A 72089-nucleotide genomic window follows, 5' to 3' on the forward strand; every position below is an offset into this window, starting at 1 on the left:
CACCGTTCTATATTTTCTTATGCTGAAGGAATATGTGCATCGAGATATATTTATTATCACAAATATCATACTTGTATCTCCACTCTTCAATGTGTTTCATTAGATGATAAATTAAACTTTTCGTCTCTAAAAAATATTTTCCACAATCACCGCATAATAATTTATTTTTCCAAACCCTTTCACCATGTACGTATTTAACATGACTAAGCAAATATATCCGTTTTGTGCATCGCTTTCCACAGATGTCACAAATAAAACTGCATCGCTCAGAGTGAATGCTTTTCTGTGTAGTCAAAGAATTGTAATCATTAAATGATTTTGAGCATATGGCACACTTATACAGGTGATTCTTAACGTGCTTAAGTATTTTGTGTTTATTTAGCAGCTGTTTTGAAGTGTAGATTACACCACATACACAGCATTTCCATAATATCTTCTTATTTTCATCGTCGGAATAAGAAACTGCAGTAAAGTTTTTATGTTTTATATTAAATTGACTTTTTGCAGATTGTCGACACAACAAAACTTTTTCCATCTGCATCGCTTGTGACGAATTTGTGATTATTGTTGTTCACCGACCTTACAGCAGAATCATATTTATTCCGACAGTGATCAGAATTAATTTGCTCCTCAAAAAAAGGCTTTTGTTTTTGTTCACTGCAATTGTAGATCTTGATGCAGATGTTTTTCTTCCAAATATTTGTAGAAAACGTAAATCAACTCTTATATATATATATATATATATATATATATATATATATATATATATATATATATATATATATATATATCCTTATTTGGAACAAGGAAGAATTGCCACAAAAGTGGAAAGAATCAATCATTGTTCTAATCCACAAGAAAGGCGACAAAACTGACTGTGATAATTATCGAGGCATTTCTTTTCTGTTAACATCCTATAAAAATCCTTTCAAATATTCTATTAGCAAGATTGACCCCATACACAGATCAAATTATTGGAGATTTTCAGTGCGGATTTAGACGAAATGGATCAACTATCGACCAAATATTTACCATTCGCCAAATACTCGAAAAAATGTGGGAATACAATACCCCGGCACATCAATTATTTATTGATTTTAGAAAGGCGTACGACTCGGTTAGGAGAGAAACATTATACAACGTTCTTACAGCACTTGGAGTACCGAGAAAACTAATTAGATTAATTAAGATATGTTTAAATGAATCCCAAATAAAGTCCGGAAAGGAAAATTTTTGTCCACGAGCTTTCACGTCGAAAATGTCCTGAAACAAGGAGATGCGTTGTCGCCATTATTATTTAACTTTGTGCTGGAATACGCCATAAGGAAAATCAAAGATAGCAACCAGGGCCTAGAGTTGAACGGTATTAACCTGGTTATGGCATATGCTGATGATGTAAATTTAGTAGGGGATGATAGGAGAACAATAGAAAGAAATGCGGAGATCTTATTAAACGCTTGCAGGGACATGGGTTTAGAAGTAAATACAAAGAAAACTAAATACATGGAAGTGCGTCAGGACCGTAATACGGCAAATTATGGATGCGTTAAAATATTAAGTAATACTTTTGATAAAGTGGATACTTTCAAATATTTAGGATCAATATTAACAGACTAAAATCATATTCACGAAGAAATTAAATGTCGACTAAAATCAGGGAATCCGTTTTACTATTCGGTTCAAAATCTTTTGTCGCCGCGAATTCTGTCGAAGAATTTAAAGCTTAAAATATATAAAACGGTAATCATGCCTGTTGTTCTGTATGGTTGCGAAACATGGTCGCTTACTCTGAGGGAAGAACATAGACTGAAATTATTTGAGAACAAGATCCTGAGGAGAATATTCGGACCCAAGAAGAACGGGAATGGGGAATGGGGGAAACTTCATAACAAGGAACTACATAGTTTATAAGGTTTACCCAACATTGTTAGGATCGTCAAGTCTAGGAGGCTTAGGTGGGCAGGTCATGTAGCTAGAATGGAAGAAAGTAGAAACGCTTTCAAAATCTTTATTGGAAGACCAATCAGTAAACGACCATTAGGAAGACCTAGGCGCAGATGGGAAGACAATATTAAGATGGATCTCGCAGAGATAGGAATACAAGGTAGAAGCTGGATGCATTTAGCTAAGGATAGAAGTCAGTGGAGAGCTTTTGTGAACGCGGCATTGAACCTCCGGGTTCCATAGGCCCGAGAGTTATATATATATACCAAAACCCAAGCGCAATTGCCATCTCCGTTATGAATCAAGATTCCAAAAAGCAGGAAGTTGTTGTTGGAAATAAGGGGTTTTCAATGTAAAATTGTAAGTTGTTTCCAGCGGCGTAACGTAAGGGAACGCCGGTATGCCCGGCATCCCCTGTTAATAACAAAAAAAAAAATACGTAGTATTTCATTGTATATAAATTGTTTACTTGTAATTATCACAATTATTTCCACTGCAATCTTCTGGATGTGCTCTCTCGCTTTACTTTGACAAGCGGAACCTACGCATGCGCGTCACTCAGATACACATTTTCTGTCTTTCCTCTTGTCGTATGGTACGTTCCTCGGGCATCCAGGCCTACTGCAAGCAACGGGGTTTTCATCTGCTTTCTGTCGAATGCGCATGCGCAACTACTTGCTTTCCACTTCTCTACACCCCCTTGCAACTCAACATTTTGCTTTAGATATACGCTGGCGTATTCAAGTGTTTCCAACTCTATATGTCTTGAACTAAGTTATAGTTTCTGTACAGAACGTACGAGCGCTAACATCAAGGAGATAGAACAAAACAGAAATGTTTACTTCAATGCCTTTTTGAAGCATGCCGGTTATGTAAATAATAGTATAAAATAGTTATGGTTTATCGTAAATAAATGCATCATAATTTAATCGTAATTAAAGGCAAATTATTAATCTTCATCATAAATACATAGTATGTCCAGTGGCGTGGCCAGGAACTCTTTGAGGGAGCTCACACATACAAGCATCACGGTCATCCATCTGGTAGACCAAGAGAGCCAGCATTCCCCGCCCCTTGCAAAGTTTGCTTGGGCCCTTCAGTCATTGGCACATATCCCGGGGAGATGAGGGGGACATGTCCTCTCAATCCGATTTGAAATTGTGATGATTTGTATCCGAATGCCACAAAGGAAAATGAGATGAAATTGAGGTCCCTTGACTTGTTTCATTTTTAAAAAAGAATCGTATTCTTTAATATTTCGTTGTCATTAATTATTGTTAGTCTATCTTCAGCTATTTGTTTAATTCCTGTAACGATTCCTATAATGCTACTGAGATCATCATCATTTTGCTCAAATAAGAGTATTGTTGCACCATACATAGTTGATTTTTTTTCATAGTTTTGGGGAAGTCATTATTTATATTATTACAAAACAAGTGTCCTAAAATTTTAATGTATACCATTGTGGATGCGTAAATAGAAACATATCAATTATAAATATGCATGTATTCAGATTTCAGAATGTGTTCACGGTACTGATTTGTAATACTGATACGTATCACAATTTCATCTACATTGCGTGGTATATAATATACAAGTTCACCTCAGAAATCAGATTCGTATCTACCGTAATATGAGTCTCATCACCCCTCCCCCAGAATAAGTCTCAAATATGCTCTCCTCTCTCGAATCTGCCCCCTCCCAATGTTGAAGATAACTCTGCTCTTCTGATCCTCCACATCATTGTTTTTCAACTTCATGAATATTTTGAAAATCGCTTTTTTTTTTAAATGGAAACGGTCTTACCCGTTCCCCGAATGTTGAAAACAGATTTGCGCCCCTGCCTTCAGTATGTGGATATCTGACAACGAAATACATACACAGAAACAGGCCCCCAGAGTTGGTTTAAGTGCTTTCTATTGGCATCTTCAAATGATATACGTATACACTCAGGCCATATTCACGAATGGGGGACTGAGTTCCGGACCCAAGATGACAAATTTGTAGGGGCGACTTTTTCAAGAACGAGATTGAAGTATGGTATAGGGAGAAAGAAGCTGCCCATGGAAACTATGCTGGAAACAATGTTTATACAACAGTGGGGCCGAGTTTTCTCGTCACAGCGATAGTGGCAAGAAGAACCTGACACAATTGCTTATTGGCTTCTAACGTAATCCACGCACTTGCTTCGGTATGTCCCACTAGGCCACCAATTAGGGGGCCTTCCTTCTAAATTTTTATAACCCTATGTTTCCCATCGGTAGAGCTATGTATTGCTAATTTTAGTAGTATTGTATCGTACAAGTGACTAACTTTGGCATCCCCATTTCGGAATACCACGCTACGCTACTGGTTGTTTCCACCGCACCAGCCGTATGAACTCCACTCTCGCCCGTGTTAAGTGGAAGAAAGCTGCAGTGCCAGTTCAGTAGGCTCTTCCCGTGAGCCTTTACGATACCTACAATAGAACAATGTTGGGAAACAAATTTGAGTGGTTTAGGTTTCCTAACATAATAATACTCACACTATTTATGTCATTTTTACGTGAACTTGCTCTCTGTTCCAACAGCTGGCACAAGTGGAAACGTTGCTTTTATTTAATGTATGGTCCATTAAGATTATGGAGCCGAAACGGCTGCTATCATTGGAAAAATTCCAGTTTTAAATTGTAAAGCATCTATTTAAACAAATTTCAATTTTTTAGTACTCTTACCCACAACGAACCTGGTCTATGAATCCCAACATCTGGTATACCAAGTACATAAATAGAGTAAGTGCAGTGTTTTTCAACTCAAGATATATATAAACTACTATTAATCTTATTTGTTAAAAAGTGTGAAGGTTTATTATCATGTGTTTAAAGATACTGGCTCTTTGGAATTACTGGCAAAATTAATTTTCTTTCATAATTTTAAAGATACCTACTTCATTTAGGTATAATTTATTTTCAAAAGCTCAGCCGACAAAATGTCAAGAACCTTTCGCATCTGAATAAAATATAATTTCAAGTAAAATAGGATTGAGTATATTAAACAATTTACTGACTAGATCTGGCATCTTTGTTCATCACTCCACAAACAAAATCTTGCATTTGACAAGTTTCATGGAATAGTATAGAATGCCTAACAGATTTAAATTTTATTTGAATCTTTGAGTTTAAGAGGGACACCGATATGTATGGGTTACTAATGCAAGTATTGCCTTCTAGTTTTCCTGCCTGTTAAAAGATAAAATTGGCTACAAACCTTCCCTTACAAACAACGAATTGTAAGAGCATACACTGTAGGAATTACAGGAACATAAAATTTTAATTCTTATTTCTGAAAGATCATGTTTCCCTCTTCCCCCCACCCAAAAAAATGCATAGTTAAGATTACCGGGTTATCAAAAAGAAAAAACGCACTAAGATTTTTCTGAACATTCTCATATTATTCCTTTTGCATGCAAATTAGGAGTTTTCTGCATTGGAATAACGATTTCTTTAAATGAAAGAAAAATAAACGACTGATCGTCCATTACGACTTTGAATTAATGACCAATTTTTAACAAGAGTGCAAACTCGACTTCGGACAGAAGGTTTCAGATGTAAAGAAAATGTTATAACGTATCCATTATATGCAGCATTTGGCACCAATCTCACAGAAAAGAGAAAAGACTGCTCTATAATTTGTTTGGCATGGAAGGAAATCAATCTCTTTAATAAGCAGAACAATATTCCTGACATATCTAAGACATTTGGTTTAAAATAATATATATATATATATATATATATATATATATATATATATATATATATATATATATATATATATATATATATATATATATAACAGGCATCGCAATTTAAATTGACAAGAAGTAACTACGAAAACAAACAAACAAACAAAAACATTAGCACCTTTCGACTCAATTGGTGTCTGTCAGTATTGACGTTTTTCCTTAACTGAAGATAAGCCGAGATCAAACTCACCATTACCTCATGAGAAAAACAATTAGCATTTAAACTAACTGTGGTTCAGTCTATAGGAAGAGTGCAGTGCAAAATGAGGACTTGTCCTAAAGTGCGAATTTAATGTTTAAATTGTAAAGTACACGAAAAACATTGATATAGAAAGTCCGTTAAAGTAATTCTGCAAATATTTCTCAATATTTGGAGATATCAATATAAGAAATACAGCCCGAGATCTGTCTCGAAAGAAAATCAACGTTATTTGTTCACGTGATAGATTTCCTTCGAGTCGATTTCTGTGTTTGCCGAGGATAGATAGTGTGCGAAATTCGTAATTATATCGTTGTATGATAACAATAGACAACGGACATTTATATAGTTATAGAAGAACTACTTTTAAAATCCACTGCAATATCGATTAGTGCATAGCTTAAATGAAAGGAAATACGATGAGTATTGAAGCAAGTGTATTGGATTTCTTACCGATCTACATCTGGAACATCTCATAATAAGACGGAGTGAGTTTAACTGAAAGACTCAGAAGTAAGTCTTTCCCACTTGTCTACTGTTAGTGCGTGGTCCTGGATTCCATTTCCAATGGGGGAGGACATATATTGAATTTCATCGTCATTGTTCTTCAGTAATCGTTCCTTCCTTTATTCTAAAGGAACGACGTTAAGGTAACTTTATTTCGATTTTTACGAAAAGGGAAGTGAACTTGCTACCTATGCGTAGAATTTTTAAAAAACAACCTCAGGTACATACTATTATTTATCGCTGTTATTTGTTTCGAACCATGTAGACAAACGATACCTGCATATAATACCATATTACAAGGATACTGTCCTAACTGGTATGGATTTCGTCTCTTCCATTTCAACTGCAGCATTTAACTACAATATGTTTTGTTTAGTGCAACGTTGCCAGACTCACAGCTCGAAATTATTCCGAAACCTGATCGAAATTATGCTAGATCCTCATAATACTAATTCAGGAGTTTTTAAAGGAAGAAAAACCAAAGTTGAAATAAGATAACGTAATTTAAAATACATAGAGCGCAGGAATGCGACTAGTGCAGTCCTTGCCAGACTCACCGCTTGGAATTATTCTGAATAATCTTTTATTTTAAGAGCAGGAAAAATTGGCTACAAAGAAGAATAAAGAAAGAAAAATATGTCGTATAAATGAATGCAAAGTGTTTGTTTACATATTTTGAAAGAAAATGACATCGCAATCAAAGGAAAACTCTGGGTGGAACTACAATATATATATATATATATATATATATATATATATATATATATATAATAAAAAAGCATTTCTGGAGTGGACTGGGTCAAACACATGGCGAAAAGCCTTTAATTCACCAGCATTTGCGTGCTATATATGTTTCATCTTAACGTCAAGAAGCTACTGTCTCCAATAAAACTTATTTTCAGAAATACAAATTTTTTTTTTTTATTCCCAGGTCCCTCCTCTAAAGGCATCGGTAAAGGGATGATCGCCGTTTCAAACTTGCTTCGAACAGTAAGACTGTCTGTATGGTTTAGCGACTGTATGAATCAATGGGAGGAGATACATTTCTGCCGTTCTTTTTCTTCCCATGACCAACCTCTTTCTCATCTCCAGGTTCTGAGGCTTTTTGATAAACTTCCTGAAATTATGCTAGATTTGGGCAGGATGCTAAAAGCAAGAGCTAGATGCTGAAGAGATGCAAATTATGCTAGATCTGGCATCGCTGGTTTAGTGTGCAAAGGAAGTTAATGAATGGTAATTCTGGATGAAATTTTGTTTTTGAAATGTTTAAAAATTTCGATAGATTTTATATAATGAAAATGAAATTTGATTTTGTGAATAATAAAACTCTGATGGCATTTTAAATTTTGGCCTGTACGTTGCTGAAATTTTGAAACGACAGCATTACCATTTTTAAGGGAACTAATATAGATATGAAATACTTATTACTTTCATAATATGGTCATGTACGATGGTACCTGGCATTTCCTCCGAAAATGCAAGAATCATATTAAAGTCTATTTCATTTTAACCCCCACACCTTTTTGTGATTACATGTAAACTTTTAGGTGGAATACAGCAACATCCCTTCCGAAGACCGTCATAGGGCTGACGATTACTGGGAACATTTTTGAAGAAGTAAATTTTGTTTTGTTAATTATGTATTTCCAGTTAACTAGATAAACTGGCAGGAGCAATAATAGTTTTCTGAATCTCTTTATTATAATCTTTATAACTACCACCTGCTAAACTTATTAGATTAGCACTATGTATAGCTACGTAATTATTATATTTCATTACACAGTAACAAGGAGCTTTGGAAAAGTTGAAGTGAAAATATTGTTATATGCAATGAGAAAACTGAGAATGCTTTATTAACTGCAGAAATAAATTTACTCTGTATTAGAAAAGCAGAGATGATGTTTGTTCCTCAAAAAATCATTTTGTCTGAATAAACTTCTTACGTCAGGAGACGAAGGTTCTACACGCTTTGAATAATATAATGAAATCTGGATTTAAAATCAAGAAATCTGACGTATTACGGACAGTTAATAAAAGATGATGGAGATGATACATTGAAAAACATTTTCTCTTTGAGGAAGAATCCGTGAAACTATAGTTAGTTGCATCTATTATTCACGTATTGCGTATTAAACTATGGATTGCTCAGAAAAGAACATATCCTTTTATATTATATTTCAAATCTTTGCTGTTATTCTCAGGAATCTTGAAATATATGAAATTACTCGGTAACAGTTCCTATTAATGTCATCGTAAATTAATTAAAATTGGTGCTGTAGACTGGTGCAATGGTACAGAAAGAAGTGAAAAGGAAATCGAAACTAATATTTGTACTCTGAAGTTGATAGTGAAATTGTGTTGAATAAGATTATCGGATAGGAGTAAGATGGAATCTGATTTATGCGTGAATTGAAGAGTGGCACAAAGTGGTTATTAATATTGCACTGACCGATGCTAAGTAAAGAGGCGTTAGTATGTAAAAATGAAAAAAAAAAAAGAATTGTTACGATTAAGCTAAGACGATTGATTAATTAATAGTCAAGATTTCAGGGTTTTGTACGAAATGGATTAGGAGGGGCAAGATGGCGTAGAATGTTCTACACAATGGAGCGTCATGCTCTTCAATTATTTCAATTTCATTTTTAACAACAATTTCAATTTTGGACATAATTTAGTGCATTAGGCCTACAATTTTTATAGTGATTTACATAATTTTTTGTATGTTCTACGCTTCTGCCTTCCTTTTTCATTCACAAACTAGTGTGGAAACAGAACTATTTGAAACAGGCCAATTCGTCCATTTTGGAACGGGCCATCTTCTACAATTATAATAACAACAAAAATATTTAAAACAATTCTAGTGAAGCAGTCAACTTGGCCTTAGTGCTGTGACTTTTAATTATAAAATCTCCCGCGAGGGAGATGAATAGAATAGAATAGAATAGAAATGGAGTAAATGAGATTGAGTTGGTGAGGTAGACTACGTTAGTGAGTTTTGTGCTGATATGTAGTTAGGAAAGAAGAGTCAAGTCCAGGCATAGATTGATAATAAGTAATTCAATAAGATATGTTTTGTTTAATGTTTACTTGGACTCTAAGTTACATAGTTACACACGTTCTTGTGGGAAAGACAAATAAAATAATTTGATTAGCATATAATTTTTGATTAACAGTTGGCGCAGTCGATTTGAACAAGGCTTCATAAGGCAAAGTTTATGACAACCTTTCCGAGTGTTGAGCAAGAGCAAAGTTATGATAGCCATAAACAACTCAGACATTAGGTGCAGCAAATGGGTGTATCGTTTCAAATTTCATTCGTTGAAACAAGAGAAGCAAAGTGTTAGGCAGTTCATAACAGATCTTGAGAGTGTTGTTTCAGCTTCTGCATTTGAACAATTTGAAGAACTAGCTTTATGCAGCCAATTAATTTTTGAATTATCTAACAATCAAGTCCGCAATGCTATACTGACTACAGACAATTTGTCGTTTTGGCAAGCAGTACAACTAGTTTGTGGTATGGAGAGTTCGAGCGTTCAAGTTTATGCTAACCAAACACACAATAGCCAGCATGAGTTACCAGCTGTTTGTCAGCGATGTTCGTATCGGTCTAAATATCAAAAATGGAAGTTTCCTTGCTGAAGGTGTAAGAAATATCATGAGTTTAAGAACTGTCCGGCCTATAAAAAGCAATGTTTTTATTGCAATGGAATGCCAACAGTACTCATGCAAGGCAGTAACAATGGTAGTGGTCAAACAAATAATATGGTTATCAATTCTAACAGTCCGTTGTTAAGTGCGAATGTAAATTATGACAGCTTTAGGATCTCAAACAAGAGTGGTGTTGGTTCCAGAATTGTTGGAAATAGGATTGGGTAAGAAGCGCTTAGAAATATGTCAATGTCCGTTATGTAGTTAAAGAAACAGTCTGTGCAAAGAAGAGACAGAATTACTATGGATCTATAAATTGGTGTGAATTATTATGAAAATATTTTGCATATTAAATATGTAATATCTGCGGAGTGACAAAGCTGAATTGTGTTAAGTAAAGTTTGCACTGGACACAGAGTAATAATAAAGAGGTATAGATGAACACAAGTATTTATTGTATATACAAAAAGATGGAACATAGTTGCTAAGAAGATTAGATATATTGCTCTATCCTTTGGATCAGTTCTAACATTTGTAGTAGTGAATACATTTGTTTGTTTTCTTAGTACTAACAATTTATTTCTTTTCAGTATGTACTTTTAGAATGTACTTCACTCGCACTTGAGAGAAACTAACATAGTATTGTCGTTTGTGTATTTCACTGACTGATACCGGACACATATCAGAAGACCGTGTTCTGCTTTCTGTAGGAAGAAAGCAATCTTACTCTTTACGTAGATCTATACGAGACAGACTTCATTAAAATACCACATGTTGGAATGCATAAGCGCATGAAACAACTCTGGATAAAGATACAGAGTCGCACTGTGACTATGTCCACACGAAGAGAAATATAGCTAACATGAATTTTGCTAATCTTTTAGTGAAAGCAATGAGCGGAAATGCTACTCCCATAAGAATAAGAAATAATCTTCGAATGTGCGATTATCTAGACGTTTCGTATGTGAGTCTAAATTCATGATAACTGCTCTTCGGAATGAAATTCGAAGAGTAAGCGTTCAGGAGTATGTTCACTAATAAGAAGATAATTTGTTATTGTGTTTATTGTCCTGCTCCCACTTTCCACTATTTCTGGCGAGTATTTTGTCAAATTGAAACTTATTAGTACTTTAGTTATGAGGTGCTCGTTTTCAGCCCGTAAAGAAATTCAATATTTTTTCTTCCTGGCGTTTAGACTATAAAAAGCCTTCAAAAGAAGAATGTTACTAGGGTAATTTGTTGCTGCTTCAAATTTCTTAAAGAGTATTATGCATTTTAGTGAAGTGCTGTGTCATTTAATTGGAAGTTACATCAGTTCCGTAAATTTCAAAAATTGATCATTTCTAGTGATAACGAAAAAGGTACTAAGTGTGTGTGTGTGAGTCTGTGCCACTGTTAAGACTGCACTGTGATAAGCTGTCAGTTATTTATTGTTAGATGTATGAGGGAAGAGTGAATGGAAAAATGTTAAAGATTGGAGGAATAGGCATATTATTTTTGTGTCCAAGAGTAAAGAGCATATTAATGTAATTTTATAATTGTGATATACCTTTCAAAATTTTGACATTTTTTAAATTTTCATCTTGGGCTGTCTTCAATGAAAAAGATGGGGAGAATAGAGTGGTACTTATTAAAGAGGCTCACTCGGACTCGTATTTATTCAGACTCACTATCCTTATGGGCTCGCTGATTTCAAGAAAGCTCACGATAGATACAGCAACCATTAATCTCATCGGACTCGCATTTGCCAGGCTTGCGCTCAGTATCCTCATTGGAGTTGACGCTTGCTTGATTTGTCTCGGCTCTAATGAGTTTTGGCACTGATGTTCACACACAATTGAGGTCCGGAAATGGCTTGCGAGTTCAGATATCCTCGCATCAGTATATTACCATATCCAAACTCATTACACAGAATCTCCAGGTTAGATAGCTTGATGGCAGAATGGAGTTGTCATAGTGTTTTCCAACTGGCTCAGATATTTCTCTAAGAATTAACATACAAATTTTCTTCCGTGTTTGGAGAAAAATAGTCGTTGTATACACGTATTAGTACAATACCTGTTTGGAAACGAGCAAGTTTTGAATAAACAGAGACTAATTTCTCTTCAAAATCTGTCGCAAAATGTTTAAATGGTACTTTATTGCTTACAGTATGATTTTAAATATCGTTCCCTAAGAACCCTATAACACGATGCAGGTATTTTTCTTCATTTAAAAGCACTTCGGATTATTTACTTGCGCAAACTAATATATTTCCAGGAATATTTTTCCAAAAATGATTCAATCGTTTTGGTCCATATTTCGTAAATAAAATAACTAACAATCGCACAATGTAACTTGAACATTTCTCTTGGAAAAGTTAAGAACGGGTGGTTTAGTCTCTGTTATAAGTTTTCTTCAGAAATTGTATACTGAAAATGCTTAGTATAAGTTCAGATTTCGTGAATATATGTTCTAGTAATAACTGCTCAGTTATAAGGTTGAACTTTAACACGGAAGCTTGAAAACTTAATGAGGCAGCCGGTATTATTCACTGGATTTGTATAGACCATGAAGCGTTTATATCCGTTGAAATATTGAACTCATTTATTTATCATCACCGTACTTTCTTTTCTGTTATTGGCAATAGAAAGTAAAATTGAATAAATAAGAAAACTTAACAATTAAAACATTAAAAAAAATCAGCCAATTGATACGTTCTTTTACAACTAACAGAAAAATAAATGTCTTACATCGTTTGCCTACATTAGCTACTCCGTGCATAAGAAGATTCGTATTCGACTACCCAGATTTTCTTTCTTTTAATTGAAGTGAACGAAGAAGGATTTTATGGAAATAAGGAATTTTGTTGATTTTTATATTAAAAGAATTTAGAAGTAGTTGAATTGTATCACAATCATATTAATATTTGTTCTGTTACTATTGGTAGGTAACATACAAGCTAAAAATTAATGCAATGTGGCATTCAGTTAACATCTTCGTCATCACGTATGATTTACTGGTTTTATCCCATGTGACGAGTGTAGACTTGTTATCTTTCACTCTCTTTCCTGCCTATTTTCTTCCTTCTTAACATAGTCTCTACTCAGTTATATGTCCTATCCATGTTTTTCCTTTTTCCAATCACATTTATTCATTTAGAGAGAAGAATATTACAGGTAAAGATACCCATTTACAGTATTCGCGAAAACAGTAAAACATGTAACAGTATAATAAACTGTCAAGTGATAATTTTAAGGACTAGTTAATCATCTATTCTGTCACACAAAAAATTTACTACTTTTCTTTAAATTTAGTGAAGGACGTTCTGAAATCAAAACTTGGATAAAACACGCGCAGTTTGTTGTAGAGGTCAAGATGCTCCAAATAGCGAGCTTATCAGTATATTTGTTTCTGATGTTCTACGATGAAATAAGCCAGGTTTGAGAGGTCTTTGAACGTTGGGAACTTCAAATTTCAGAAGTTCAAGTAATTGTGACACTTGGATTTTCCTGTTTAAAACTTTATATAGAAGGCAAAGTAACCGAACTTTTCTTCAGTTGTTGAGGGATACAATATTTAATAGTTTAGTTAAAGATTGGTAGATTTGAAATTTAAGATATATGCCTATTTCTTTGAAAACTAAGTACCTTTCGAAGTTTGACTGTGTCTTTTTCCGGCTATATTTCTAGCTTACAGGGACCCAGATTTCGGCAGCATATTCTAGTTTCGGTTCATTGGCTTTCCTTGTCATAAATAAAAGTTGGTAACGTCATTTGGAACGACCTACTATAAACGCACTAGTCTTTTAGTGAAGAACAATGCACATACGGATTTAACACAAAATACTAAAGTCAGAAAAAGAGGAACTTAAAACATAAAACCAAAGCAATGTGTTTTATTTTTCTTTTATTTTTCTAAAATGTATTCAGATGCAATAGCTCTAATAAAATCCTAATAGTTTCCAATTTCTTTACTCACGTGAGTCTACATTTGTACCGAATGACACAAAAAGGAAGTTTACTAACTATAAAAGCCTCATACAAGTTTAATGTCAATTAATGTCCTCAGTACTCATTTACTCACCCCACTGTGCGCCAGTTTACGCTTTCTGTACAACCGTAAATGTAACTCTGAACTCTTGCATGGTTGTTCACATCAAAAACAAAGAAAGTATTTCACTAAGGTACTCATGGTACATTAAAAGTACTTACTGCTTCACTATATTTACTCTCATATGGTTAAGATTACTAATATTTCTAACACACTATTTAAGTATATTTTAAGACAACGTATTGCGAATGTTTCTTGATAAGAAATGTATCATAATTAAATAGACATTTTAAGCACAAATGGACAAGAAAAATTGAATGCATAACAGAATATTGAAATCTAAATTTGGAGGGCTAAATTCCTTCGCAAAATCGATATATCAGTACATGAATTTTTGTGATAAAATCTTGACCAAAAATATTTTGGTAAACTAAAATAACTTCAAAATTACTTTTATTATTATTACAAATATACAAGAATTAATTCTGTATTCCGAGAAATACTTTTCGAATGATATTGAGAGTAAAATTTACCAACATTTATATAATTATAAATTACAATCTTCTTTCGTGTCATTCGTAAACGTGTTCTCACTTTAACTACAATTAAAAATAAGGAAAATACAATGGATTTTAACTCTACAGTTGGTTTTACTGGAAAACTATTTTCCACACTTTACATATTGAAACGCCATTTCGCTGTGTGAGTTTCCTTGTGTTTCGAGAGGCCATAGCTTCTGGTGTACCTTTTGCCACATTCTTTACATTCAAATGCTTTTTCACTAGCATGTAAGGACATATGATTTTGAAGAGTGTACTTCTGTATAAATTTCTTCCCACATGTTTCACACTCAAACTTCCTATCCCCTTTATGTATTTTTTCATGCTGCTGACGCGCAGAGATCTGTATGAAACTTTTTGAACAATAAGAACATTTGTAAGGGCGTAACCCAATGTGAATACGTACATGGGATATAAGGTGGGCTCTGTCATAGAAAATTTTCCCACAATCATTACAGGTGTAAGGTGTATATTTCAGATGACGTTTCATATGCTTTAGTAGATTATGTCTGTCACTGAAACATTTCTGACATTCCTCACATTTAAAAAAATTCTTTTTAGTATGCGATTTTAAATGAGAATTAAGATCGGTTTTAATTTTGAATACCCTATTGCATTCCCTACATTGGTGCTTTTCATTTGAGGCATGTCTTTTCATATGCTTTTCACAATAATCTTTAGTTGCAAAGGATTTTGTACAAATTTTGCACTGAAATGGCTTTTGATCAGTGTGCAATATTTTATGTCTTAACAAACTCCCTTGTTCAGTGAATTTTCCTCCACACATTTCACATTGATGCCTTTTCTCCTTAGTGTGTACTACAAAGTGATTCTGCAAATTACCTCTTTGAGAGAATGATTTCCCACATTCATTACAAAAGTACAACTTCATTTTTGTATGTTTGTTAAGATGTTTATGAAACCCATTTTTACAGCAAAATCGCTTTTGACAATATTCACACATAAAATGTCTCTCAACGTTATGTATACGCTTTATATGAGCTTGTAAGTGCGCTTTGGCTACGTATTCCCTGCCGCATTCGTCGCACTTAAAAGGGCGCGTTTCAGTATGAATATATTTATGAGAGTTTAAAGTATATTTAGATTTAAACGATTTGAAACAAATATTACATTTATGCAATTGATCATGTATATGCATAAAATTTATGTGTTGACGTAAATGGTATTTTGACGGAAATGATTTTGTGCACTCATAACATGTCAAAGGTTGGTAATTAATGTGCATTATTTTCTTGTGTTTCTGCAACCGATGTTTTGATGTGTATGATCTTCCACATTCGTAACATATACATTGCTTATTTACAATTCGGTTCTTAAAATAGCTATTACTATTGTACAGCGTTGTCTTTCCGATAGCTGTGCTGCTCCTTGAGGCTATGGATTTTGTGTTTTCAAAAAATATATTTCCTTGATGTTTCTTCTGCGATGATTGAATAACATCTTCGTTTGAAGAATTCTTGTAAAATACTTCGAGAACATCTCGTGTTTCGTTATTTGTTATAATATGAGATGACTGTAAGAAGTCACTAAAAGTTGAAGAGTACCTGTAACATTGAATTTACATGTATTACTTATTTGAAATTCTATGCACTCTATATATAGATATACAGATTACCTTGTTGTTTATATATATATATAAATATGTCTGTGTTTGTGTGTGTAATATTAATGAATTATTTCCGAGAACGTTAAAGAATGGTCCCCCACCATAAAAAGGTCATGTGACCTATGAGGAAAATCCATGGGTTCACAACTAGGCCTTCCAGAAGTGTGGAAAACAATACATAGTAGCATCGTTATTCCGAACACGAGGAACCCTGCACTGACGGTACCTATCACTATCTATCTCCGTCGACGACTTCCGTTTCCATTGCGGTTACGGCTTATTTTGAGCCTACTCTGCATTTCAAGTACAAGCAAGAATGGTAGTAGTGCCCTGAGAGGAATCCTTTAGTGCCTATTGCACATTACTGAAGTATTCTTTTTGGATGTTGTATACGATCTTTTTGCGGTAATGTGCACCACCGCTCACCTGTTTTTCATGTACGAATATAATTTACTTTGCGTGAAGTGCATTTTTACCACGTCGTTGGACGCCCTAGCTCCGGAACTAAGCGTTTTTGTCTAGAGATTCATACAAACACGTTTTTATTAATGTGAGGAATCATTTTTGCACTGTCACGGTAATTATATATATATATATATATATATAGAGAGAGAGAGAGAGAGAAATGCTGCATCATTCATCTTGAATGGCCCTTTTAACGTTCATATATGCAAAATGTTTAAATTATATAGGAAGATATGATGCAAATAAGGATAGAACGTTTAGCATTCTCTGCACCATTACCAGAATAATACGGTTACCAACTAAACGAAATTACATTATTTTATCAAACATCACGATAACAAGTTATTACATATTCTTCGGTTCTATCTATGTTGATTTGCCCATATTGCAGAGTATGGCGAACAATGTATCTTGGTAGATATTTGCATTCTGCAGAATGTCATTGTTTTCATCTAGCAGTTCAGAAGTTACAAAAGTGTTTCAAGATACGCTTACATCCTATATACCTAACCTCATACATAATTATTTACATTTGCTCTTTCCGTCTTAAATTTTAAATAATGTGATACATAGGTGACTTCAAAACCTCTATGAAGTATATAAACTAACTTTAAAATTGTTTCATTCACGAAGTGAATGCAGCTAAACTCTTACAAATATCTTCTAAAAGGGAAACTCCACTACATTTATTTCAGCTAATCTAGGAGGATACCCAAAAACCTTTAACGTAGAGTCTGCGATAATTTATTTCTATGTGCAGGTTAGAAATTGACATTTTATCTCATGTTGGTTCACACTCGAAATCGAATCATTTTTTTCTTCATCCCCTTTAACTACATACAATATTTTTACTTCTACATAATTTTGTTGACCTCCACTATACGATAATACAATCGTATTCACCCTTCTACTAAAGAATATATATACCCTTACTAGCTCATAGTCTTAAATATGTATTGCTAACATTCAAACCACCTTGAACCTGTGACTATCAAATTCATGCTCAAATTAGTTTTTTGCTGTCACCATCAGACAGAAAAATTAATTTTCCTGACTAATACATTGAATAAGAGCTACTGTAATGTGGGAAATATATACGAGGGTATCCATTTCCAAATCAAATATTCCTCAATTTCTCGATTAAAGCGTACAATTTTCAGTTAGTTTTCATCGTAGGCGTACGTTAATCATATAGCCAAAAGAAAGCTTAACCTGTGGTAGTGTCATTAATATTAGAAAAAGGTGAGTTCAGGAGTGGGCGACATCCAACTTGTACGGGACTATAGATTCAAGTAAGCATTAGAGAAAATATTGAGAATGAAAGTGTTATCCCGTAAATATTAATATTTCAATTCTGCATGTAACATAAACTCCACACTACTAAGTAAGTGAATCAAAAATTATCACTACCAATTGGAAAATTCATACACAGATTCTAGTCCGCGCAAATGAAAATACTCTCCCACGTTTCTTTAGATAAAATAACCATAAACGTTGCAACCATAGTATTTTAAATATGTGCTGTTGTCTTTAGTAATATATATATATTACTGTGAAGTAACCAAAGGAAACGAACTTTTCTTCATGTGCTAAAGAAATCTAAAACAGTAGTTTACAGATTTTTATATTTTTCAGAATTCCAAATATCAGAGCAAAAAGAATACAATAAATCGATTACAGACCACAGGTGGCAAATTGTATATTATGAACTAAACGGATATATATATATGATTACCATTGAGAACCTGGCACTTACCAAATATATCAGTGATCTTTTCACCCATGATATTATTTTTTCGTGTTTCAAAAAATGTATATATCGTAACTGACATGTCGTCGAAAAACATATTTGATATTTTAATATATTCAAAATCTTTTAACAATGAGGACGCAAAAAAATGTAAAGTATTGAGTAAAAAGGGTCAACTTCTACTTCTAATACTACCAAAGACAATAATTTACTTGGAATACAGAAAATTTTAATATGCTTGCTGAACATGGAAATTTAACTTCCTAGAACGAAGCAAGCAAATCTGAAGTTAGATCCACATAAAAATTATTTAGTGTCATGGAATTATTAACGGAATCTGTACTCAGGCTAGCAAGTGAAAGGAACAGTAGTTGAGTTAGTAATCGAGAGTTAATCGATAAACATGAGGTCATAAAATCGAAATACTCAACCCAGCTTTGCGATTACTTTCTTGTGGTGTGTGAAACTATGGAACAAAAATATCAGAGTTGACTGTAAAAAGGAGATTAAAAAAAAAAATGACACTGTAATAATGTAGTCACACACGGAAACAATCAAGAACAGTAAGTCTGCCAGTAGTTGAGATAATTGTGTGTAGAGAAGATCAGAACCTTGAACGCATGTCCTATTCCCTGCAAAACTGCTCTTCTTGTCTGGTCACGTCTTGCAACCATCGTAAAAATTTCAATCGGTAATGTGTATTTTTTTTCAAAACCTAAAATAGCTTTAGGTAAGATTTCAGTGGTTAAATATTTGTAGTTTTCCTTTTGCTTACATCTTGTATTATTCTAAATAGTTAGTGATATAATGACACAATAGCTAGTGACACATGTCAAAGATTCATCGCTGCAGGAATAAAATGTATTCAGTGAATACTGTTCTCCATAAAGGCAACGCCTTTTAAAATAATTATATCTTACTTCCTCATGATATGAATCTTTGGCTTCCTACTTGTTTGTAAACCAAAGCTATTTGATTCACGGACTTGAAAGCCTTATTGAATTTACACCAGAAATTCGTAATAACGCAAAAATGGGACACCAATTTACAGGAGGAATTCGCGAACTTATTTCTTTAATTCTCATATCCCTAATTTTTCACTTTGAACAAATATCAGATTAACCTAGAACATAATAGCCTTACATGAATAACACCAAGATGATAACGCTGGTGTACATGTAATACATGCTTGATGAATCTATTTTGTTTCGTGGTGTTTTATATTTGGAAGCGTGAGGTTTCGGATAGCTTAGGGTAGCAACATGTCTTACGATCGTCAGGATGATCTTATGAACCTTTGTGAAACTGAACAGCCTCATCTTCAAGGGTATTTTCGGCAAATTAGCCAGTTAGATCTCATAATCCAGCTCTTTTGGCCAATTGAATTATCCAGAACGTCAACACTTTAAATAATTAGCCCAAGAAGAAAGGGTCGCCTTTGATTACAGAGTAACTAACGTTTAACAATACATATATTAAGAAAACGACCAGTAGATGTTATCATACGAGCCAAAAGTGAGCTTTAAGTCCAGAGTAGGGTAAGTTAAAAATTATTATTTCCACATTATTTCAGAATTTTGTTTATATTAAGATTGAGTTAAGATGTTTATATTATCACCTTTAATCCAAAATTATGTACTGTTAAATTCTCTATTGTATTCTAATGTCTTTTAAGGATAGAACTAATAATGGTACACGGTAATTTTGGACGATTTTCAATTACCTTTTATTATTAAAAATTCCTTTTATGTAAGGTTATAACTAACTACAACTGAAATATTGTGGTTCTCTGTGATATTTCGCGGTTTGTTGGAAAGTTTGTAGGAACCCAGAGACCAAGCGCATTAGAGTGACAGTACCCTAGGTACTTGTGACGAAGGAGTATGTATAGGTACCACTCAGAGACAAGGCATCCTAGAGGGATGCATAAAACTCGAAGACCAGACATCCTGGAGAGCGGGGTGGTCTTTGCAGACGTGACCTAGCGAAAGGAACTCTCAGAGACGAGGGTTCTAAAGATTGGAGGTGATGATTAATGATTAATGATGAAGAAGACTGATGCCTTCTGAAATATTCTGGATCCTTTTATTCAGAAATTTTACGAGAATCTTCTTTACATGGCGATCGTTAATGAAAATGTTATCTTCGCGGTTGCCGTCTGAAGTTGTTTACAGCCAGCATGTGGTGTTGGGGTTACGTGTAGAACCTTACACCCTTGTGGCGTCAATTAAAAAATAAGCCATTAGATTACTTTTTGGAATGTGCACATTGATATACATATACATACTCGATAGACTCGATATACATTAGAAACGAAGCACTAGAACACTGCGCATTCCCCGAAAAAAACATTGTTGATTTATGAAACAATGCATATAACACACTCACCAAAATACAAAAATTACAGGTGAGGGCATAAATGATCAACAGTTTGTTCCCTTTCGTAAGCAGGGTCAGTGTAATATAGTATATAATCTCTCTCAGAGGAGAGGCAGCCGAACAGTTATTTTCAAATAATAGTTATACACTAGGTCAATGATAGTAAAAGCCGTAGTATATTGTGTTGAGCTTTGAATGTCATTTCAAGTGTTACGCTAGATCCGTCCATTTGAACAGGTGTAGAGATCTCGTACCAGGCCTAAGTATTACTGCGGAACGTTCCTTGAGACGTTTATAAAGAATATACAGGGACACTTAAGCACATAATGACTAGAGACCGGATGTTAGGCAAAATGCCTATTCTTTAATATTAAAGATACGATCAAAAATAACGTTTTAAAGTTTATATAGGAGGTTATAGTTTCGATTTAAGCCAATTTTATTTTGCCTATTTTGCCTATTTCGACCGTTACTGCCTAGATAATCGCTTTAGTGCCAAATGTTGCCTATTCTATGCATTTTCTTCAAAATACGCCTTCATTGAGAAAATGTATTATTTATATTACATAAATAATACATATATATATATATATATATATATATATATATATATATATATATATATATATATATATATATACGTATATTAGGTGTTCGTAAATACAAGCACGTGGTACGTTACAATATATACACAGGGCGAACTTCAAAGATGTACACATACTTCCGAGGTGATTAATGATATCAAAAGAAGACAAAACGTTCTCTTGTAGTTTGTCGAATTCCATGTCGTGTACGAGTGACAGGTGTGCCAACTTGGAATCGAAAATCGAATCCTGACAATTGGAACGGAACAGATAGATGTGCACACACGTTGGGGGTGATTCGTGACATGAAAAGAAGACAAAAAGTCCTCTTGAATGTCACGAATCACTTCCCAAAGTATGTGCACAATTTTATGTCTCGCTCCAATTGTCAGGGTTCGATTTTCGATTCCAAGTTGACCCCCCTGTCACTCGTATACGACGCGGAATTCCACAACATGCAAGAGGACATTTTGTATTCTTTTGTTGTCACGAATCACCTCCCGAAGTATGTGCACATCTTCCAGGTTCACCCAGTATATATGGAATGCATAACAAGCTTCGTTTTTATATATACAATAAAAGAAGATATTGACAAAGAAGTATGTTTCTATATTCTTTGAGCATTATTTATGACTTGAATCTATTTTTTAATGGTATTAAGTATTTATCTTCATTATTTCGAGCTACATTTTAGTGCCTATTTTACTGCCTATTTTTTAAATTTTTAGTGCCTATTTGCCTGCCTATTTTCTAGGTTTTTAGTGCCTAAACATCCGGTCTCTAATAATGACTATGGCAGCAGTTGTTGCAATCACAAGTAGAAGTTTAGATTTTGGTAGTTGAAGATAAAATTGATTTTGACTTTGTTATTGCAACATCAAATCAAACGCTACATCCTCCAAATACATTCGTAAAGTTTCCTTTTTCTTTGTGGGTGGCGATGATTGAAGTACCGTCAGATACTGAGTAACGCGAGAAAAAGTTCGAACTCGTCTCCCATGTGACCGGAATATCTTGAGGGTATCCGGGACCTGCCACTGTCATTTTTTTTTACCTATTCTCACCTAAAAAACTTCCAGCCAAACGAATCATTTTTACCGTTTTAATGCTATACTAATATGATAATGTTTTTTTAACAACATGATTTTTTAAACAATGTTTCTTATTACTGTACACTAATATGCAGTTAACACAGAAGTTCACTTAAATTGGTAATGCTATACGTATATGCAAAAACAGTCTTCTAGGAAAATACCAATGAAATGTATATAGAACAGACGCCGACGTTTCTCCGACGTAAAATCCTATCTCCTTAGAATATAGTTAAAAACGTTACATGGTAATTCTGGACTACACCCATTACCATTTATTATAAAAATTACTTTGAAAGACATTAATAACACATTACACTTTAAATATTAAGTTCCTCCTCACCATTTGGTGGTTTCTTGCATCCCAGAAACCAAGAGTTCTAGGCTGATAGGACCCTAGGCTCTTGCGGCCAAGGAGTATGTATAGACACCTCTCAAAGACCAGGAGCTCTAGAGGAGAACAAGCACAGACCCAGGCATCCTAGAGGGTGCATATGATTATCAATCGGTGATGGTTGCTGCCTTTTACGGTGTTCCGACTCCTTTTATCCGGAAATATTTTTGAATTTATTAGCCTTCGTTACTTGACTATCGTTAATGATATCTCTTTCGTGTTTGTCGATTGAAGTTGTTTACAGCTAGCACGTAGTGTACGGAGCTTTTGCAGAACCTTGCGGGATAAATGCAACATTAACAGAGACTACGTTAGGGTATATCCCTGTCTAATTATGGCAAGCATATGTATAGCCTAAAGCAAGATCTTGGAACAATTAAATCAGAACGTTGTAAAGCATGGAAATCCGCTGTTTTACGTAAACTTTCGACGAATCCTCTCAAACTTTGGATAGGTGTACATACCGCATACAATAGAAAATAATGTTATTCCAGAAAATCTATATCGGCAATCAAATTTTTCAGTATTATTTCTTTGTAGTAGGAATCAAAATTGTAAGAAGTTGGTATGATTCATTGTAGTGTTGATTTAGATTTCCAATAAAACTTAGTCAAGAATGGTTTCCAATAAAACTTAATACTCTAACTTTTCGCACTAGAAAAGTAATCAGAAACGTAGCAGATTAATTGTTTGACATCATTGTTGAATATACGTTCATCCAATGTAACAGGAGGGTACAAGTGACAGGAGCTTATACAGAGAACTGCGGCTGTTGAGTCTTTTAGGCCAATATGAAATTTAACATCAAATTTAAATATTTGACGACAACACTGTAAATCATTATTAGAAAACTTCTTTGTATCATGACTGATTAATGTTTTAATTGAAAAGCAATTAAATATTATTTAATTCTGTCTTGTTTTTATATTATTAAGCCATTTATTACAACGTTGTGGTTTAAACCTTCACATGGCGTACTCAAATCTTGATATTTATTTAGTTCGACATTTCTGCAGCCAAATTGCAGTTGAAGGGCCGCGGTGGCTCAGTGGTAGAGCGTTCACCTCTGGTGATTAGAGTTTCGGGTTCGATCCCAGCCCCCGCCAAGTGAAATTTGTGGTGGACAAACACCGTGTGCGTGGGTTTACTCGGGGTTCTCCCGTTTCCTCCCACTTTCTTCATTCCACCATTTCATTCATTACTCATCATCAGCGTCTCCTTTAGCCTAATCGTCATAACCGTGGGACGTAAAACTTAAAGATTTCATTTTCAAATTGCAGTTGAGCATTTCACATTCTGATGTAGTTGCGTCAATTAAGTTTGTATACAAGGTGACTTATACATACCTTATACTTAAGCTTGTATATATATATACAAGGTGACTTGAAATTCGATGCATTCCTTGCAAGGGGATATTCCGCAAGCCCTTTGGAATATTTTCACCTATATGAACCGGGGGTCACAAATCAATAGTTTCTCAATAATTTGCACATGTTTGATTTCTTTTAAGTTTTTCGGCTAACGAGAGGTCCGCGAGAAACTTTTACCCTGGCTCACTTCCATCTATCGTATAGTGACGAAATTTTCCGTGTGCAATTCTGCATACCTGTGTAGGTCATATGGTAATGCACAGTTCGTAATTCTGCACCGTTGCTGTGTTATAGGTCGTGAAGTAGCATGCATCGATCCAAAATCCATTACTGCACCTCAGAAAGGAGTGTGGCCAAATCTAAGAAGTACTTGCACCTAGGAAATGTCTGGACGGTTGGGAAGAAGTGTAATAAAGATGGTGTGCGGTCAAGAGAAAACTCGAAATATTACTGATTTCATATCCAGGATCGTGCATATCTCCGGCCAACATTTGAGCAGTGAACGGCCAGGAGGCGAACATCTTTTGTGAACATACTACGCTTTGTTTCTATTTTTCACAAGTTTTTGTTAGTGCTACAGTGCAAAATGTGTTATTTTGTTACGGCTTTCCAAGATTTACACTTTTACCTTTGTTGAAAGCTTATAACCTTAGGTTTTCATTGCCGCAATTCTGTTTCGAGTTATTAAAGCGATACATTCGTTTCCAATTTCTTTATTTAGTCACCATTTATGCAAGGGAATAACTGAAGGAAGGGTTCGGACCTCGAACTCCGGGGTGAAATCATTCTTGTACGAAAGCCTATGATTTGGGAAGGAACCCGCTCTGGGTTTCTAGAAGATACCATCCCTGCGTTCGTCTAGCGCGAGTGAAGAATACCAGGAAAAACCTAATTAAACCAATGACAGCATGCCGACGTATCAACATCAAAAGAAGTCAGCGTTCAACTCTGAGCGACCAAAGTAATCCTCATTTTATTTGGGATCAGCATGGGGTATTACTACCTGCTTCCTCTGCAAAGGGTACCACACTTACCAGGATATAGTATGCATCAGTGCTGCGTGCGTTGTGGAATTATGTGAAATTCCAGAGCATGGTATGCTCACAAAAGATGCCCGCCTCCTGGAAACAACGCATCGGTTCATTGTCTGAACCTTGGTCAGACAAATGCATGACCCTGTGACCGAAATCCGTCATATTTCCAGTTTTCTCTTGACCGAGCATCATAAAAGGTGACCCAAAAATAGGTATACAGTACAGTACTGATCAGCTCAGCATTTTATTTCATTTCTTATTGTTATCCATGAGGTAGACTTAGTTTCATTATTATTTGTTCTTAACGCCTTTTTTGTTTTACCGTAAACTCCTAACAGCCGAAGCAAATAAACCCATAAATGAATGTTATACTTGATCAATGCAGAGCAGTATACCTTCTTTTGGGTCACCCTGTATTCGTTCCACCTTTTTCCAATCATGCTGCCATTTCCTAGGAGCAAGCACTTCTGCGATGCTGCCGCGCTGCTTTTTGAGGCGCGATAATGGATTTTGAACCACTACGCTTTACCTGTTTCGGACCTATAACACAGCAACAGTGCAGTTACCGACTATATATTACCACGTGACCTACATAGGTATTCAGAATTACACATAGAAAATTTTGTCGCTCTACGATGTATGGAAGTGCGTCAGGGTAAATGTTTCCTCCGCACCTCTCGTTAGCCGGCAAATTTCAAAGCAATCACACATATGCAAATTTCTCAGAATCTATTGATCTGTAACCCTGGTTGATATAGGTGAAATTTTCCGAAGTACTTGCAGAATATCCTTTGCAAGGAATGCATCGAATTACCAGTGACCCAGTATATATATATATATATATATATATATATATATATATATATATATATATATATATATATATATATATATATATAATTTGCGAGTGTGTGTGTTTAATCTGAAGATATCTGAACTGAACTTTAGTTCTCACAGTGTGGTAGTTCCACAAGTAAAAAGTTTAGTATATCAATTTCACATCTAGGGCTCATATTAAAATTTGTGAATTCTTATTATATTTCTGAGGTAATATGCTAAATCTGTTCTGCCTTCGTGAAATCGTTATTAGATGCGTCAGCTAAAATTACAACTATTCTAAGTAGATTGTATATACGAGAAAATTAGTACCGTGAATATCTTTACAAAACTGAACTCATTAAGCAGCACAGAGCACATACTTTTAATCTTTTTAAAATCAAGTCACTCTATGTTGTACATAGAGCGTAAGCTGAGTCCTAAGCACTTTTGAAAAAAAAAAAAAAAAAAAAAAAAAAAAAAAAAAAGCTAAACATTCACTAAGCACCATGAACGAGATCAAAATCAGATTTTAAGATATTAAATTTAAGTTCGTCTCATATTTTACTTAAAGAATAGTTTGTTTGTAAATATATTGTTTTGAGTTAGCTGAAAATTCAGTAGCGCAAGGCTTACGAAGAAAAAAACCTAGTTCATTGTACACACAAAAATCGTTTCTACTTTTACGTGGTAAATAAATTGTATACCATACCTTTGTGATGAAGAGTCAGCCACAGGTACAATATTTTTAATTTTTGTTTTGAATTTCTTGTCACAGTGTAGCACAATTGTATCATTCATCGACTTACTTTCAACGACTGAATTTTCTGGTAAACTTCGCAACTCTGATGACTCTCCTTCGATTTCGGAAATACGACATAAGTTTTCGGAAGAGAAATTTAAATGTTTATTTCTATGATGGTTACCATACTTGTGTTTTGATACATGTGTATGTTTACCTGATGACACATTGCCTTTCATTTCTTGGTTTCTGACTTCGTTGCTACTTTTGTTACCAGTTTTTCCTTCATTCAAATTGTTCTCAATATTCTCTTCGCAAGCACTGAAATGTGACGTATTATTTAGAGGAAGAGAAAATTTCAACGATGATGGCTGTTCTTCTTTTATCTTAGGAAAATATCCAGCACATTCAGAGTCAGTGGATTTAATTATCTTATTAGCTAGAAATACGTCATTTGTATTCACTAAACTAAGCTTTATTTTATTAAGACTCAAAGTTTCGAATTTCATGTTCGTTCCGGAAGTTGGTAGTCTCTCACATAAGACAACGGCCTTTTTTAGCGTAAACATTTTGATAGAACAAAAATGCTTTAGTATTTTATATAAGCACTTACTCGCTCACACTGCACTAAGGAATAATGGGTACAACAAGAAAAATATTAAAAATTGATATGAGGCCGTGTAGTTATGTCCTCTTATGAATTTGTAATACCAACGAAGAGTTTGCTTTGAATTCACTGGCATCTGCAAAAGAAGATATAAGATATTAAAAAACTTTTCACGGTTCAAAATTGATTACTAGTACTACCTGGGTATACAATAATAACTCTCTTTAAACGTTTGATTGATTGATTTATCAGTCAAAGTTTAATGCGAACGACAGCACTAAGACTATTTGTCCCAATCACGATCACCAAGACTGCCGTAAACGAAAGTAAACAAAATAACATCAAAACATAACGAAACACTGCAGCAAAAGAAAACTAAAAATCTAAAGGAAATAAAATACCAAAAATGAGAATAACGAATATATAACAAGAAATATATATATATATAAACAAAAATTAATAACAATAAAAGTAACAATAAAAATTGTAAAAATCAATAAAACAGAAATCGAAATTTAAGTGAATCTTTTCACGTGAGCCAAGCACCGCCCAATAAGTGTCCATTAGTTCATCTTTTACCACTTCACATATCAAAGAAACTGCAGGTGGCTTACGGGCAAATGTAGATTTTGGTCTTTTCGAGTAAAGATTCGTGTCATTATGTTGGTGTGTATAGTGGTAAAAATTAAGGCCGGCCAACCACAACTAAAAAACACATGTGAGATTTAAAAGAAGTTTATTAGTAGATGCAACTGTGGTCTGAATTTCTGTTGGAAAACCATCTGTTTGGATGGAACCGTTTGGTTGCCACAGATTACAAGCAGTAGCTTCAACAATAGCAAATAGCACAGAAAGTGAGTAAGGATGCTTTTCTTTAACCTACATTTAGCACAGGCACTAGAGATCTCCTTAACAACTATTAATTCTCAGACAAGTTTAACACAGTGAAAATCAGGACAGTCCGGAGACCAATCAGAATGCTTACCAGGATTTGCCCAAGTGGGCCCAGCCCGAAAAAACTCGGTGTTTTTTTCGGGTTGGACCCACCTGAAAAAACCCACTTTAAAACCCACCTTGGTTTTTGACCTATTTGCTAGTATATTATTAATACAACTAAGGCCATCACATTGTAAGTGATTTTTAACAGATTTTAGACTTTCCTTGGGCGAATTAGAAACTTTCACGTTAAGGTATACAACAACATTCAACCTAAGATTTTTATAAAGTTCTGAATGCACTAAATGAATTAAAAATAAAAAACTTACCTTAGCTTGAGATAGAACAAATTAAGGTATGGATTATGCTTATAGCCTATTTGAAGTAAAATAAGCAAATTTGTACTTTAGAAAATATTTTCCGTGAATAGTATGCTCGTCGACTTGGCGACACCGAGGGACATTATCACTCATACGTTTGACGAATGTAATATCATAGGTGGCGGTATTAATAGTACATATGTAAATACATTAGTAAAACTATTAGTATTATTTCTTACCTTTGTTGTAAAATACAAGTTTCTTCAACTAAAATCTGGTTTTCCAACAATAACAGTTAGATTCAGTCATTTGTTGCTATTCTTCAAATAATCATTTTGTAGAATCAACACCAGCAGTAGCGTAAAAATTCTTGTCAAATTTAAGAAGCTTAATGTTCGGGCTTCCGAAGACTACGTAATGCTTACTGTTTCAAGTGCTGGGTTCAAATTTCCGTACTAGTGGAAGTTTTGATGTACACGCCGTGAAAGAAGTGCTCGGGAAATTCCCGAATTAAACGCAGAAGGATCGGAAATGAATACTTCAACAATAAAACTATTTATTTTACGCTTAAGCCTGCCATACGTCCCGAGAAAACGGGAATGTCCCGTTTTGGGTCCCGAGTGTCCCGCGTCCCTGTAAATTTAGTCGGGACAGGGAAATGTCCCGTATTTTAACTCCGCTCCATTTCTGCTATCAATATCAGTTTACTCGAAAAGTGAAAAACAAAAAATTCTGACATTGGCTGGGAATCCTATAATTATTGAATGAACAGTACGCTGTTGCATGTAACAGTTTCGAGGAAGTTATAACACCACCCTGTTCGACTTGACAGCGAACGAATTTTGCAATGCTACTTTTTCCATTGCACTTGATGGAAACTTGGATACTCTCCGGAACATATATAAAAAAGAGATGGCTTTGAGTGTTTCTACATTTACAAACACAGGAAAGATGACTAACCTTTTCTTCAGCAACACATTAGATAAGTTAACAAGAATTATAAACTTTTTCAGAGGCTAGGGCACAGAATTATGCTTTGGTCCAGGTCTTAGAAAAATGTAAATCTAGTCCTGACAGTTACACACGACACAAGGAGAAAAATCAGCTTTTCATCAGATTAAACTGACGAACGTGATTTTGCAGATACAGCCATGCAAATAAATATTGCTAAACGAGCGAAAAATATTGAAAGTAGATTGTACCACTGATTTAAGTAATTTGCATATTGTTTTCCTGCAAAGCATTTTATAGCACATCTTAAGTTTTTAGGCATCTTCAGTCTATACAATTAATTGCAGGGTACGAACAGAGAAAAGCAGCTGCTGCTTAGTGAACTTTCGCCTATTATACTATTGAAAAAAAAAAGTTAAATAAAATCTTTTAGTCTCACGGTTATGCATGCTATGCTCAAGATGACGTTGATGATGAGAAATGGATGAAATGACGGAATGAAGAAAGTGGGAAGAAACGTGAGAATCCTGAAAAAACCCATGCACAAGGTGTTTGTCCACCACAAAACTCACTTGGCGCGAGCTGGGATCGAACTAGGAACCCCATGCACTAGAGGTGAACGCTCTACCACTGAGCCACCGCGGACTATTATACTTCTGTTTATAACAAGACAACAGTTCATTGCATTGTGTTGGAAAGTTGAGGAAGGGGGAGATCTGAAGTGTCCCGTATTCTCATAGAGAAAATACGGCAGTTTATTTACGCTGGAAGATGTTAATTTCATATAAGACATTTCGAAACATTTATTTATTTCATGCAACATGAATTGTATATGTTTTAAATTAATAGACCCCTTTTGGTATTCATATTTGGCGAACGTCAGTCAGGCTTCTGGATGACTTGATCTACATTTGTTCGTTTGTCGGCCAAACTCCTTCACGGCTATGCGGTTGGTGTACCCGTCTTCGGCGTGGGACGCGTCTATAAATTTGTTGTATAGATTTTCTCGGCGATCGAATGTAAAATTTCAAAATAGCGGCATTTTTTTCAAAACAGCAGTAAATAGAAAATTGTTGCAATTTGTTACAATGACAATCTTGTAATATAAATCACATTTTAACACTTGTACGCCAAAGAGTTGAAATATTTCGAAAAAACCAAATTAAACCCGAAAAAATCCATATGGGCCAAAGTGGGTTGGGCTTTTTAAAAACTCCCGGGTTTTTTTCAAACGCTGATACTTACCCTTGCAATTGGCACAAAAGGGCTTAGTCTGCTTAAACGGCAATAGTAAAAACTAAGGTTTACCCATTGGCATAGTGATGTTTCCGCTCTGTATAGTAGGATCTGTACTAACTATAAGTTGTCTACTGCATCATTTATTCTACAGTAAATGCACGTCTACCTTATACATCCAACAATCTGATCGAAGTACACTTAAACATGGAGACAAATAATGCAAACTATCTGCAAATGAATGCCCAGCCGTGATTACCTTACGAAAAAGATACCTTGTAACAATCTTCAAGCAAATGGATAGACACAATATTTCTCTACGACGTATTGAAGCCCACGGATATTAGCTTCGAGTAATGAACGTTATACAACGAGACCTCCGCAACTCTTATAATTGGACGAAGAATCTCCACGTCGAAAAATAAATATTATACCCCTAGACTGCCGCTATTTCCCATACTAAATTGCAATTAGTAAATAAACGCTGAAGAGAATAACAAAGGAATGATACTGATAAAAGACACATAAATTTCAAAACAAAAAAGTTTTCTGAGAACTGTTTCTAGAGGGGATAAATTATGAAAATATTAAATTACATCTCACGATACATATGTGAAAGATAATGAGTGAGAGAGACAGAATGTTGTAGAATTTTAATAATTACCACAGAATACTTAATGTAATGAAGAAGTTTCTAATCCAGCAAGTTGTTTATATCGCTATTGCCTTCGTAATAATAATAAAATTTAACTCTACACTACGTATGATTTAATTGGTTAAGATTGAAAATGGTAGACTGTATTTCTAAACTTGGAAATCTGTTATGTTCATGTGAAAGTTACGCTCAGCTATTTTAGAAGATTTAGAAAAAAGAATTTCAAAATATAACGAATGATACCATACTTCCTTTATTCAAGCTGCCTCGTAGTTAGTACGACTCTTTGATTTTTTTATTTATTTATACGTAGTTCTGAGTATTACTGGTATCTAACGCCTTAAGTTTGTCACGTATAAGGGATAACATATAAACTTGGCAAACACACTATCTCGGAACATGAAAAAAAGGAATGAGAAAAGGAGCGTTCTGGGAAATTTGTTACGTACCGTCCCAGCATTTACCAGCTGTAAAAAGAAAATCTTTAATCAGAATGACTGGCCTGAAATAGTTGCTATATATTTTCTACTGAGTGTTCTCACCGAGAAATCTGAATCAAAAAAGAAATATATATCACTGAACTTTATCAAGCACCTATTACTAATATATATATATATATATATATCTGAATTGAGAAGCTGAATAAATTAGCATTCCAAAACCATTACCTTAGCTTCTCTTTTATATGCTATCTATTAAACGAAATATATCCTACAGTAGATTTTCCATTCTCTTAAAAGCGAGTTGAGTTGACTTTGAGTTTAATGTCCCGTTTTGCAGCAAGGCTATATGAGACGTTGACATACTGATTAACGTGGAATCCGAACCTCAGAAGCTCCACCCGGAATCGAACTCGGGTCTGCCACACCAAAGGATAGTATTTTAACAGCTTAGCTATGAAGGAGGTACTAGAGAAGAATTATAGTTTAACGTGACAATAAGAGTCATTACAAATCGAATCTGGGTCTCTTATATCAAAATCAAGTACGCAACCCCGTCGCACGTAAAGAGTTGAGAAAAAGTAACTTCTAAATTGAAATAAAATTTACTTACATATTAACAAGAGAGAGCTAATACTATATTAGTGAAAAGAAATGATAATGCAATTATCAGTCTCGTAATTTCCGGGTCACGAAGGCCATGATCAGTGTCATCATTCTCATTGTCACGGAACACCGAAGTTTAGGTAACTCACGCATTATAACACTGGACAAACTTAACGCTGAACTTTCCCTCTGAACAATTAAAACCTGCTATGTCACAGAGCACTACCCACCGAATTTAAACCACATTTGCGGACCGAATTTAAACCATTAGTGTGTACAGATTCGTTCTACAAGCAGCTTTTCTTACCATAATCATAATTTATTGCATCTCTTCATCGTCATACAACGAAATTGACATGTCATTTATATATATACCAGTATACATAAACATACATACTATTATTACATATAGATTCTTATGGTTTCACTAATTTACTTACTATACATTTAATTTTATGTATACGAATTATTTTCTACATATTCTTCAACCGAGTAAAAGAAATGTTCTATCAAGCACCTTTTAAGTTTGGATTTAAAGCTATTGACCAAGACCTGATTTTTTATACATGATGGAAGTAGATTGTATAATAGAGTACCTTTGTGCGTAACTGATTTATTGTATATATTTGTCCTATGTGCATGCAAGTGAAGGCCGTCTTTACTTCTTGTGTTATAACTGTGAATGTCTTTGTTAACAATAAATTCACTACTATGTTTTTTCAAATACATACGCATTCGGATATATGTCATTATAAAGAACTACAGAAAGCACAAATCAATCATGCTAAGTTGCCATGAAAACGAGAATTCTATCTATAATCAAGTCAGGGCAGGATAATACAATTGGTGTACTGCGCTGGTGCGCGTGTAGGGAGCAGGCACGTCACTGAAGGAAGGAATTGTATAAAAAAATAGTACAAAAAACATTTGATATGACATAAATGTCAGCACTTGTACTGGTTTCACAGCTGTAACCCTAATATCTAACAGAAGATATGCTGTTCTTACATCCTGCACAACTATTTCGCCGGTAGAAAAAAAACCTCTACAGTAGTCTTTGAGGGTACACTTGAGCAGACGGTTCTACCAAATAGAAAATTTATTGGTAAAATATGATGTGAAATTTCTTGTGAAGGAACATGAGTGGGAATATAAGTGGTATTAGTGCTGTATCGCCGGACCAATTTGAAAAGCGAAAAAAAAGTAAGAAAATGTAAGTCGGTTAGGTTCTGTTCTCGACACGATATGGGCAAATTAAAGACTTGCCCAAATTTTTGTGTACATTTTACAACCTATGGATTCGTATAGTAAACAAGTGGACCCCTCCGCAAAATACTCAATTGTCCTTCACATAAAGTGCCGCACACAACATTAAAAACAATCACCAAGTACAACTACCTTCTTAAGTTTTACAGTTTTCTTTACCTGATTTTCACTCACTCTTCCTCACAAACTTAAACAAATTACCAATCGTTCTGATAAATTTCCTGAAATTGGTCCAACAATACAGAACTTAACCCTATCTAAGTAATTTTGATAGAAGCAAACCAACACAACTTAAATACAGCTAAAACAACTATAATGAATTAAAATGGAGAAAAACCAAACTCTACAAATGTTCATCAAATACGTATAGAGTGGAAACTCATGCCGGTATGTGACACTTGTAAATTTTTAGGGTTAAAAATAGACTCTTAAGTAAGTTAAAATGGGATGAACATATGAAAGATTTGTTCGGGAAATTAAGAGCGAGGGACTATCTTATACGTAAACTTAGCAAGATTCTAACTATGGAGACATTGAGAACAACTTAGTTTGGCTTGATCCAGTCAATTCTATCGTATCGAATCATTTTCTGGGGTAATACCTGTCGTGCGATAAAAGTATTTAATATGCAGAAGCAAGTGTTATGAATAATATTATCAGCTGCTTTTCACACACCAAATAGACCATTGTTTCAGAACCTTAAAATATTAGCATTGCCCTGTACATACATTCTAGAAACATCATCATTCATACCTACGAAAAGAACCCTCCAACTCAATTCGGACACACACCAAAACAACACAAGAACAACCAATCATATTCACATACAAAATTTCAGTCTAACAAAAACTCAAAATTTGTTACACCACATAGAAATAAAAATTTATAATAAATTACCAGACTGCGTCAAACAAATATCAAACTTGCAGTATAAAAGACACCTCAAGATGTTGTTATATATACACCTTTTCCATGGTTTAGATGAATATCTTAAGTCTGATCTTTCTTTGTAATGTAAATATTAATATTTACTCGAATGTTGAAATGTATAAACCAAGTCATAATTTTTCTTTTTCAAGTTTAGTTTAGTTCTATTATTACGTATATATTTTGTATTATTATATTATATATATTATTTTGTATTATTATATATTATTTTTCTAATATTTGTATTATTAACTGTAAGAATGTATCTCTTGACGAAGCCATGAACGCATAATTTTTACAGTGAAAAAAGAAAGAAATAAAATTCTGTCAATGCACAGCATACTGAAATGAATTTTGAGTAATAGTGAATGTATTCTATATTTAAATGTGCTCTTCTACTACTATTATTTGCGTATACGCCCCGTCGCTGACGCGTCTGCTCCATACGGACACACCCTCTCTCTAACGTAGGCCTTCCCTGCTGCGTTCCTGCTCTGACTCGCTTAGATAACATTTCTGCTTTTTAGTGTCCATCTAGCAAAAGCTATTTCAAGTTTTATGCACTCTAGTTTATGCCTAGTGATGGACAATGGGAATATTCCCGGTGGGAAGGAATTTAAAAAATGGGAATATTTCCGGGTTTTTTCCCTGGCCTATAAATTCCCGGGAAGGAATTTATTTCCATTTCTTTACTTTATCTTCCAAATTATAAGAACAATATGACTAAATACTTTATTTTAATATATTATGATTTAATTCTATGTTTTAAAGGATTTGGAGCTTAAAAAAATTTAAATTCTTTGACTATATTTTATATAACTAATAACATAATTTTTTGTTCCATTTTCATTTGCACTAAAAAGTAAGATAATTGTTTAGAATTGGGGGCCATAACTAGCAAAAAGTAGGATGAATTACGGAAGAAATGAGTTGATAGTGATGTTCAAATAGTCAAGAAAGTATCGAAAACATTTTTTTAGGGCAGTAGGGGATTGATACAAAACGGAAAGGTAAGTGGAAGTGATTTATGTGAGAAAAGAAAGTGAATTGTTGGTAACGAAGATAGAAAGCAACGTGCCATGCTGGGCTCTAACCCACATTCACTCCCTAACGCTCGCTCTGCAACGCTGTCTGAAATTATTGTTGGTAACGTAATTTAACGTATGAAACCATAAAACAAACGCATCGGAATAGAATATCGCAAAAAAGTAGGTGCAAAAGCTGGCCCCCAATGCTAAAGAATAACCAAAATTAGCATAGTACTAATTTACAAATGATGGAAACGGACCATTTTTTAAAGTAATTTAGAATTATGTAGAAATAGAGATGAAGTACTATTAATAAACCCTGAACCACCATTAGTAATAGACGTCGGTCTGTCTCCCCTCTTTGAGTCGAACTTCTGAAAAGGTACTCGAACTTCTCTTACATGTGAATTAAAGTAAGGAATTTCGAGAAATATGTAGAATGAAAAGTCGTGTATGGCAATTTTACGTGCTAAAATATAAAGACAAGTAAATATCTTGCAAATTTTGTGAACATAAATATGTATGCGCAAATGTTGTTAAATTGGTGAGACGTATCTTCTAGCATCTACTCAATCTAATTAGTTTATAACATTTATAAATTTAATGTGTTTATAATATCAGTAATAGAGTCAAGTTGAGTAAATCCACTTACATATAAATTTAAACTGTTACTATATAATTTATTATATCATTTTTTCACACATATTTAATTGATAGAACATATTGTAAATACATATACATTTATGCGTACTTTCTAAATATAATAAAGTGTTAATAAAGTAACATGGTACCGTTCAGAATATACATTATAAAGAATAAGAATATGCTGTGATACAAAAATTAATTCAACTTTGAAATCATAATATAGTAATTGAATGCAATTTTCTTTCTGATTGAACATAAATTCCCGGATAAATTCCCATTTTGGAAATCTTCCCGGGAATATTCCCGAAAAAATATCTTCGCGGGAATTTACCCATCACTATTTATGCCATACGTGGAAACTGTATGTATATTGAGCACTCCTGAAGTCAATCTCCATGCTCTGCTCAAGAAATAAAAAGCTCTTAACCTAACCTGTAAATGTAAGGTGTGTGTTAAAATTTGCTCGAATCGTCAGTTCGAGTAACACCGTCTTTGATACGCACTCATTCATTTCTATCCTAGAGTAGCCCTTGTAATGATCAAACAGTTGTAAACATTATATGGGCGATTCTCAGCGTTACGCACGGAATATTTGTACACACAAACTGTTTTTTTTAAACAAAGATGTATTTTCAAATAAAATAAAAAGTATATCAGAATTAGGTGGGAAATTATTAGTGCATAGTTCAATCAAATGAATCACTCAAAACAATTGCAAATTTGAGTTATAAGCCAAAATTAAGCGCTACGCACGGGACTCAGACAAAAAGCTCATTTGACAACCTCAATTTCATTGGATATTCTCTGCGATTCATGACAGCATTTTAATTTTATATGCTATCACGTATGTTTTACATTCATTCTCCGGCCTATGTTTAGCAGAAGGGGTCCAGCTCTTTTCTCTAAAAAATGTTACATTTTGGTCATTTCTGTTCACATTCGATTAGTTTAGGGTAGGTTAGGTTAGTTGAGGTTGGGTTAGTTTAGTTTGGTTATATTAGTGTAGAGGTCCCTCATAATTTTCCAGAAAAATGATACAATTTCGCTTATTTCTACTAATACTAGGTTAGTTTAGGTTAGCTTAGGCTAGTTTGTTAGGTTAGATTTAGTTACGTTATGTTACGTCTAAGTACTTGCATCATTCATTTCTCCGGTAAATTTTGTATTTTTTACGTGCTTCTGGACCCCTTGTACTAAACATATTCCCATTCTCCTTACTGTGCATTATATTTTTAAATTGGAAAATATAATTTAATTAGCTTCACATTATATTTTCTTTTTCGACTCACCGTTACGCACTGGACAGAAAAGTAACTGTCCAATTCTTTGGTTCTTCTAAGACTGTTATTATTCAATATCCTTACTAAAGAAATCGATATTTTAAGATTAGCATTTGGGCATTAGCAAGCATAAAAAAAATCGCATTCCATAATTTAATTTTAACGAATTAAATTACATTCCAAAGTATCAAAGTCGAACTTTGCTATGCAACTCGCTTAGTACTATTACCATGTCTTTGGAGTATTTGTCTTAGCGCTGATTGATACCGTTCAAACCACATAATGTTGTACAACTGTTGAGCTGCTGGATCCTCTGTGCTACCTTCCAAACGTTTGGTCATTTGAACGCTGCCATTAACAGGTGAAGTGCGGGAAAGTGAATTGAAGGGAAACAGTTGGTTTTTGGTTATTTGGTATTATTGATTGTTGCTTCACAGTGAAGATTTGTTTTAGTGTGAATTTTTTAAGTACGTAATATGGATTCAAGGCAAGTAACTCTGTTTCATGTAAGATTGTCAGGGATGAACTGAATCGATCAACAAAAACCAGTAGCGTAGCCAGGATGTGTGTTTGGGGGGGGGGCAAGTGCTGTTATAGGTACATTTAGAAAAATTACAAACAAGAAAATATATAAACATAAAAATATATAAAAAATTACAAACATCAAAGTACCAAGTTACATTGTCGGACCTCTTTGTGGGGGTCCAGGCCCCTCCGCCCCCCCCTACCCTGGCCACTGACAAAAACCAATGGGTGGTTCTGAAAGGGCTAGAAAATATATAAATTGACAAACATAGGAACCAAGGCGAGACTGGATAATAAAGTGAGGATGCAGCGTTATAGATAAGTTAAAGGATTAACCCTTTTCCTCTCACGTTCCTTTTGTAAAACTCATTCCGCATTGTTTCGTTGTTGACCATTTAGAAGAGGATAACACTAAAATGTGAAGAAGAACAAGGTAATTAAGTTAGACTGGTTCAAGGAAAACGAAAAGAGTGCCAGTGTACAGAATGATATATTCATCAAGTGATGAGAGCAGAGGCGGCCTTTGGGGGTGGCGACTAGGGCATCCGCCCCAGGCCCCGCGGTAGGATATTCCCTTGTCACAGTCAGCTCAAATATGCGGGGCCTCTGTAACATTCTAATGTACCGTAGCTTAGAGCTAAGTGAATACTTTGACCAATAATACGGTGTGGTGGATCTATTCGGAAACCAGTTTTCATAAACCAGAACTTCTTACTCAATATTTTACTTTTAGAAGCCTTAAATTCCCGAAATCTACACCATTACTATGAATGCGTTTAGCATGATATGTTTGGTTTTAAAGTGCCGTAATAATTACGCCCTTGAGTTTCGGATTAACAATGGGTCAGGAAACAAGGCGACGCTATTACCATGCACGTGACTCTAAATGGCCTTATCTCAACTTTTCTTTGTTGTCGAACTAGAGTGAGAAGTCATGTTGTTTGTTGCTTTTGGGTAACAAGAGTGGTCCTGTTGCTACGGACACCTCTGAGTCATCGATTCCGAGAAATAGCCCCTATTGCACGCCTTGTGTAGCACCTCAGTTTGGCTTCGGAATTCGGACTGCGCAGTCGTAGTGAGATGTGGATACGTAATATTATGATTAGTGCGTGAGTGTCTTCCGATTATTCGTTTATTGGGCAAAGAATAAGTGACCATCATGAGTGGCAAAGACAGAGACAAATTCCGTAAATACGAAAGTGGGGCTGCGAAAGCCAAGAAACGGAAATATAAAGACGATTTCATTCAGAAGCAAAAGGGATCTTTGGACAAGTTTGTTGTAGCGGTAAAATCAGCGGATCAACACCAAAATCTTGAGAACACGGATGATGATTTGTCTGAGACTGTGAGCGACCGGTGTGATGCGACAGACCAGGTTGTGATGCCAAGTTTTGCGTCCGACGAAGAAAACAAACTAGCCAGCAACAAAACTGTTTCTACGCCCTGTTGTCCCACAAGCAACAATGAAAACTTGGTGCAATTCTCTGGGGACAACGTTGTTGCAGCAGACCCACAAAGTGACCTCTCCTGTGAAAGCGCGACCATTCCTCTGCATACTTCTGTCACTCTTCAAACGACGAGCACACTGTTCGAGGACATATACGATCCAGGTAATCGGAAACATATTAACAGTGAAGTGCGTGACATGTTAGTGGAGAAGGGTCCAATTAGGTTAAGTGACTGTGAATACCCAAAGGACGAAGGTAACAGCCATTTTTCGAACAATTTCTTTACACGGAGGATGCCGAACGGAGAAACAGTGGATAGGCGATGGCTAAGTTATTCGAAGATCAGAGACAGAGTATTTTGCTTTCCTTGTAAGTTGTTTGGCACTACAGCTACTAGAGGCCAGTTAGCAAACGAAGGATTCTGCGACTGGAAGCATCTTGGCGATAAACTTCAGAACCACGAAGTTTCTGTAAATCACGTTAAGTGCATGGCAGCGTGGTTGGAATCAGCTCGGAGAATGTCCAATGGTAGCGCAATAGATAACATGATGCTAGAACGAATTAGAAAAGAAAAGCTGCATTGGCGCGCAGTGTTAACAAGAATTCTAGCGATTGTACAGTACCTTGCCGAAAACAACAGCGCATTTCGTGGGAGAACGGAGAAACTTTATGCACCGAATAATGGTCAGTTTTTAGGCTTAGTTGAGATGCTGGCCAAATTCGATCCAACCATGCAAGAACATCTCCGCCGAATTAAGAACGACGAGGCTCACGACCATTACCTCGGGCATAGGATCCAAAACGAGCTTATCGTCCTGATGGCGTCAGAAGTAAAGGAGAAAATTATTGATAAAGTGAAACTTGCTAAATATTTTGCCGTCACCCTTGACTGCACGCCTGATGTTGGCCACAAAGAGCAGATGTGCCTAATATTGCGTTTTGTGGACGTATCAGGTCCGAAAGTGAAGGTGGTGGAGCACTTCATCGAATTTCTGGATGTGGACAACGCAACAGGAAAGGGGTTGTCTGAAGCTCTTCTTGCCGCACTGGGAACCTCGGTCTGGACATCGCCGATTGTCGTGGCGAGGGGTACGACAATGTTGCGAACATGAAAGGAAAACATCAAGCAGTTCAAGCGCACATTCTCCGCATGAACAGTTGAGCATTTTACACTCCGTGTGGCTGCCATAATTTGAACCCTGTTTTACGAGACATGGCTAAATGCAACTCCCAAGCAGTGACGTTTTTTGGTGTCATACAGAGAATATATAAATGCTTTGCTGCCTCTGCTGAAAGGTGGAAACTTTTGTAAGAAACCGTGCCTTTCTTGACTACAAAATCACTTTCAGAAACGCGGTGGGAGTGCCGCCTGGAAAGTGTGAAAGCGCTGCGTTATCAGACGAAAGAAGTCAGGGAGACATTGTTGATGTCGCAGATACCGCCAATGATCCGCTAGTAAAAAGTGAAGCCGAATATCTTGCAAATTATGAGCTCGAAAGCTTCGAGTTTATTCTGAGCTTAATCATGTGGTATGACATTTTATTTGCTGTGAAAGCTGTCAGCAAATCAGCTGACATGCAGCTCGATGTGGCAATACAGCAAATCAAAGGCCTTGTTACTTTCTTGAGAAAGTACCGGGAAACCGGATTCACCGATGCTATGATCGCAGCAAACGAAATTGCGTCCGAAATGAACGTAGCTCAGAAATTGAAGGAACGAAGAGTCAGATGCAAGAAAAACAATTCGATTATGAGGGTAACGACGAAGAAACATCTTCGCCGGAGGAGTCCTTCAGAACAGGATATTTCTTATGGATAGTGGATCAAGCACTTATCTCAATGGAAAAAAGATTCGGACAACTGGAAGAATATGCTTCAATCTTTGGATTTCTATACAACTTGAAGGGTTTGCGGTCATTGAACGACTATTATTTGTTAAAGTGCTGCATTGTTTTGGACATGTTACGCGCAGAAGATTCACGCGATTTGCGCAGAATTGACTTGTGCGCAGAATTGAAGATTTTTCGAGAAATGCTTCCTGATATCATCAATGCTGCCCAAGAGTGTCATCAGTACGTTTGGCCCATTCGAGATTCATTTCCCAACATCGTTATTGTATACAGAATTATGTTGACAATTCCTGTGACAGTTTCCAGCGCGGAAAGAAGCTTTTCGAAGTTGAAACTTTTCAAAAACTATCTCAGATCAACAATGTCGCAAAGCAGATTGTGCGGTTTAGCTATTTTGTCCATCGAAAAGGAAGTTGCCTCAACAATGGACTACGAGGACCTTATCAACGATTTTGCACAAAGCCGAAAAGTATACTTCCGTCTGTGACCGTCAAAGCAGCTGCTTCGTAAGTCAGTGATAGTTTTATTATGTGTTCTAGTTTGTTGATCTTGCATGAATGTAAAATGTTTCCGAATCATTAATGTCGTAAGTTATATCGACCCCCATGCCATAAGAACCCCTTACACCCTCAAAAATTTTACCTATGTTTCCTGGCTTCGGGGGAGTTGCTTCGCCTACCGAACCCGCACGCCCGGGGCCCCGCATACTACTAAGGCCGCCTCTGGATGAGAGCAACATTAATTCAGAATACAACTTTAAAGACGATGTTCATAACGATATTCCAACCCTCCAACTGTCGAGCACAGAATGGGCAATATTAGAGTCGGTATATTTCTCCTTGTAAATTTTTCCTCCTTGTGAAATTTCTTTGTAGTTCTTCCAAACCTAAGATTAAATATCGGTATGTATATGTGTCTCAAAGTGGTGTAGAAGAAGATGGTAACCAAATCTGAAATGCACGGAGAACTGTTGTACAAAGTTTTGTTTTGATGAAAAGAACAGATCTTATGTCTCATTCGATCAAGTTTTAACTAAACTTAAAGCACATAATTTGCTGAAAAAGGGTGAAAGAATATACTTTTTTTTTTTAAGCGAACTGGTGTTTTGAAGCGAATCCATTTGCCTCCTACAAGACTGTCCACCCAACTTAGATACCTACATTTCTAATGAAAAGAAAAAAGTGTGATTTATCCTGGATTTATCACGATAATTTGTTTTTAAGCCTCATGGAAAATGTTTCTATGTAACTTAACGTAGATGTTGTTGGTGGTTATTTTTTTGGTTTAATTTCTCTCAGCAAATTCATGTTTCTTTGAGTTAATATAAAAGTTTATTGTTCATTGTTTAACCCCAATAACAATAAACACGTATTGAAATCTTAATAACTTAATTTTATTTACTTCCTTGCATAAATGTCCCGTGCGTAACAGTAGTATGGGCGTCACTTCAGGACACTTTTTGGCCCCTGGGTCCCTGCCTCAGGACCCATGGTCCCTGGCCCGGGGTCAATGACCTAGGGGTACCATGGCCCACCCCCTAAAATTTGGCAGGGGTATATAGGACCACCCCCAGGACCCATGGTCCCTGGCCTGTGTCAATGACCTAGGGGTACTTAGGACCACCCCTCTAGAATTTGGCAGGGGTACATAGGACCCCCCCCTTAAATTTTGGAAATTGCACAAATCTAAAAATTTGGTGTGGTAGCCTAGGACCACAGTATGTACCTCTATCAGTATTGGGTGTCTATGTCGTTTCCTTTCATGGGTAAAAAATTGCCAAAAATTCAAATTTCGGGGGTTTTTTGACCTAATTTATCCCCTTTGATGAGGTATTATTACTCTATATGGTTATATGGGCATATACAGGAGTTCATTACCTTTCATAAGACATGGGTATATTGGTGTACCCCTTTAAATTTTTGGGAGGTGTTCCTTGGCCCACCCCATCAATTTTGGAAATTGCCCAATTTAAACATTTGGTACAATAGTATAGAACCCTAGTATGTATTACTATAAATTTGGGTGGTCCACTTCGTTCCCTTTCAGGGGTACAAAATTGCCAAATTTTAGTACAACCACATGTTTGGTTTTTGGCTCATTTTATTCCCTTGGATGAGGTCCTATTACCTTATATAGTTATATGGGTGTATACAGGTGTTCATTTCCTATTGTAAGACATAAGGTACATTTGTGCATACCTTTAAAAATTTGGGAGGAGTATCTTGGCCCACCCCTTAAATTTTGGAAATTGCCCAATTTAAACATTTGGTATCATAGTACTGGACCCTAATATAGATTATTATAAATTTGGGTGGTCTACCTCGTTCCCTTTTAGGGGTACAAAATTGCCAAAATATAAACGTAAGCAATACGTTGTATCACGTGTTTGATTTTTGACCTAATTTATTCCAATGGATGAGGTCCTATTACCTTATATGGTTATATGGTCATGTATAGGGGTCCATCCCCTATTATAAGACATAGGTATATTTGTGCACCCCTTGAAATTTTTGGGAATGATACCTTGTTTCACCCCTTTAATTTTGGAAATTGCCAAATTTAAACATTTGGTATCATAGTACTGGACCCTAATATATATTACTATAAATTTGGGTGGTCCACCTCGTTCCCTTTTAGGGGCCATTTTGTTCCGCTTTAGGGGTGAACATGGATACAGTGGTCCACCTCGTTCCCTTTTAGGGGCATTTTTGTTCCGCTTTAGGGGTGAACATGGATACCTTGGAATCGTCCCGAGTTTGATTCTTGGAAATGTTGAATTTAACGTCCCTGCGAAAACGATGGTAAGAAATGATAGGAGGAAACATGAACTTACTTCGTTGTGGATTGAAGCAGGGACCTCATACAGTAGAGGCAAACGCTAAGCGACCGTACACGTGTGTTGATTACTATGCAATGGTCCCGAGTTTGATTCTTGGTGCTAGTGTTAGAAAAATTTAACGTCCCCCTTGAAACGATGATGAGAAATGAGAAAACACCATAAACTTACTTGCTTGCGGATTGAAGCAGAGATCTCACACATCAGAAATAAGAGCTGAGTCACCGTACTCCATTGAGAAGTTCAGTTTGTTGATTACTATGTCATGGTCCCGAGTTCGATTTTTTGTGTGTGTGTGTGTGTTAGTTTAAGAAATGTTGAGTTTAACGTCCCCTTGAAACGATGATGAAAAAAATGATAGGAGAAAACATGAACTTACTTCGTTGTGGATTGAAGCGCTGAGCCGCCGTACTCCATTCAGTGCGAACAGTTTCGCGTATGAAAAGAAGACGAGCAGATTATGTTACATTACACATTTCAGTGCGAGCAGTTTATACTAGGTTTATGTTTCATATAGAAAGATAGAAGATCTGTGTTGTCATCTTTTTACTTCATGTGCGATTTTTGACCTTGAAGAAAACCTTGTTGACTCAGTGCAAAACATTCACGTATACACATAATCTTATTGTTTAGTTGGCTGTATTTAGAGATGAATCAGACATTTAAGGTTGCTGGTTCGAATCTAGTTGTGTTCGCTGTAACTCAGGGTCTGAGCGATACTTACCGAAATTTTTCCAGTGTTGCCAACACTATCAGAATGAATCGATTCATTTAGTCGGAGCAGTTTCGTGACGAAAACTGATTTTTGTTTTGCACACAAAAATTTTTCTGAAACAGAATTTTGTTTGTACATAAAATTTTTTTTCTGAAACAGAATTTTGTTTGTACATAAAAAATTTTCTGAAACAGTTTTTGCTTTGTACACACAAAAAAAATTTCTGAAACAGAATTTTGTTTTCGTACACACAAAATTTTTTCTGAAAACATTTTTTTTCGTACACAAAAATTTTCTGAATCAGTTTTTTTTTCGTACACAAAAAATTTTCTGAAACAAAAATTTAGTTTGATTTTTTTTCCCGCAAAACATTGATTTATTTTATCGGTAAACTGATTCAGAAAAAATAAATTGAAATCGCAGTACAGGAAAAAGAATTTGATTTTAGGATGTGAAATAAAAACACAGAATCATGTTTTTGTACATTTATTTTTAGCATGTGAAATAGAATACAGAATTTCTTTTTCTTCAAAGGAAGACGTGTCCGTGACGGGTACAAATTCTGTAAAGAGAAAATAAAACATATGAATATACATGGTAATATTTATTTTGTTTCCTGTGAAAGAAGAAAAACAGATTATTAACATCGAACTAACTGATCAAGAGAGAGTGAGGTGAGAAAAGAAACGCAAATGTGACGTACCTGAATTCCTTTTTTTTTCTCCACGGGTTTCTGCAAGGTGATGTCATCTGAGTTTTGTTTCCGCTGTGGCCTCGTTGAAGCATGTCCCGTGTTGCGTTGATTCTTTGCCCCGTCTTTGGGAGGTGATGTTGGTGGGATTAGGGGAAAATATGGCTGTTATTCTGTTCTGGCTTTTTTATACCCATAGGGCAATGTCTCGTATGTGTCTGGTATTAATCGGCGTTTTTTATAGTTGAAACTGTACTTCTTTTCTTCAGGTTTTGTGACAAGATGATGATCGTGGGTTCTGTAAATTTTGTGCGGCGTGCTAATGGAGATTTTTTCACTCGATTGATTTATGATCATTTGCTCCAGACTATTAAAATTTAGTTTTTGACTTGCAGTATAATTGAGTGTAAACCCACGAATTTTGCATACATAACTGGTTGATTTCGTGTCGGGGTTGTAGATTTCCAAGGCGTACTGTTTTGGGCCACCAGACACGAATTTTTTAATGTATGCTTTTGGTCCAATTGATTCCAGTTCATTTGACATTGAACCAAGAAATACTTCTGGTTCTATTGTGGGCTGTGATGGTCGCTGCGTGAATATTACGGAATCTGTATCGAAATATAGTACTCTTTCTTGCAGCAGTTGTAAATATTTGTAGAGTTCCTGACGAGCTTGACACGTTGTAAATGCTCCAAGGACAACATTAGCATTGTGATTTTGTACTGGAACATCATCTTCATACTGCCAATAAAGGTATAACATCGAATCGTTAACAGGTAAAATTTGGTTGACTTTTATGTCTGGAGCAGTTAATTTCTAATACAGTTCTTTGGGGTCGTTAATGATGGTCGTTAGGCTGAAATTGTCTCTTATAGCGAGTCGTCCCCAGAAGGCATTCAAACAGAGTTTTGCAAGACTACGACGTGCTGAATTTGTCATTATATTTGCTGCATCCAAAGTTATGCCTTCACGTTGTTGTACCACTTGAATATACTGCTGCTTTTCTTCTTCGGTGACGCAATTGGCAGGCCAACCAGAAGCTTCCAGCTTAGATTTCAAAAATGTGTTAATGTATTCGCTGAATAATCCGCCAGTTTTGGTTTCTGGATCATATACGGTGATGTCGTAATCCCAAATTTCGTAAATTTCAATGACTTGATACCCAAGTTCAATGGCTTTTTGAATTTCATAGGACACCCACGTTCCTGTTAGACTTAGTTCACTGTCCGAATGTGTACATTCAGAATCTTGATTTAATGCTGTGGCACAGGCAGCACAAAGTGGAAACAACAACTTCTTATTTGAACGAAATGGCAGCACTGGATGAAACACATTTCTGCTAGGCAACATCTTCAACTTGACCAATCCGTTGACAGTTTGAATGTCGGGCATTTCTGGATCTCCCTGTAGATATATTCGTGGATGCCCTATTGGATACCGTCCACATTTATTCACATAAGGATACAGGGAAACGATATCCAAGAATTTTATTTCTTCGCATTCATTTTCATTTGCGACGTGATACAATTTAATGGCATTAACACGACCACCATAGAAGCTGTCTCTTGGATTTAATGGTGTTTTATTAGTATAAGGATGTGTGCTTAAAGAAGAGGCCAATGCTGGATTGGATTTTAACACTTGACGAAATTCACATTCCCACATTTCATGTACTTTATATCCCATGGATCGTAATAATTTCATTTTACGCTGTGTTCTCTCGTAGCGATAGTTCATCGTTTCTTCGGAGCTCTCATAAATGGGCTGATCACGGCCTGTAGGGACACATAGAGGACATCCATGGAATCTACAGCCTTCAAATTCATACACGTGTTCCTCTTTAGTGTCGGGATCTTTGTAGTAACCGTCCAGATGAAAACCAGCAACATAAACTTCTTTTCCTCTCGCAGCGTGCAGAATTGAATGACCCTCTTTTTCTTCCATGTAGGCAAGCCACTGCAAAGCAATCCGTGACTGATTGTTTCTGTAACGGTATCCTCGTGCAGGGAGAATGCTAATAGTATTAGGTTTTAAGAAATTTCGTCGAAATACTAAATTGCACGCACTCGCCAAAGTGATAGCCTCCAGGAAAGGATTGACGTGAGTTTCTTGTTCAAAAGTGGTCATGAAAGATATACAAGCCATTCGAAGTACGTTGACGTCCTGGACACAATAGTTCACCAATTCTTTTTGGAAAATAAACGTATCGTTCTGGTGTTCGTTGTACCATGTCATGAATTTTTCTCGTTCATCCACTTTCATTTCATCTGCACCATAATAATGGATGTCCGGTAATTTTCCCACATACGTTTGATTTGCAGCAGTATTAAAAAAGTGTGGAAAATATCCCTTGGTCGCTGGTAAATGAAATGCCTTGGATAATTTACTTAAAGCCATTGGCATGAAATTTAAGGAGTCAATAAACGATAAGTGATTACCTTTCATGCTTGAAATTTTTGCTCCGTTCAAGATCAAAGTAGGTTTCATGTTCTTCCACTAAAGATTTAAGAATAAAATGACCATCATATCCCTTACAGTTATGTGCCAAAGATACAATAAGTTTGATGTTGGGTCGTGGTTGACGTAAATACGCAAGAAAGGCGTTGATCGGATCATCTTGAAAAATATGTTCCCGCTGTCCACAAACTTCACACGGATGATGTATATCTTCATCTTGAACACAGTTGTAACATACTTGTTGGGCCACCAGTAAATTGGGCTTATGAATGAACGTGTCTTCATCGAAGAAAGTATCCTGTATGGCTTCGATATCATAGAAGACAATCATAGCCTTCTTGGCATGTAACACTGATGGAACTCCAGGTTTTAATTGAGTCGTATCAGGCTTCATGTAGCATTGGTGAGTAGACGTAACGTGTTTACGACACACATTACAAAAATAATCAGTACAATGATGTTGTCTTTCCCCTGTACGGACAAACGAATAAATGCGTAGACATTTGGCACACTGTTTCACCATCTTGCATATTGGTTGGCCCTTATGATATGGTACAGTCAGATGATTTATATAGCATGTTTCACCATAAAATTCACGATTGCATTCTGAACACTGTTTCTCCGTATTGGTCTTACTGCATGGCGGTTTTTGCAAACATTTCTCACACATGGCCGAACAGTTCTTGACGTGTCTATTAAGATGATCATATTTTTTGTGGCATGCAGCACAATAATACACAGTTGAAAAAACAGACGTTAATGACGTGATGATGTCATAATGAGAATTGATGCACATTAAATTGATTGGAATTTTGTCTTCGCCACCCGGTCCTTCATACAGAATATCTTCTCCGGAAAAGCTGGTGTATAGGGTAAGTTTATAATTTGTCAAGTAACGTTGCAATTGTCGCAATTCTTCCACGGATCCCCCATGGTCTAAATTCACTGATGATCTGGATAAAAGTTCATGTACGTCTGGAATAACAACACACTTGCGCTGTTTGCGATATTGATTGTACAGTTTCTGATTTGTATCTTTATATTTCTTTAGTCCAATAGCAATCACAATCGCATAAGCCAAGCATTTCTTGTCGGTGTTTTTTACTCGTAGAATGCCTTTCTTGCACTTTAATAATTCGTCGTTTGATAAAAGACCTCGACGCATTCTCCCAAATCCACGGGGCACATCCACATGATGAAAATGTACAATGAACGGTTCGTTCATGAGAAAACTATCGTTACTTTGAAGGATGCGATCAAAGGAAGCCCATAAAGTCTCCAGTGTCAAATTACTTGCACGCCGAAAAGATAAATAAAACGGTTTGTTCTTCTCATCATGAGATAAAATCGACAATCCAACCATCGATAATTCCTCGACGTTTTCCAATAAGTAATCCAACATCTGTTGAAAGGAGGCCTGAACCCATTCAACAATATCGGTGCCACTGGTCGGAGCATTAATTTGAATTTCCAGCATTCGTCCTTCGAGATTAAAACGCCGATAATGTCTATTGATTTCTCGCAAGACAGTAAAGCCAGAAGTAGCCATATTCAAATAGGAAAAAGGTAAGGTAAGCAAAAAGGAATAGGCAAAGAAAACAAATATCTAAAACGAAAAAAAAAGCACGAATTAAAATTGAATTCAGAAAATCGCTAACATGTTTAACTGTATCAAAATGACTACACGATCAATCCTAAAAGAATTATCATATCTCAAATAGTTTTACTGTTAAAAATTTTTATTGTCGTCATACTGGAAATCAAACCCGGGACCAACATGTAACTGACCTAACTTTCTGTAGTGATAAAAAGAATGAATGAAATTGTTTTTCTAACTGTGCTGAGAGAATCATTTTTCCCCTGACACTGAACTTTAAAACGTATGACGAACATGAAACGAAAACAAAAATCTCATGCGCTTGCTTTTTTCAAGCGGTTAGACAAGAAAGACTCGAATTCGTTTCTCGGCGGGAGATCAGATCCCACATTAAACTGCAAGTCCACGTCTCACGTTGTAGGGAACAAATTCGTGCGTAGTTTCCTTGTTTACGTTAATGGTAACTTTCAGAAACTGAGCCAAGTGGTTAGCGTTACGCACCTCTGGCCCGGGTTCAACACCCAGTATGCACTCAGATTCAACATTAAGCTTTATTCCTAGCCCCCCCCCACTACTGAAGGGACGCTAAACCAAAATCAACAAATTTCTCGTGCTTACTTCTAATGTGTGGGATGTGGCCCGGGTTCAACACCCAGTATGCGCTCAGATTCAACATTAAGCTGTATTCCTAGCCCCACTACTGAAGGGACGCTAAACCAAAAGCAATAAATCATATCATTTCTCGTGCTTACTTCTAATGTGTGGGATTCCTAATTCGATCCCCGGTCAAGTAAGTAAGGGTTATTCTTCCATTAGCTAAATATTTCATGTTAAATAAAAAACAGTGATAACAATGTTATCCTCATGCAAAAGCACTCCATTGATGTTAAGAAACGCGGTTGATACTTACCTCAAATTCAAGGAACGGAGTAAAGTCACGCTGACACAAGAGGTACACCTTCGTTCATTCAAGATCTTCGTGGAAGTAGGACTTGAAAATGAAAATTAAGAATTTTATTTAGATCTAAAACGGTTCAACTATAAAGTGACAACACTATCAGCCAATCAGAAACGAGGAAATGAATCAATGACATCACGGAGAACCAATGAAAACACAGCTTTCATCATGTATCATGAGCCGAAACGTGATGTAAGAAGCAATCTGATTGGTTGTGACATTATTCACGTTTTTCTCCTTACACATCAATTGTTACGACATCTAGTATCGCAATTTTGATCATGACATCATACCGTTGACTCGTTTGTTTCTTACGACATTCAATTAACGCATCTAAAATGTGATTCATTTTTCTTAAACTTGATTCAAAAAAATGTAACACTCATCGATATGTTATGAAACTGTCTTTGACATAAATGTAAAGTTGAGCTTTAAAAGTCCGTCAGCTGAGAAAAAAAAATGCTGATGTAGTATAAGCAGATTCTGCAATTTCACAATAACAAGCTTCTATGCGTAACAACGAGCAGAAATGTGTAGTAATGTAACATAATCTGTCCATGTTCTTTTTCATACGCAAAATTGCTTGCACTGAAGTTGGCATGGTGGCTCAGCGTTTTTTTTTCTGATATGTGAGGTCTCTGCTTCAATCCGCAAGCAAGTAAGTTTATGGTGTTTTCTCATTTCTCATCATCGTTTCAAGGGGGACGTTAAATTTTTCTAACACTAGCACCAAGAATCAAACTCGGGACCATTGCATAGTAATCAACACACGTGTACGGTCGCTTAGCGTTTGCCTCTACTGTATGAGGTCCCTGATTCAATCCACAACGAAGTAAGTTCATGTTTCCTCCTATCATTTCTTACCATCGTTTTCGCAGGGACGTTAAATTCAACATTTCCAAGAATCAAACTCGGGACGATTCCAAGGTATCCATGTTCACCCCTAAAGCGGAACAAAAATGCCCCTAAGAGGGAACGAGGTGGACCACTGTATCCATGTTCACCCCTAAAGCGGAACAAAATGGCCCCTAAAAGGGAACGAGGTGGACCACCCAAATTTATAGTAATATATATTAGGGTCCAGTACTATGATACCAAATGTTTAAATTTGGCAATTTCCAAAATTAAAGGGGTGAAACAAGGTATCATTCCCAAAAATTTCAAGGGGTGCACAAATGTACCTATGTCTTATAATAGGGGATGGACCCCTATACATGACCATATAACCATATAAGGTAATAGGACCTCATCCATTGGAATAAATTAGGTCAAAAATCAAACACGTGATACAACGTATTGCTTACGTTTATATTTTGGCAATTTTGTACCCCTAAAAGGGAACGAGGTAGACCACCCAAATTTATAATAATCTATATTAGGGTCCAGTACTATGATACCAAATGTTTAAATTGGGCAATTTCCAAAATTTAAGGGGTGGGCCAAGATACTCCTCCCAAATTTTTAAAGGTATGCACAAATGTACCTTATGTCTTACAATAGGAAATGAACACCTGTATACACCCATATAACTATATAAGGTAATAGGACCTCATCCAAGGGAATAAAATGAGCCAAAAACCAAACATGTGGTTGTACTAAAATTTGGCAATTTTGTACCCCTGAAAGGGAACGAAGTGGACCACCCAAATTTATAGTAATACATACTAGGGTTCTATACTATTGTACCAAATGTTTAAATTGGGCAATTTCCAAAATTGATGGGGTGGGCCAAGGAACACCTCCCAAAAATTTAAAGGGGTACACCAATATACCCATGTCTTATGAAAGGTAATGAACTCCTGTATATGCCCATATAACCATATAGGGTAATAATACCTCATCAAAGGGGATAAATTAGGTCAAAAAACCCCCGAAATTTGAATTTTTGGCAATTTTTTACCCATGAAAGGAAACGACATAGACACCCAATACTGATAGAGGTACATACTGTGGTCCTAGGCTACCACACCAAATTTTTAGATTTGGCAATTTCCAAAATTTAAGGGGGGGGTCCTATGTACCCCTGCCAAATTCTAGAGGGGTGGTCCTAAGTACCCCTAGGTCATTGACACAGGCCAGGGACCATGGATCCTGGGGGTGGTCCTATGTACCCCTGCCAAATTTTAGGGGGTGGGCCATGGTACCCCTAGATCATTGACCCCGGGCCAGGGACCATGGGTCCTGAGGCAGGGACCCAGGGGCCAAAAAGTGTCCTGAAGTGACGCCCATACTACTGTAACGTTACGGATGGGACAATGTTTCTATACCTCATGATATAAATAAGGAAGTTAATAAACACATTTAATAAGTACCACTAACAGGCTAATAATATTTCTACTTTGGAGCAAAAGTTTCAATACCGGTACTTTATCCTCTACAATTACAATGGAAACAAGAAAAATACATGTTTTCCGTTACGCGCGGAACAGCAAAACATGACATGAGAAAGCTACGATTTTCGCCTACCAGAATAAAACATTAATTAAAAGGAAATTGTAAAATTTTTGCCAAAACTCCACTTCATATTTTTTGCTATTATTATTATTATTATTATTATTATTATTTGGAAGGTAAAAAATTACTGGAGTTGCATTGCAAGAGTGAGAGAGAGAGAGAGAGAAATACATTCCTTTACTGTTGGTTAGTTCAAGGTCGCTTGCGCGGTAGGAGACGTGCCTTATCGCGATCGTAGCGCCGTTGGCCTTCGAGGGAGCTCGCAGCCTTCTTGGCTGCGAACTAACCCATGCATCCTGATGAAAGGCGGACGTTTCTGCAGTCTTCGAGCAGGCGGATAATTTTTCCTCGATGTCGAAAAATGGGACGCGTGTCTTATTCTTTTGGATTAGTTTGTGATGTCTGCTATTTCCTGTGTTAAGTTATAGTTGGAAGGAGTTAAATCAATTCACAAGAATAAAAGTGCAAGCTGTGTTGTGTTTTGTGATTTTCTTTCTTTTTGAAAAAAGAGGAAATAGAGTGATACGAATGTTGCAAACGGAAGGTTGGTGTTTGACCTTATGAATTTGTGCAATCTAAGTAAGATTGAAGGGGTAAGATTATGCTCTGTGTCTTTTCCCAGTGTTCCGAATGGTGCTCGAAGTATTAAGTGAAATTTTGTCATTGCTTAAGTTTCAATATTTTTACGTCAGACAAGTTTGTTCCGTGTTTAGGAGTCCAGGGGCATTTGATGGTTTCAATCTGTAACGTACATATCTGTATAGTTGACCTAAGTTTTGGTCGATAGGTCGCTATTTCATTTCGACGACAAAACCATCGTATTTTTAAAGAGAGTGATTGAATGGTGGAACTTCCATGTGGGTCACTCACGGCGTGGAAGAGTTGATTTGCAACTGAGTAAAAATAACCCTGTTCTTAGCTATTGCCTTAAAAAATAGCATGTTATTAATGTACCAATACTCGTAATATCCAGAATCTGTAGTGGTTTTTCGGTTGGTGGAATGGTAATGTGGGATATTCGAGTGAGAACAGAGGTCTACTCTCCATTGCACGTTGGAACGCATGGTCTTTCAGTAGAATTATATTCTCTGCAATCGTAGTTACGACCACTCTCTTGGTCTAATTGTCTGACGGAACGGTGGAATGATAATGTGGAAAAGCGAGTGAGAGCATTTCAATTTGATGAAACGAGACCTAAGTTCGGTCATAGTGATTTTAGTAAGCCTAGAAACAAGAACGTGACTTTTGTTATTTTCAATTGAAGTTAGTTTAGTTGAATGGTGGAACAATAATGTTGAAGATTGAGGTGAGAGTGGTGATTAATGTCACTAAGTAAGAGACACTGTACCTTGTCCTGGGTTTTGTCTCGCAGTTTTCACTGAAAATTTGTATCGTGACTGTCGATGTTTGTGGTCCGAGAGAGCCGACTGGATCAGTGAACAAATTAGTTCCGCTTCCGACATTTTCGTTTTTAGGCCTAAGCATTGGTCTTTGAACTATTTTCTTGAACACAGCCAAAGTACATTTATTCTTGTAATCAGATACAGGACGGACGACATGCAGACTGAGATCGAGGAAAACCATTTTGTAGCGTTCCCATCCGCTGTCGGGATAAGAGCCGATGTTAAAAGGGCAACATTCATGAATACCAAAACTCATACAATGTTGACCAATCAACACTACCCCAAGTCCAACCTCAGAGGGATCTACAAAGACTAACGCAATTCCACGTCATTCGGCACTTAACAGATGGATAATTCAGCATAACCAAGTAATAAGTGAATATTAATACCAATTACAAGTCATAAATATATGTACATATATATATATATAATAAATAAATAACAACAACAACAACTCGAGTAAATATAATTTATTATAATAAGATACAATATAGTATTGAATAAAATATATTGAGCAACAAACAATTCTTTCTTCCTTCGAAGTCTATTTGTAGGATTGATTCTATGACAATATTCAATTGATGATAATAAAATATTAAAGTCCAACTCTCATCGGAGTTATAACCCTATCCAAGAACAGTTACGAATTTAATCTAAACACGAATTTCGGGAATAATAATTATTATAATTTTTTTTAATTTTCAATTTATTCAACCAGAGAAGAGAGAAAAATTCCTTAAATTGAAATTCAAATCTTAAATCAAAAAAATTGTCAAAGAAATCTAGCAATCGAACAACATAAATCCTTTTGGAGGGGAGAGCAATCTCCAAAATCAAGAGATCCGAAAGGTAGATATTGACATCAACGATAACAATTAATTTAACAAGTATATCAAATCTTTTTAACAAATTTGGATTGCCGTGCCTCACCGCACCGTTCGCCTACAATAGCAGATAACAGTCTAAATCTCAAATCGTTCAAAAACTATATGGATTAAGTTCAGTTTTTAATCGCATTAATTAATGCTGAAAAATAAAGTAGATTATAACCAATATCATACGCATCGGGTTTTAGCCCGCTTAACAAAAATGAAATGCTGAATTATCAATCGTATCCTTGAAACTATTAACGCGATTCAGAGAAATAATCTATTACACAACTCTATTGGAATCGATAATGACAACCCACAGACACTAAACACAAACAAAGGACAATCAACTGAAATATATATATTAATATACACTCACCTATCATATTCTTCTTTATGTTACCTTTCTTTGGTTTTTATACCTCGATCTCAGTCTGCATGTCGTCCGTCCTGTATCTGATTACAAGAATAAATGTGCTTTGGCTGTGTTCAAGAAAATAGTTCAAATACCAATGCTTAGGCCTAAAAACGAAAATGTCGGAAGCGGAACTAATTTGTTCACTGATCCAGTCGGCTCTCTCGGACCACAAACATCGACAGTCACGATACAAATTTTCAGTGAAAACTGCGAGACAAAACCCAGGACAAGGTACAGTGTCTCTTACTTAGTGACATTAATCACCACTCTCACCTCAACCTTCAACATTATTATTCCACCATTCAACTAAACTAACTTCAATTGAAAATAACAAAAGACACGTTCTTGTTTCTAGGCTTACTAAAACCACTATGACCAAACTTAGGTCTGGTTTCATCAAAATGAAATGCTCTCACTCGCTTTTCCACATTATCATTCCACCGTTCCGTCAGACAATTAGACCAAGAGAGTGGTCGTAACTACGATTGCAGAGAATATAATTCTAATGAAAGACCATGCGTTCCAACGTGCAATTGGGTGTATACCTCTGTTCTCACTCGAATATTCCACATTACCATTTCACCAACCGAACAACCACTACAGATTCTGGATATTACGAGTATTGGTACATTAATAACATGCTATTTTTAAGACAATAGCCAAGAACATGGTTATTTTTACTCAGTTGTAAATCAACTCTTCCTTGCCGTGAGTGACCCACATGGAAGTCCCACCATTCAATCACTATCTTTAAAAATACGATGGTTTTGTCGTCGAAATGAAATAGCGACCTATCGACCAAGACTTTATTACGGTAAAGGGCTCGATCCGCGTACCTTCCTGATTGAGACTTTTGTCCCTGTGAAGGGCTTAGCCATTCTATTACGGTCCAGCATAGTGCTGTTCGGTACGCACCATCCTTAACCGGCCTCCGTGGAGAACTCCCTACTCCTCGCCCTCAAATAATACAGCTTTGCACTATTTTATTTGTGGGTTCAGAAAGTTAATTCTTACCACGATCGTTCGAGGAAGGCGCGATACACCTCACCGTTACGGTCCAGATTCGGACGGATCACCTGGGCGAAGATCTAAGGCGGGTTATGAAAATAGATGTTAACATCACCTACTCTCATGAATCGAACACAAGTTATCCAACAATCACGTTCTCACCACGTCATGCAATCTGTGAAGGAAAAAACTGACAAAATTACATATTACAGTGCCATTTATTGGAAACGAACAAACGTACCTGAGATAAACAAGCTTTTCTATACATATGTCGCCCCATTTACGTAATGAATTCGTAAGTATACTTTTACTACTCACTTCAATATTTTCTGTCCGCCATGGCTCGTCGATAGGTGTGATCACATTTTAAGTTGAAACACTGTATATCCGTCGAATCCACTCGCAAATGCCGTCCTTTCTTCCGATTCAGAGAATTTAACAGACAGTCATTCCAGGCGAACGCAGTGACAGCATTATGTTGTGATTTCTGATGGAGAATTGACTTATTTCGACAAAATTTTGTGTTAGTCGCTGACTATGAGTCCATTGGCTTCAAGTGCAACCTGCCAAGTCCTTTGTTTCACTCTTAATCTCGATCACGCCCCCTTGTCGTTATAAAATATTACTTGGGGCTGATTTACTTTAATAATGAGCTACGTAAGAATCACCAGAATGTTCAGATTAGCAATACTATTTTCACTACTAGTTTATGCGTATTCGAAGATAACGATGGATTTTCCAAATTACATGGTAACCAATATTCCTCTTAAAATAACGTCTGGGAACAAGATCATGACGTGATCAGCAAAAAATAGCTGAGTCATTAACATCAACACACACCAACAATTACAACGAAAAACTAGTTGTCGTCTCTCATTATTTTCCTCTTCTATCCTGTCTTTTAGAACCACTAGACGGCAGCACAATCAATGAGAAACATACACCACACAAAGTGTACGAATTCAGATGAACGTCACATAATGCACTAACGCAGAATTTGCGTTTATACGAAAAATATTTTAAGCAGAATTTTGGTACAGTTACATTGGCGGTCGAAAGGAATGTACGTGCACCATTGAATAATGGTAAACGTTCAAGAACCCTGACTGTAGTTCCACTTCAATAATCATCACTGTTCCAAAGTGAAGAAGAACACTAGTTCACAAGGAAGTCTATAAGAACTTTCGTCGAGTTACACCTCATCAGATGAAAAAGTTTCATTTAACGTAGAAAAACGACAAACGCGTGGGGCATTTATACGCTTACATAAAAGTTTAATGGGGCTTTTATATGTAAAGTCTTTAGAGTTCTTTCTTTTTTTTTCATTCGGCACTGTCACTAAGTTAAACATTTATAAGTGCATGACTCACAATTAATATACAAAAATTCTTATGATATACTTTTGATATTTGTATTACAATGTTGCTATATGCGCTCTTATTGTTAAAATAACACAAACATTATACGAAATCATGGCATTATTTAGACGTAAAATATTCACATTACTTACTTTATGATATTATACGAAAAACTATAGAACATGAACTAATTATTATCATGAATAACTCAACTTTTCAACAAATAGATAAGGCTAACATTACTTGAATAATATATTTCAATATTCCACAAAAGGAAATGAACACTTATTCTACACACATTATACTTAAATTGCATAAATGACAAAACATACTCGCACTTCTCACTCTATTCTCACAAAGAAGTTACGAAAGCAAAATTGTTATTCACAAATACAAGGATTACACATCATTTAAACATAATAACTACATAAAATAAATTTATTACCACTCTTTTGTACTGTTACAATAAGAGTGAGGCCGGATAGAAGTAAGTCTGCCACACTTTTACGCTAATAAGCGCCTATCCACTTAAGTTTTTAAGTCTCCCTTCCCCATTACATTTATCATTTCATCCCACACCTTTGGAATGACAACAAGACCTTCTAGTGAGGTAGGAATATAAAACAACATAGAAAAATGAACCCAAAGGTTAAAAATAAATGAAGGGGGGGGAGTTGCCATTCATAATTCAATACTCGTGTCACAGTGTTCCACTGACACATAAAAACTTACTCTCACTCTGACAAAATCAGAGTTTATCATCGTTTACATTTGTAATAATACATAAATGCTAGACAACTCACCTCATACAATTGGTGGTTTAAGATCTTACAGTTAGTCTTGATAACTTATCGCAAAGCATTAACAAGACAATACAATAATTCATGTAAACGAGTTTTTTCTCATATTTCCTTTACATATGAATACTAATGAACAACATTCTCATACATATCAGCATTTAAGAAATAATCACGTTCGTGACCTTTTTTTTTTTTACATGTCACGTCTGTTTAGCTTAGGATTCAGCAAATGATTTAGCGCTAACATAAGAGTGCGATACCGGCAATCTAGCTTATCATTTAAATATTGCAAATATGTATCACATTTCAATAGCTCTTTCAACAACAACTGAACATTGAACTTATTACTTTCGCTCTGGTTGAATACAGACAAACTAACCTTTGTTATATTCAAAGAATTCACGTTTACTAAAGTTTCCGGTTCACAAGAATCAGTTTTTTCACTATTTTCTTTTACAGAATCAAATTCTCTTTCATGTATATGTTTCTTAGCTAATTCTAACCAGATGTTCCTAGTTTTCTGAGTGGGTCTCCACACTCTCATACGATCGATAGAATGTACGCCACAAGATTCTCCAGTTAAAGGATCTACAAGTTCAAAAACTTTATCTGAAATTTTATTTTTACAAAACAGTGGACCTTTGTAAAGCATGAAAAACTTGCGAATCTTTTTGTCTACTGCTGAACTCAAATGTGATTGCAACAAAAATACCAAATCATTTTCTTTTATTTTATATTTTCTTTCTTGGGATGCATTATATTTCTCGTTTCTTTTTCTAACTTTTTCACTTCTACGGTAGTCAGCCATTATGAGTTTATTTTCCCAATTTACAGGTTTGTTTTCATCATAGCTTTCGTTTGTTACAATGCCAAAATGCTTCAACACAGAATAATTTGCTTTTACATTTAAATGAAGACTAGCAGGGCTGACACCTAAACTACTACACACAGAACAATTTAACAAAATGACAATTTGAGGTATGTATCTCTCCCAAGAAGTATGTTCTTCGTTACACAATAATTTGAACAACCTATTAGTCTCCCTATGGATTCTCTCTACAATTGAGCTCTTTGGGTGGTAAGCAGTTATATAATGAATTTTAATACCATACTCTTCCATTTTAGATTTAAATTTTGCCGATACAAAACATCCCCCATTGTCCACCAATATGGATTTTGGAATTCCCATGGTTACAAAGTAGTAATATTCTAAACATCTCAAAACACATTTGGTCGTTGCATTTCTGATTGGAAACATTGTGTAATATCTACTAAATACATCTAAAATTGACAATGCAAATTTATTTCCATTATGAGAAGGTGGATAAGGTCCTAACAAATCGATCGAGACCATGTCTCTTACATTCTTTACAGCCACAGTTTGTAAAGGTCTAGCTGGTGGCGAAGTTTCAACTTTCGTACGTTTACAGACAACACAGTCACGCAAAAAATTGCTGATATCTCTACGCATGGACTTCCAATAACAACAATCACTTACAAAGCCTAAAACCTTTTCAAAACCAAAATGACCTTGTTCATGATAATTTTGAATTACATCATTCACAAGTGAAGGAGGAATACGAATTTTCCATTGATTAGGAAAATGGTAACTACGATTCAACAAAATTCCATTTTCGATTTTGTAAAATTCACCAATATTTCGATTCTTAACCTTAACATAAGGATCATTGGGATTCTCTAAGTACTTCATGATATTTTCATACTCTGGGTGTTCTCTTTGTTTACTGATCAAATCTTGTACAGACAAATGTTTAAAACAAGATGGCAACACTTCGTACTTATTAACTTCATACTTTTCAACCTCAGGAAACAGAATGATACGTGACAATGCATCACTAGCTTGATTATCTTGACCTTTATTATATACAATTTGTACATCAAATCCCTGAATTTGTAAACTCCAACGAGCAAGTCTAGAATTCCACTGTCTCATTTTGTGCAAATATACCAATGAGTTATGATCCGTGTAAATTTTTACATGCCTTCCATACAACAATTGAGACCAACGTTTAAGCGCGACTACAATTGAAAGACACTCACGTTCAGTCACAGTCTAATTCTTCTCAGCAGGTTTTAACGTTCTACTATAAAACCCTAAAATATGTTTCTTACCGTCTACTTCTTGAAAAAGAATGTTTCCCAAAGCAACTGAACTACAATCTGTAATTAAACAAAAATCATGATCTAACAAAGGATGTGCAAGCATTACCTCTTGAACTAAATCACTTTTCAATTGGTTAAAACTATCTTCACAAGATTGATCCCAGATCCATTTTTTATTTTTTTTAACAAACCAAATAAAGGTTCAGATTTTTGAGCGAAATTTTCAACAAATTTGGCACACCACTGCAACAAACCTAAAACTCTTTGTAATTCTTTCAAATTTCTAGGCCTTGGAAGGTCTTTGATACATTGTACATAAGAAGGATTTTTTGTTATACCTTGCGGACTGATGTCAAACCCTAAAAAACTAAATTTCGTGTTACAAAAAGCACACTTTTGTAGATTTAAAGTCATGCCAGCCTCGTAGACTTTCTGAAATATTTGATCCAAAAATTGTAACTGTTCTTCAAAAGTCATACAAATTACAGAGACATCATCGATGTACGAGACTACTTTTTCATACAAACCTGCCCCAAGGATAGTTTGCAAACACAACATAAAAGCAGCTCCTCCATTTATGTAACCAAACGGAACTCGAGTATACTGATACATTTTACCGTTCCAACAAAAGGCTGTGTATTGTTTACTTTCTTCACTCAAACATATTTGTAAATAACTTCCAACAAAATCTAAACAAGAAACGAATTGAATTCCTTGAAATTTGATGAGAAGATCATCGATCTTATTGACTTTTAACTGTTTTAATTTCACAAATTTATTCAATTGAGTTAAATCTAAGACAATACGAAGTTTACTAGTGTTTTTCTTAGCTACACACAACAAAGGATGACAATGCACAGAAATACATTCTTCCACTACGTTACATTCTAGCCATTCAGCTATTTGCTGTTCAATATTTTCTTTGTACTTAAAAGGTAATGGGTACTGACGTTTCACAATCGGTTGGTCTGTTTCAACTTCGATGGTGTATTCAAATTTATTACATTTACCAGGCAAGTCGCTAAAAACCAATCTATGTTTCAATAATAAACCATATAGTTGCTGTTTTTGAACATTAGATAAATTTTCAATTTCAAGAACTTTCGTTCTAATTTCAGTAACAGAAGGAAAGTGACTTTGGGTATTACGAGTAATTTTACTTGTATTACAAACATCCTGATTTATTTTTACATTATTATGAGACTTTTGAATTTCCTCATCCAATTTATGAATTTGTTCCCCATAAAAATGATACAAAAAATTTACTTCAGCAGCTTCGTTCAAACGTGCTTGTTTTATTTGCTCTATGTTTAAATTATTATTGATATTACATCTTTCTACATGTTCAAATGCTTTACTGTTTTCTAACAAACTATCCATCCATTCCTGCGTCAGCTGTTTCTTATGAATTTCTAAACTCTGAATTATCGGACACTCTAGCACAGGTTCGACTACATCTTCGTTTTCGCTTTCAATAGCAGAATTAGTGTCAACACAATTCGCATTATTTAAATGAAAACCAACCTTATTAACACTCTCTCTAGTAAGTATTTTTACTTTATCTTTACTTTCATTACTCAGAAGTGGGTCACTACCAAATCCGTGCTCATACTCTTTCATTGGTACCTTACAAGTGTTAGGGTCGTAACCTACAGTAACGGATTTCTCGCCAAAGTCTAATTTCGCATTAGCTAGCGATAAGAAATCTCTGCCTAGCAGACAATTACAATTAAGGTCACTAACAACAATAAATCTAACATCACAAGTTACAGGTCCAATTTCTACACAGAGGGTAACCTCGCCCTTAACTGATTTTGTTCTTTTTCCACTATAATCTACTAGAACAATTTGAGGAGCGGATTGTAATACAGCGCTTGACACTATATTAGATATTTTTTTCCACGCATTATAACTTAACAAACAAGCCGAAGCACCTGAGTCGCACAGAGCATACAGATTTTCGTTCATGATTTTGACAAGAATTTCAGCAGTGGCACATGAATTTACATTAGTTTTACGAAAATCTTTACTTTCCTCTTCGTCAGATGAGAAAACATCATCCCACTGTACTAAGTTTATTAGATTTTTATCAAGCTTTACAAAAACAGTCTGACTATTTGGAAGGAGTGCATTTTTTAACTCATTACTACACGTTTGAATTAATTCCCTGCTATGAGCACTCTTCAGGCAGGGTGCTTCTAGTTTGGGGGAGGAAATCTATTTTGAAACCCAAAATTACCTGCAGTGACATTCGTAAAATTCGGTCTTGGTGGCCTAAAGCCAGTAGGATTACCAAAGTTCGAAGGATTTACAAAATTTCCATTACTGTAACCGGTCTGAGGTGAATTTCTTGTTTGGGAATTACCATTCACTGACCTATTAGTCACATCACTAGTGGCTCCATTTTGATTTACATTAGCATTGCTATTACTTACATTTGAACCATGATTGCAAAAACACACACTTTCTTCATGCCTATCAGAACTACTATTGTTATTCCATTTTTTCTTTTTGTTTTTACGAAAGGAATTTTTCCTTTTCCGATTACCTCCGTTGTTTGAATTTTCGTTCGAATATACCTGATCCGACTCATCACAATCATTAACGTTATTCTGATTACTTTCACGCTTACCATTCTTATTAACAGACACCTGGTTGACTTTCAGAAACCTATGATTGTTACTGTTGTTACGATTATCAGACCTGGGAATTGCTTCTAATCTTTGTATAACGGACAAAACAGAAGACAAATTCATAGCAGACAAAGTTGTTAACTGACGCCGGTAGTAAGGTGGAATCAAATTAAGAATCATACTGATAGCTAACGATTCTTTTATGTCGGGATTAATTTCTTGAATCTTAGTACATCTATATGACACGAAATTATATACACTTCCGTCGACTTTTGCATCATATGGTTTGTATTGCAATACCATTAACTTGTTAGCACGAACCTGTTCATTCTCAAACTCTAATTTGAACAATTCGGCAAAACGATCGTAAGAAGTGAAAAAACCACAATTGTTAATGTACCAATTTTGCGCAGAACCAGTCAACAAAAATTTGATAATATCTAAATATTGACTACGAGAAATTGACATAAGCGAAGCTTGATCTTCAAACTTACGTAAGAATGCAGTAGCAGTCAATTCATTTTCGTGACCAGAGAATTTTTCGAAAGATTCTAAATCTCGTAACTTTAAAGCTACCTTTCTTTCTCGCTTTTTCCTCCGTTTGATTGTTTTTACCCCAACAAAGCTATTATCACTGTGAGAATCCGAAGAATCATTTTCACTTAACACCGGACTAACATCATAGTCAAGAAAAGGGTTGGTGTTTTTACGTACACTGGTATCGACTTTTTCTTCTTTAATTTCTACCTCGGGCTTTACATTTCCCACAAGTGTTGATGACCTAATTTGACTTTCAATCATACTCACGCGCAAGTTTCTGACCTCTTGATTCACTATCTCGAACTTACTTTCTACTTCACCCTTAACATCGTCTATTATCGTTTGAGTATGATGAGCTATTTCTCGTGTTGCAGTACTTACATCATAAATCTCACGAACACTTTGATCTAATTTCATGATTCTACTTTCGTGTTCTCCCACTTTTTCCTGCGCTCGCTCAGCTTTATCATTTACTAAGTTGACATCGGAACTTAAATCCTTAACTTTATTTCCAATCATTATAATACGTTCCTCAGTGTCCCTAACTTGATCTCCTAACTGATTAGCTCTAGCATTGACAAAACGTATTTTGTCTTCGTTATTTTTCACGGCAAGCTTAACTTCATCAACCTTTGTTTCTTGCATATTTAATTTCTCCTGAAACTGTGCTGACAGTTTTTCAAAGTTATCCGCACAAGTACGACTAACCCTGTCTATTTCACTTCTCATTTGTACTAACTCAGTCGACAGTGTCTGAATTTGCCCATCCATCCTATGTTCTAACATTTCTAATTTACCTGTTAGGTCGTTAGAGAACTTTTCTATCTGAGCTTGGGTTTCAGTTTTTGACTCGTTAATGACATCATTGAGTTGTCGCTTAGTGTCATTCACACTACCATTAAGTGATTGCATTTGTTCTTTAGTATCGTTCACACTACCATTAAGTGATTGTATTTGTTCTTTAGTATCGTTCACACTACCATTAAGTGATTGTATTTGTTCTTTAGTATCGTTAACAGCAGCGTTAATTTTATTAATAGGTTCAAGCAAAGTTTGCAAACTCAAATTTTCATTTTCTGCCATGATTACCAGTACAAATACACAAACACAACAAACACCAATAATATCTTCAAGTTAGCGCATATAGTATATCATGAGAAATGAAACATGTCGAATATTACACCTAGATCTTCTCCCAGATGCTACATCCGTTACGAATCAATTAATAAAAACGTGAATTAATATTAATTGATCCGTCCCTGGAGGGAAACGCCATTCTATTACGGTAAAGGGCTCGATCCGCGTACCTTCCTGATTGAGACTTTTGTCCCTGTGAAGGGCTTAGCCATTCTATTACGGTCCAGCATAGTGCTGTTCGGTACGCACCATCCTTAACCGGCCTCCGTGGAGAACTCCCTACCCCTCGTCCTCAAATAATACAGCTTTCCACTATTTTATTTGTGGGTTCAGAAAGTTAATTCTTACCACGATCGTTCGAGGAAGGCGCGATACACCTCACCGTTACGGTCCAGATTCGGACGGATCACCTGGGCGAAGATCTAAGGCGGGTTATGGAAATAGATGTTAACATCACCTACTCTCATGAATCGAACACAAGTTATCCAACAATCACGTTCTCACCACGTCATGCAATCTGTGAAGGAAAAAACTGACAAAATTACATATTACAGTGCCATTTATTGGAAACGAACAAACGTACCTGAGATAAACAAGCTTTTCTATACATATGTCGCCCCATTTACGTAATGAATTCGTAAGTATACTTTTACTACTCACTTCAATATTTTCTGTCCGCCATGGCTCGTCGATAGGTGTGATCACATTTTAAGTTGAAACACTGTATATCCGTCGAATCCACTCGCAAATACCGTCCTTTCTTCCGATTCAGAGAATTTAACAGACAGTCATTCCAGGCGAACGCAGTGACAGCATTATGTTGTGATTTCTGTTGGAGAATTGACTTATTTCGACAAAATTTTGTGTTAGTCGCTGACTATGAGTCCATTGACTTCAAGTGCAACCTGCCAAGTCCTTTGTTTCACTCTTAATCTCGATCACGCCCCCTTGTCGTTATAAAATATTACTTGGGGCTGATTTACTTTAATAATGAGTTACGTAAGAATCACCAGAATGTTCAGATTAGCAATACTATTTTCACTACTAGTTTATGCATATTCGAAGATAACGATGGATTTTCCAAATTACATGGTAACCAATATTCCTCTTAAAATAACGTCTGGGAACAAGATCATGACGTGATCAGCAAAAAATAGCTGAGTCATTAACATCAACACACACCAACAATTACAACGAAAAACTAGCTGTCGTCTCTCATTACTTTCCTCTTCTTCCTCTTCTATCCTGTCTTTTAGAACCACTAGGCGGCAGCAGAATCAATGAGAAACATACACCACACAAAGTGTACGAATTCAGATGAACGTCACATAATGCACTAACGCAGAATTTGCGTTTATACGAAAAATATTTTAAGCAGAATTTTGGTACAGTTACAACTTAGGTCAACTATACAGATATGTACGTTACAGATTGAAACCATCAAATGCCCCTGGACTCCTAAACACGGAACAAACTTGTCTGACGTAAAAATATTGAAACTTAAGCAATGACAAAATTTCACTTAATACTTCGAGCACCATTCGGAACACTGGGAAAGCCACAGAGCATAATCTTACCCCTTCAATCTTATTTAGATTGCACAAAATCATATGGTCAAACACCAACCTTCCGTTTGCAATACTTGTATCACTATTTTTCCTCTCTTTTTTTTAAAAAAAAGAAAGAAAATCACAAAACACAACACAGTTTGCACTCTTGCAATGCAAACTGTGTTACTGGTGTTAGATCTTGCATTTCCGTCTCATATAGAATCGGTGCGAAAGTAGGACGGTAACTTCAATCAACATGCAGCTAACATTTTAAAAAATCCTATCTGGTTCATCACTTTTCTTTAATAAATGTGATAAGGTTAAATTTTCCATAAAAGTAAAATATATTTACTAGGTAGGTCAATGTGATACCAATATCAATAATATAAAAAATTATACTTTCTTTATACAGCAGGGATTTCTTTTTATGTACTTTCGCATTTCCGCGTGCATTTATTGTCAGCCGTTTTAAGTGTAACGAGGATTAGGGAAAAGAGGGATCCCTATTTCCCCTAAAATGTCGGACACAAATCTTATCATTTATATGTCATGACTGGATAAATATTGAATGGGGAAAAAGATTAAGCTAAAAATGCAACACGCAATTGATGAAAAATAAGACAATGAAAATGTCAAAAATCGGGTCGCTTGTACAATGCAGAGCATCAGTATAACTCGACAAGTTTCAAACCAAGATGCGCAGATCGCTGCGGAGCACTTCGTATTCCACCACCCTCCCCACTACTCTTCCATCCACTGATCTGGCCTTGAAAGTACCAGTGATACTAACTCAGCAAACTTATGCTACAACAAATATCACCTGCTAAAATAAATGACAAATATTACCGTGTAGCGTTATACCTACAGTATCGGCCCGTAATTCTCATATCAGTGATCCATTTCATTTAATCCCGCTTTTGAAAATGCTTTGCGGTCGTAGCTCTTCGTATTCTACGGTAGTATATTCTGCGTATGTTCGTTATTAAGCTTTATAACGAAGAGAAACCAAAAGGCGAATGGCTTAATTTTCTGGATTCCACATTAAAGACTGAACTGACAGCCGAGCCTACTAGAACATTACGATACTGAACCAGGGGCGAATACAGAACGGAGGGCGCATCTTTCTGAAAGGGAAATATTTCTGTCTTACTTCAATGAGACGAGTGGACAAAAGTATTTTTATCAATATAAGACAACAAATAATCTGCTTTCAGTCTATTGTTAGTACAAACTATGTCTCAAGTGTTATAATGTTTAACATTTTGCGCCCCCCATCCTTCTGAGTAAGAATGAATAATTATTCAACTTCCAAGGCCGAAGATACAAATTGTGTTTAAAAAAAAAAAACTATAACAACTGATAACTAGTAGAGAAAACTTTGTTCAACGATTTCTTTTATTTCAGCTAGTTCCTCTTCCAGAAGTGCGGATCAAAATATTTGGCATAGTTGCAATTAAAATATTTGATTTAATTATCACCCTAGTTATACGTTCGAGGTCCCAAAGGTCATGTGGGCCCCCTATTGTATTTATGAATATACATTATTTGGCATAATTTGAATGCAATTTGTCTTAAAATCCTCATGTATATACCTTCTGCATCTGAATGCCCCCCAACTTTACAGAGAAATCGGCGCCCTTGGGTCGGGCCTAAATGCTAACTCGAGTCGGGCCTCACATATTTCTAACTCGAGTCAGGCCTCACATTATTAATTCACGGGTCCGGCCTGAGATGAAACCTACATTCACGCATCACATTCAGTACCGGCGTGTTGGCAAAGTAAGAGTGAAATAGGTGCAACAGAAACTGTTGGAAAAGGGTCACGGTCAGGGCCGTGTCCATGCAGGAGGAGAATTTGAGTTTGTTGATAATGCTCTATTATTGTTCAAATCTAAGCAAAAAAGTGGAGATTATCATGATGACATGAACAGTAGAAATTTTTCAAAATGGATCGATGAAAAACTACTTCCTAATCTTCCCGAAAACAGCGTTGTTGTCGTTGATAATGCCAGTTATCACAATGTTCAAATCAATAAAAGACTATCTATGTCTTCACTTAAAAGCGACATGATACAGTGGCTATCAGCGACAAACAAACCTATAAACGAAACCGAAATTGAAGCGGAGAATAGAGTAAATAAATTGTGAAGAATGAACATAAAGACAATTTTTCTTAAGAATTCAAAATGTACCTTATGTGAAACAATACGCGATTGACAAGAAATTTATAAACGCGAGGCACACTATAATAAGACTTCCACCTTACCACGCAGACTTAAATCCTATTGAACTTGTGTGTGTGTGTGGGAGGGGGAATCAAGAGCAAAGCAAGGCAATGCATTTCCGATTCACTGGATGAAAAGAAAGAATTACTAGGAAAGTTATTTAATGAATATTTACCACAGAAATGGGTAAAATGTGAACACGTGAAAAAAATTGAAGATTCTTACTTTGAAAGAGACGGACTTATGGATGAGCGTGTAGATGAACTGATAACTAGAATTGGTAAAACCGATTCAGACTCGATTCATCGGCCGATACAGACTCAGATGAGTGGGAGAGTGAAACTGAAGGAGAAATGGAAAACATTTAGAATGTGATTTCTGTTACCATTTATTTATTTATTTTTCATAAGATTCATTGCGAACTTTTCCACCTTTTAATTCATATATTACATTGGTAAGGAATACCCCTAATCATACTTAATTCATTTAATATTCAAATGAAATGAGAAAATATTAAAATGCATTAAAAATTTAGTGCAGTCAATATACAGCATTTACACTTCAAATGTATAAAATCCTCAGACCATTCCGCTCCCTCCAGATTGCAACACTGCAAAACATCATCGTCGCGGAGAAGGGAGTGGGGAAATGTAGGATTAGGTGCGCAACAACTAGGCTGCAGCGTTCTGTTTACAAACTTTTTCACTTAGGTAGCGACTGCATCCACACCCAGGTACGATATTAGTGTGAAAACTAGAAGGAGGTTTTTCCATTTCTAGCCAATAGCTGCTCGTACATCAGTTTTAGTGACGTCAAAAGGCAGAACGTCATAAACAATTTGTAACATGCTTTCTTATTGGGTAAGGAAATTAAATAGTGACCGTCTGCTTCTGCCTTCCTTTTTCAATAACAAACTAGTGTGGAAACAGAACTATCTGAAACAGGCCAATTCGTCCATTTTGGAACGGGCCATTTTTTTTACAATTATACTAACAACAAGAAGATTTAAGACAATTTTAGTGAAACAGTCAACTTGGCCTTAGTGCTGTGACTTTAATTTTAAAATCTCCCGCAAGGGAGATGCATAGAATAGAATAGAATAGACCGTCTGCTATGTGTGGAAATCTAAATTAGCGCACGAAAGAAACTGACGACGCGTTTGAGAATGAGTCGGTTGAATTTCATGGTAAGCAAGTAAAATTCAAAGCTCCGCTTAGTAGTAGTAGTAGTTTTTTTAAATTACCGGTATGTTATTTAATAACAGAACAATATTTTCTTGAATGTAGTTGTAAAGTAGTAATTTTCTTAAACATATTATGGTATGTTATGTGATATACTGATAACAACGAGATTAGGTGCAGAATATAAATTCCGATTATTTTTGGAGTATGTTGAGGAGAAGAAGTCCAGAAGCATGTAAAAGACAAAATTTACAGGAGAAATGAATGATGCAAGTATTTAGACGTAATGTAACCAAATCTATTATAAGCTAACCTAAACTAATCTAGGGTAGTGTTTAGCCTTGGGGGGGATAGGTTTTTACCGACTTTTTTGCGATATTCTATTCACATTGGTTTGGCTTAGATTAACAACATTTAATTCAGACAGTATTGCCGAGCGAGCGTCAGCTAGTGAAGGCGGGTTAGCCTTGGGGGGGATAGGTTTTTACCGACTTTTTTGCGATATTCTATTCACATTGGTTTGGCTTAGATTAACAACATTTAATTCAGACAGTATTGCCGAGCGAGCGTCAGCTAGTGAAGGCGGGTTAAACACCCGCAGGGCACATTCTCTTCTGTCTTCTTTAGTGTTGGCCCCCAATTACTAAAGAATTACTGTAATCTACTAGCAGAAATAAGCGAATTTCTATTACTTTTTTTGGAAAATTATGCTGGATCCCTAAACTAATATAATATAACATAAACTAATCTAAACTAAGTTAATGTAAACAGAAATCACCAAAATTGTAAGTTTTTTTGGATATAGTATGCATAAAGCCGCGTCAGTTGCCGAAGGAGCTGGATGCTCATACTTTTAGGGATTATTCATTGAGTATCTACGAACTTACCAAGGGGGTAACAAAGCGACTTTGATTTACTTATCAACTGATACGAAAATAAAAAAGAACGTACCTGTACTTTATATCTGCATGTGTAGTGCCCTTGTACTTTATCTATGACTATGTGTGCGTGTGGGGGGGGGGGGGGAATTTAACGCATATCGCATGTCTTGTGCACATGGATACTTCTTAATATTGCACTACGTACAAAAATTTAAGGTATTTCATGTAGAAGTGGTAATAGAACACAGAAGAAACGCAGATCACGGCGTTCTCATGTATACTATTACCGTTTTTTTTTTTTAAAGGAAAAGAGCTGGACCCCTTCTGCTAAACGTAAGCTTTATTTTTTTAACCTTCATGGGAAGCAATTTGTTTATATTTCGTGGCATCGACTTGTGGTACGTTTGAAACCTGTCTAGTTTGTATTAACTTTAGAATAAGGTTACTATCATACGTTACGGACAATATAGGTACTGATTAAGAATAGTCCGTCATAGAAATTGTAATTATGGGTTAAGTTCCAAAGTTGGGCGTCCGTTTCCAGGAAAATTTTTAAAATTTACAGGAAAGATATGGATAATTAGATCGTTTGTGTGCTTGATAATATATA

The 72089-nt window shown here is 35.7% G+C and overlaps 2 protein-coding genes and 1 long non-coding RNA gene across 8 annotated transcripts in view; 2 read left to right on the forward strand and 1 right to left on the reverse strand.

Moving 5' to 3' along the window:
* Nucleotides 1-13949: 13949 nt before the first annotated feature.
* LOC145689978 (uncharacterized) lies at nt 13950-38198 on the reverse strand. Of its 6 annotated transcripts, none has more exons than XM_081764409.1 (3): nt 38049-38198; nt 26893-27665; nt 13950-16235 (listed from the first exon to the last, which is right to left on the reverse strand). In XM_081764409.1, the coding sequence occupies exons 2-3, from the start codon at nt 27489-27491 to the stop codon at nt 14786-14788; spliced, it is 2049 nt and encodes a 682-aa protein (XP_081620535.1). In that variant the 5' UTR covers nt 27492-27665; nt 38049-38198; the 3' UTR covers nt 13950-14785. The 6 variants fall into 6 exon arrangements, with proteins under 6 accessions (XP_081620535.1, XP_081620534.1, XP_081620536.1 ...); XM_081764408.1 differs by having other exon boundaries at nt 37829-38163; XM_081764410.1 differs by lacking the exon at nt 38049-38198 and adding an exon at nt 36972-37772.
* A 3432-nt stretch (nt 38199-41630) lies between these two features.
* LOC145689132 (uncharacterized) lies at nt 41631-42128 on the forward strand. The gene has a single exon (XM_081763265.1). The coding sequence runs from the start codon at nt 41631-41633 to the stop codon at nt 42126-42128; it is 498 nt and encodes a 165-aa protein (XP_081619391.1).
* Nucleotides 42129-70266: 28138 nt separating this feature from the next.
* The window catches only part of LOC145689979 (uncharacterized), a 16325-nt gene continuing 14502 nt past the window's right edge, over nt 70267-72089 (forward strand). Inside the window, exon 1 of the long non-coding RNA XR_014132133.1 lies at nt 70267-70603. This is a non-coding gene — a long non-coding RNA (uncharacterized LOC145689979). The remainder of the gene's footprint in view (nt 70604-72089) is intronic.

Source organism: Thermobia domestica, chromosome 7 (assembly GCF_964235325.1).
Source record: "Thermobia domestica chromosome 7, izTheDome1.hap1.1, whole genome shotgun sequence".
NCBI lineage: Eukaryota > Metazoa > Arthropoda > Insecta > Zygentoma > Lepismatidae > Thermobia > Thermobia domestica.

Coding starts and splice junctions, on each gene's coding strand:
- LOC145689978 (XM_081764409.1), bottom strand. CDS start 27,491: ATGTTTACGCTAAAAAAGGCCGTTGTCTTATGTGAGAGACTACCAACT. Junction 16,236..26,892: donor GCTGACTCTTCATCACAAAG/GTATGGTATACA, acceptor TCAATGTTACAG/GTACTCTTCAACTTTTAGTG.
- LOC145689132 (XM_081763265.1), top strand. CDS start 41,631: ATGGAAAAAAGATTCGGACAACTGGAAGAATATGCTTCAATCTTTGGA.